The sequence below is a fragment of the Talpa occidentalis genome, unplaced genomic scaffold, assembly GCF_014898055.3.
Source record: "Talpa occidentalis isolate TD23 unplaced genomic scaffold, MPIMG_talOcc4v2.1 talOcc4.17, whole genome shotgun sequence".
NCBI classification, from domain to species: domain Eukaryota; kingdom Metazoa; phylum Chordata; class Mammalia; order Eulipotyphla; family Talpidae; genus Talpa; species Talpa occidentalis.
This window is the reverse complement of record NW_023601754.1, coordinates 32499174-32571262: the sequence shown is the minus strand read 5'-3', so window position 1 is coordinate 32571262 and position 72089 is coordinate 32499174.

Here is a 72089-nt window from a genome sequence, read left to right as displayed (position 1 = left end):
ATTAATGTCTTCTTCCTAACAACTTGCAAAACATTATGAGGTGATGAGAATGATATCATTGAAGCATTTTGAAACTGTATGCAATTGATCACTGCTGGACAAGAGCTTTCTTTTTGCCTTGCCTCTTCTAGGGCAGTACTGTTTATAATACCATTTTTGAAATTTTTTTTTTCTAGAATGCTCTCTTTTGCACTGAATGATCTCTTACGTAACAAAGCTACCAGCTCAGTGACAGACACACACTATTAAGTAAATGCTATTACTCAATCTAACTGAATTGAAATAAAAATATTTTTATATTAACTTTCAGTTTAAGAGACTAAAACAAAATCTAGAATTAGGGTGTGTACCAAGTTTATATAAAGTCCAACATTATTTTTTTAAGGAAATTCAAGATTATAGGAGAAAAAACTGGGGGAGACATTTTTCCATGCATCCCTCATGTTCCCACATGTGTGCAACAATTCAGCGCTTTCTTCTATTTTCTTTTTTTTTTTTAGTACCTTCTTCTTGATACACTGATTGGAACTCTCAGTTGTCAATGCTAAAAGAAAAGTGGAGGGCCTCCCCTGGTGGCGCAGTGGTTGAGCGCTGAGCTGTGAAGCTGCCCGCAGCCTCTGCAGTGCTGGTTCCATCCCTGGCCGCCAGCGAGGGTCCCACATGGCTCAACAGACTTCTCCTGCCACGCCCGCTGCTCCCCTCAGCAGTGTATTTCGTCAGTCTGCCTGTTCTGTTCCCTGCTCTGGCTCTGGCGAATTCTCTCACCCTCCCGTGCTTCTGACTGTACCGAGTGCTTGTATAAATAAATAACTAAATCTTAAAAAAAAAAAAAAAGTTAAAAAAAAAGTGGAGGTGAGATGAACACTGTAGATGAGAGATAAATATCTACTCATCTTTCCCTTTTTTTATATTTATTTTTATTTATGTATGCATACAGGAACTGGGGTGCAGGCCAGAGTTGGGGGTGAGAGGATTCACCAGAGTGGGGAGCAGAACTGGCAGATTGACTGAAACACAATGCTGAAGGGAGCAGCAGGCAAGATACAAGAGGTCTGCTATGCCATGTGGGTAGTTCCCTGGCTGGGTATCGAACTAGTGCTGCAGTGGCTGTGGATAGCTTCATAGTGTTTAGACTTAACTCCTTGTGCCACCAGGGAGACCCCGAATATCTACTTATGTTTCAATTCCTGGTGCCTACACAGTGTCTTGACAAAAGGAAAGTGTGCACTTGTTCTTGCACATGCATGTGCACACACACACACACACTGGATATCAAGAATAAGGAGACAGTGAAAGAAGTTAAGCTTAAATGAGGAAGTGAAGGAGACTCCTGAAGTTAATTCATAAAGCAACTATGGATTTCCTCATCAAAGGTCATCAGTGAAAAAACAACTGTAGAACAATTATTATAAGGCTCTAATTATAAGGAAAAGGAAGGAGAGAGCAAGCAAATGAGCTGAGGCAGGGAGAGCAAATCACATGAAAACAGAATAGGGGCTAAAGAAGAATGAAGAAAATGAAGATGGGAAAGAGCAACAAAGAGAAAAAGATGAAAAAGAAAAGTCAAAATTATTTAGTCTAGCCTCACTTTCTTCCTTTCTGATTGATAAATCAAGTGAAGCTACTTTTTGAACCTTACAGAAGGAGCGAGTGGAGAAAATGGCTGTTTTTTAAACACTTGACTTAACCACGCCTGCCCTTTAACTGGCAGCCTCTGAATATTCCCCTGACAGCACCTGGAGAGGGTGCCTGTACAACACCAAAAGGGTGGTGGGAAAATATGACATGTGACACCAGGGCAAGATCTGCTCCTAGACAAATGAAATCTGTCATCCATCTCCTCAAAGGCTGCCACCTTTCATATCCCTGCTTGGCTGAGCTAGCTTTATACAGAGACTTATTGTATTATTCAACCGGTTTGATTTTCCTTTTTATGACAACCCTCCCCTGGAGACCATCCATCGCTTTACAATCTTGGAGAATGACTAACTGAATGATACTTCAATGTAATTTATAACTCTCTACTGTAAATACAAATATGAGTCGTTTCTTAGCTCTGGAAAGAATGTTAATGGCGAGTCTTTGGCCACTATTATTTTGGGTGAAATTAGTACCAATGCTTTAGGCATTTAGATGGGAAACTGAATGAAGATGAAAGAAGAAAACCAAACCATACCAAACAAACACGCAGAATGAAAAAAGTGAAAAGAAAAAGTCTTTTTGTGGTCATCAGTTAATTTTGTATTCACAAACATCACAGGCAGCTTGGAGGAATGTGTAAATAATCTGATTTGGAGTTATTGATAAAGTTGTAGAAAACAGCATCATATTTAAGAAAGCTTTAAAAGCACCTGATAGATCAAAAAGCCCAAAACTGTTAAGATTTTGATTCTCCTCGAGCACAGTTATAAGTTCCTACTGAAAGGGAACCTTTAATCAAATGAAATCTTTCCTGTTTCCTCCTAAAAGAGTCACAGGTATGGTGCAGTAAATAACACAAAGTAAATGTAAACAACAAGTTTTGCCTCTCTAAAGCCTATCTAGAGGAGATTGCCTAAAGGAGGTTACATTTTAACAAGGCTAGAGAGCCTCCTGGCTGATTGATCTCCCAGGGAGGGCATCCTCAAATACCTGTATTTTGTCACAAACTTTTGTGCTTGCTGACCAATGTTACTGATGTAAGATGGTTATGTATAAAAGAAACCTTTTGTGCCTAGACTGGTGCTCAGACCTTATGGGGCTACCAGGTGTAGAGGCAGGAATGGACACTGCACGGGTTTTCTGACCCAGCAGACCGGGTAAAGGAGGAGTCAGAGTCCACAGTGGTTTTTGCAGGTCTTTTATTTAGATTTACCAGGCATATGGCAGGCAGGGGTGCTGGGGGGCCAGGAGCCTTCACTATCTGGGCTCTCCGGCCTTCTCTCTGCTTCTCTGCTCTTCCATTCTTTCTGCTGCTTCTTGGCTTCTGCTGGCATCCCTGTGACGCCGCCCTTAAAAAGCACAGTCTCAGCCCAGGTGAATCCCATCTACCTATGCCCACACCCTATTCCAGGTGCCCGCCATCAGGCATGCATCCAGGACCGCAACGATCCATCATCTATCCTGCTGGCGGGAGAGCAAATAAGCCTGACATTTTTCCTTACCCTACAGTCCAACCCCTCAGGGTTTTCTGCCATATAGTCTTTATCAGTCTCTAGATACAAGTCATAAACACATGTCTCTTGGCAATATGAACACTGCAGCCATGGCCCACGGAAGTAAATAAAATACATCACAATATGACAAAATGCAACAGAACACAAATAAGTCCAGGCAGGGCCCCAACCTAGTGGCAAAAGATAATTATTGGCACCAGCAGATGAGCCACCAAATCTGCTGCCAAAGGCACTGATCATACGAGGGAGGGGAACCACTCACAGACCTACTGTAACACACTAGGAATCATCAGGCTTCCTGGCCTTCTCTGGCTGTAGTCTCAGCCACAAGCCACACATCGCATCCACCCCCAGGATGCACTCACTCTGGGATTGGCGATTCTATACTATTGGGGGTAATCACCAACCCTCAGGGTTTCTGTCTGTGGTCACTCCAACACACAGCTTTCATAGCCACCAATGCAACACGCAGACCCCTGCACTCAGGCCAGCCCACTGCACAAGCACATGGGTCGGGGATCCAAACTCTACATGCGGCCTCTCTCGGGTCCCCTCTTTGGCTTGGGCTCCACCCCAAGCCACATTCCCCACCCGTCCCCCAAAGACGGGTTCCTCAGCTCCTCACCCTCATTCGAGAATGAGCAGGGCATCACCCACGGGTGATTTTACGAGACTCATTAGCCTCTCAGCTTACTTAGTGCTTAACAGCTGCTCAGGGCTTTGCTAACTCAGCATCAGTACCAGCTTTTGCCTTCTCAGTTGGCTTTTCTCCTCCGCCTAGCTGCTGGGCACACACAGGCTGCTTTTGGCCATCAAGGCCCACTGGCCACCCCAGATTCCCATCTCCTGGGGTGTACAAACAATAGCATCCTCCCCCACAGTCCCAAAATCTTAACTTGCCAAAGTTCCTCCACCTTCTGGCAGGATTGTCAGTCCAAGTTCATCAGTCCAAGTCCATTAGGTCTCCCCCTGGCATCAGCACTGGTGAGCTCTGAATCATGGCCCTCTCTTCCCCGAAGATTCTTGCTGCCTCGGGGGTCATTGGCTGGTCCTCTCAGGCGTCTCCTCCATGCGAGGTCTTGTCCCGCAGCTCCCGGACCTTGTCCATCTCCTGTGCTGCCATGATGCCTCCAGCGTTGTCACAGGCACACATAGTCTGTTACTCCTTAGTCCCTCCAGGTCTTCGGAGGGCTCCATACCCATCTTCATGGATCATCTTGCCGACTTTCACCAATTGTAGCGGCAGGAATGACACGGAGCAGGTTTTCTGATCCAGAAGATCAGGTAAAGGAGGAGTCAGAGTCCTCAGTGGTTTTTGCAGGTCTTATATTTAGATTTACCAGGCATATGGCAGGCAGGGGTGCTGGGGGCCAGGAGGCTGGCAGTCCTCCCAGCCCCCAGCAAGTCTTCACTCTATCTGGGTTCTCTGGCCTTCTCTCTGCTTCTCTGCTCTTCCGTTCATTCTGCTGCTTCTCGGCTTCTGCTGGCGTCCCCGTGACGCCGCCCTTAAAAGCACAGTCTTAGCCCAGGTGAATCTCATCTACCTATGCCCACACCTTATTCCAGGTGCCAGCCATCAGGCATGCATTCAGGACCGCGAGGATCCATCATCTATCCTGATGGCGGGAGTGCAGAAAAGCCTGACATTTTTCCTTACCCTACACCAGGTCTGGGACCTCATGCACGAGTAATAAAGCTTTCCTGACCTCACCATTCCTGAAGTATCCCTTGTTCTTCCCCTGCCTGGGTAAAAGGCTAGAATTCGTTTCTGCAACAGCGCCAGTTCCAAATGATGACCAGAAGCTGGTAACACCACCTTCTATTTTACATGAAAGTAAAAACACTCCAGAAACAGTCAAAACTACCTTGAAAAGGAATAAACACAAGGTCTTACAGTACCTGATTTTAAGATGTTCTCGAAAACCACAGCAACGCTGAGCTATGAGGGTCCTTAGTGCGCCACCGCTGGGCACCAGCCCGTTTCCCCGGCCACCTGAGTACCTTGGTTCTGGGGCTCCTTGAAGGCTGCACAGCAGGTCTGTGTCCCAAGAAGACCCTTCTGACCCAGCTTGCAGCTCAGGCTCAGGTACCCCTCCCCTCTTAGTCCCGCCCACAAAGTTTAAAGTGGGGGAGGGATGACAGGGAAAACAAATATATTAAGCAAGTAAAACCTTATTTTACTGGAATATGGTTGAGCACAATATTAAGTGTGGACCGTCTGGGTCAGAAGAGAGACTTAACTTTTTTAAGAAACTGCAAAGCATTCTACAAAATGATTCTATCAGGAGAATCCCTAATGCCTACCCCCACCCATCAACCCCGACTGTCTGCCTAGTTCATTATAGCCTGTCTGGCAGGTGTGAGGTGCTCACATACGTGGTTTTCCTGCTGACTAATGAGGCTGATAAACCTTTCATCAGCTCCTTAGCCATTTTACTAATCAGTCGTGGGAAATGCCTTTAAGCATTATGCCTCCTTGTCTATTAGGCCGTCCATCCTTTCCTTATGGATACGTAAGAGTCTTTATATGTAATCTGAATATAAGATGTTGTAGTGCCAGCAAGGCACAGTGTAGGCAGGTTCTCTATGAATAGGAGCAGATGAGTAAAGGAGAGTGCTGGGGCCCTCAGTGGCTTTTTAAGATGTTTAATGATCTTTCAACACCATTTATAGTGGGGTAACCAGGTGCAGGGCAAGCAGGGAGGCTTGGGGGCCAGGATGCTGGGAAGCCTTCCAGCCCCTGGCGAAATTTTACTTTTTCTGAGCTCTGCCATTTGTTTTCTCGTGGTCTGCTGGTCTCTCCTGCACTCTGCCTCATTTTCCTCTGCCCTTCGCCCCCCCACCACTGCCAAACTTATATGCTCAGTCTCTGGGCTCAGAGGTGCCCATTTACTCACGCCCACAACATATTCCAGGTGCCTGCCATCAGGCATGCCTACAAGACCACAGGTATCCATAAATCAGAGACATTCTGCAGAGGAGGAGGAGAGAGAGGGATCAAAACAGGGGAGGGAAGAGCACAAGGGACTATGGTGATGGTGCACAGGTGAACTGGTGGTACGATTTTTACAGGGACTACACCTGAGAGGAAAAGCAAACTTTGTACAAAAAGGAAGAATGATGTAAAATATATATAAAAGAAAAAAAAAAGAAATGAGGAAACTGAAAAAAAAAAATGGCAAAAAGGCCACAGGTGTCAATCATAGATGCTAATGATGGAGGGTAAAAAAACTTAAAAGTTCCATTTATCCTACAGCTGTAAGGTAGCAATGTATTCCCTAACCTAACTGGTTTTGGTCTTTGTACCATTCCACCAATAATAAATTTTGTTTTGTAAACAAAGTTGGTAAAAAGGTTTTTTCACATTATTGAAAATCCATTTTGGCTAAACAATTTCTAAGCAATTAATAAATGGATCAAAAATTTATACTAATTGCATCTAATATTAATCCAATTAATCCTAAATACTGAAAGCCCTCTGACCACAAGATGTTGTTATATAATGTGCGTGTGTATCTATATAATACCATATTGTATAAATATTTTATAAATGCATTTTATTAAAATGCATAATATGGTGAAAAATAAAATACTTTCAAGGATTATCAAGATAAACTTGTCGAAAAAGGAAGGAAATGAGTTAAAGTAGAAAAATTATGACAATTAAATTCCTGTTAAAGAAAAACTTACTACTTGCAAATTTATTAAATGATTGATGGTGGTTATCACCTTGTTCTAAGATCCCCATTTCATTGATTATATTTATAAGAATGGTCTAAGGGTCTTTGTTTTAAAATTTTAACATTTAAAATGTGCCAGAAATTATAACACTTGTGAGTATCTATAATTTTTATATTAAATTTATTGATGTATTTTTAATTGTGGTAATATTTGCGTATGCTCATCTAGTATTGCCATCAGAGTACACCCACCACAAAATCACCCATAGTCCGTCACCCCAGTCATTGTGCTTCTTTTCCTCTCTTCTCCCTCCCCACTCTTGATGCTTCAATTCTGTAGTCACTTTCCAAGGTATGATTTTTAAGCTTGTCTTTATCTGACCCTTAGTTTACTCTATATTCCACATATTACTGACATCATCCATTATCTTTCTCCTTCTGACATTTCACTTAACATTATCCCTTTGAAGCTCCATCTATGTTGCCACAAATGGCAAGAGTTTATCATTTTTGATCACTGAGTAAGATCCCATGTGTGTATAATTTAAATATTCATTTGGAAATGAAGGGAAAAGTTTGAACAGCACTGTCCAAGAAGCAAGAAGCAAGCCATCTAGAAATTGTCAGATGTGAATGGACACATTCCCAGCCATTGGCTGCAGTCCTTGCAGGGTTCCTCCTTAAGGTTTAGAATTCATACAACATGATGTGCATGATATGGCCTCATTGCTTCTGCAGCCTCACTTTCTGGGTGATATTTCTCACACTCAAGAAGATTGTTCCATAAAGTTTAGTATGTCTCTGAAAGGACCCTACATGTTTCCCAGAGAGCTTGTTATTTTTGCCTTCCCTCCAAATGGGCACAGACAAGTCCATACTTCTCAAAACTCAGCTCAACATGATCCCATTCTCTGGGAATACCCAGAGATGATCACATAAAGATCTGCAACTTTGTCAGGATTTTGAACCCTTATAGAATCCAATGTTTGTTTTCACTTATGTCAAAGTGAAGGAGGGAAGAACAGAAAACCTAAAGGAGGCCTCACAAGACTAAAACCTCACTCACAGAAGAAAGTGGAGCTAGAGGGGATTAACCATTAACCTTGCTATAGAAATCAAGACCCTTAGGTGCCAGTGCCTCATCCCAAGGTAAAAGGCCCAAGCAGGTATCAGACTCTGTAGGGAGTGTCACTAGCACAGACCCTCAGGTAAAGATATAGAGATTGGGCCCATCCTGGAATCTCTGGTCCCTTTCAGATTCTCATTGTTATGCAAAATCAGCAGCAAATGGGCCTCTCCACAAAGGAGTGAGCCCCTCCCAAAGAGAAAAGACTATATGAGTGCAGTCTGCACTGGCTGGGGCAGCAGTGCATCTGCCCACCTGTAACTATACAGGTGCTTCTTTTCACCAACTCTCCTCTGCAGGGCAGCAGCCTCCTGCCTGCCCATGACCTGTACCACACAGGGACTTCTCCTCACTGATCTCCCTCAGTGGAGGCAGCTCTCCTCAAGGCCGCCCACCTCCAATCATGCAGGCCTCTCTCAGCAAACCTGTCCCTTTCCAGGCAGCTCTTCCTGCCCACTTGTGTTTATGCAATTGTCTTTTACTTTTCTGTCCCTTTCTCTAACAAATCTACCTTTTAAATATAACTAACATCTCTGTCTCATGCAGAAACTCACCTGGCAAACACGCCACGTGCCGCCAAAACGGGAGCTCTGGTGACACCTTTCCCAGAGTGAGCCCAAGGACCCCACACTCCAAATCCACAGACTCCAAAAATGACATCAAAAGTCCACTTCAAATCAGGCATTTTTAGGGCCTCCCCGGTGGTGCAGCGGTTGAGTGCTGGGTTGCGAAGCTGCCCACAGCCTTAGCAGTGCCAGTTCGATCCCCAGCCACCGGGCAAGGGTCCCACATGGTGCGCAGACCTCTCCTGCTGCCCGCTGCTCCCCTCAGCAGTGTACTTGGTCAGTCTGCCTGTTCTGTTCTCCACTCTGGCTCTGGTGAATTCTCTCACCCTCCTGTGCTTCTGACTGCTTGTATAAATAAATAAATAAATATTTAAAAAAAAAATCAGGCATCTTTATTTTCTGTTTTGCTTTTAAACTCTGAACTTTTAAATACCTGTAGTATACACATAGATGATTATAGAATAAGTGAATTTAAGAGTAAATAAACATTAAATCTACTTTTCTTTTTCAAGAGAGGTAAGTTTATTCATTTGGAATAACTGAGGAAGAAACTGAATTATCCCAAAATTATTCACTTTATAATTAATACCTGAAAGGTAAATCTGCATTGTTTTTAAGATATTGAAGTTAGTTTAAAATTTACTACATAGAGCCTCCCTGGTGGCACAAGAAGGTAAGCACCGCACTATGAAGCAATCCACAGCCTCTGCAGCACGAGTTCGATCCCCGGCTAGCCAGGGAGCAACCCACTTGGAGCAGCAGCCCTCTCCTGTCTGGCCTGCTGCTTCCCTCAGCAGTGTACTTCAGTCAATCTGCCTATTCTGTTCCCCACTCTGTCTCTGGTGAATCCTCTCACCCTCCGCATCTCTGGCCTGTACCCCAGCTCTTGTATGCATAAATAAATAAATCTTTAAAAAAATAATAAAATTACTACATAAATAGAATAATACCTGAGACATGTTGTTCATTCTGTAACTATTACTCTTTTATTTTCACAGTAAATATATCTTCCTAAAGTCAGTTTTAGTCTCCGTTGCGATAACTCCTGCAAACCTGCTAACTATTAATGTTTTGTAAGTGTCTCTTCTGATTATCAAAGATCACAACGTCATGCATGGTATCTTCAACATACAGTTGGAAAAATCTAAACGGAATGATTACATTCATGATGATGAAGAATATTAAGATAGAAAGCAGTGAACCACAGGAATCCTAAACAAACAACTGGGTAACTGCCCTCTATTGCTAGGTGTGTGGTCTGACTGACTGAAGAAATGGCTGATTGCTTAGCAAAAAGGCTTGGACGCCTGACTGCCAATCTGAAGAGAAAGGCTCATCAACTTGCATAATCACTCCCTGTCTCAAGGTTTATTGGCTGGTTGAGTAGCTGCCTGGCAGACTGGCTAGTTACCTTACTAACTGACTGGTTGACTAGCTACACAGATGACTAGCTGACTAGCTAAGTGTTTGATTAAACGGACGACCAGTAACATGGCTGCCTAATGCACTGTCTCAGAGGTTGGCTGGCTGAGAGCCTGACTGACAGTTTGCCTGAATAAATTAATAACCAATGTGCACAAATGCACACATTTGGGAGGTGTTTTCAGCTGCATACGCATACTCACTCAAGCTGTAAGATTATGCAGAAATTCTGACCATGCTTGCATTGTCTGGGATAGCATGAAATTCACAGCTCCACTTCAGAAGACTCAGAAGACACACCTGAGCAACTGAAATTTCTGAAGTTTAATATTCTACACCAATAAATCATAAGGGGACAATTAGAACTCTGTCTGTGGATAACCCGAAGGCTACAGTAAAAATAAAAAAATAATCCCTAGGGTGTTTGCTGCAGTCTGAAGAAGCTCAGTCTTAGATGAAGGTGCAGATGAACATTAGTTAGCTGTCTCCCCAAAGTCATTAGTTTATTTCTTCTGTCCCATGTTAGCAAGATGAGTAATTAATTTTTCTGTGATGATATAGATTCAAATAATAAGACCCCATTGTTTATTTCAGGTAGTGAAACTTGTGGGGAAAAAAGTGATTAAAGAAAACCCAAATGGCATTAATTTTTCCATTAGGGAACCACTTTTCCACATTCCATATTTCTGATAAGATTATCACAGAGCCTTGTCCATGTACCCCAGTGATTCTGGTCCCATCTTTCCAAAGCATTAGAAGATGACTTTAACAAGATAGATTATTCTATGTTCTCATTGAGGAATCCCCCAGCTACAAGAACCAGTTTGACATCAGATTCCTGAGGCTCTCTTCCTTGCTATTTGAGCTTTCCCAGTAGAAAATAAAGCCAACAAAAAGAAGAATTAGAGAAGAGTAAGAGAGGAAAAAAGGAAAAGAGAGGAGAGCAAGAGAGGTAAGAGGACAAAGGATACGAGGAAAAGAGAACTCCAATGGTTCAATTTGAAATCTTCTATCTATATCTACTCAAATTTGTCATTGGTCTTCCCAGTAGTGACATGCAATATATTTCCTCATATTCCTGATTTGAGTTTTATCACTTGTAATCAAAAGAATTCTAAAGAATATAGAACAGGGCCTCCCTGGAGGCACACGGGGTTAAGATGCAACCTATGAAGCTGTCCGCAGCCACTGCAGCACGAGTTTGATCCCTGGCCAGGGAGCTACCCACATGGCACAGCAGATTCTCCTGCTACTCCCCTAAGCAGTGTATTTCAGTCAGTCTGCCTTTTCTGCTCCCCATTCTGTCTCTGGTTAGACCCACCCCTCACGCCTGGCCTGTACCCTAGTTCTTGTATGCATAAATAAATATTTTTTAAAAAAGAATATGGAACACTAGTTTTATTATACCAATGCTGATGCATTGACTTGTTATTTAAAAAAAAATTAATTCAACACATCTATATATAACATACAAATTATTTTAATGGGAAGATATATAAAGAATGATACACTTTGCTATTACTAAAATATAAAAATTCATAAAACTGCAAAAAATAAGTGTCACTATGACAAAAATAAATATCAGTAACAGAATCTATAAAAATAGAGGTGAGATACTCAAGAGTCTTAACAAATTTGCATAGGTAATGAAAAAGTTTGTGATAAAAATATTTCCAAATAAACACTATTTCTCTTCATTTTTAACTATGCCAATCAATCCATTGTATTCATTTCTTCCCTGAATAAATTAAGTGTAGTGATTAATCAACATAACAAAAATCACTGATTTTGCATGCATATACATATATCCTTACTAAAAATGTCCTCTTGCTTGTCCTTTATCTGCAACCTGTCATGTCTGTGTCTCATGAAAGAGACATATTTCATCCAAAAAATTCTACTCCCTGAGAGTTTCCCTCAAAATATTTGTCGCCATATGTATCCCAGGTCATTGTGTGTTCCCTCTTCCGTGTTTCTAAGTCACTCAATCATTCATCTGTTTAATACTTGTAACAATTAATTATAATAATTTCTGTAAATCCATGCAGGAGTCTGTTAAGAGTTGTTTCACAGGTCCTCCTGTGTCATCTTTATGAGCCCCATTGTTTTTCAAAGCTAGATGTTTTAAAGGCTCATCATTGTAGAGGCATGTCTTATGTGGGATACAAACCTTTGCTCCTCAGGAGAAATTCTGGGTTTCTGATTTCTCTCCAAATTGTGAATTCCCTCCCGACTCCATATACAATGGGTGGGGGATTGTTACAGGAAGATTCTCTCTCTCTCTTCTTTTTTTTTCCTTGAAAGACTCTATCCAGTTTGTGCCTTTTTCTTCTACTCCAGAGAATGTCTGTGTCTTTATCTCTGAGGGAAGCTCTTCCACATAACTGGTACCCCAGCTTTTGTGAATCCTGCCCAGGGTTACACTTTTAACAACTTGGTTCTGGTGTCCAGGGAAGACTGCAGCCCCAGGTCTCATGGGACTGTAGCCACTGGACAGGCAGTTTTTGGTAGGCTATTATTCCCAGAGTATTATGCACATAACAGCTGAAAGACAGCCTCAACCTTTCTCTGAAAGACACTGTAAGAAAATAAAACTTGAGATTGATCTCTGTCATGAGCATAGAGACAAACATGTCAACAAAACATCAGCAAATTGAATTCAAAATGTGTAAATGTAACTTTACACACCAAAATCAAGTGGGATTTATCCCAGCTACCGTTTTAAGTCAATCAGGGTATTCCACCACATGAACAAAGAAATAAAAATTGTGTGAACATATAAATGGACACAGAGGAACATGTGACAAAACCCAGAAAACACTTAAGATTGAAAAAAAAAAGAACTCTGGCAAAATTAAAATATAGAACATTTCCTTCACTTGATAAAGAACATCTAAAAATAACCTACAGATAATAGTGTACTTCATGTTGAGAAACTGGATGTTATCCACCAAACATCACAAAGAAATAAAACATATCTTTTCTTACTACTCCTATTCAGCAACTTACTAGAAGTCCTAACTAGTGTAATAAGATAAACAAAAAGAATCAAAATGTTTCCAAATTAGAATGATAAAGAATAAAATGTCTCTATTTGCAGGTGATATGCTGGTCAAAGGGATATATGAGTCAACTAAAGGGTGTCCAATAACTAAATTTAGAAAAACATGAGCAGCAAGATAAACACTAGAATATAAATGGTAATATAAGCATCATGAAGCCATTCTTAAATAAAACTCTGAAAATAGAGGGATAATAGATGTGCTTCCTGTGCAGAAAACATCCAAATACTATAAATGGATATTCTGTTCATAAGAGGTAGAAAGTAACTTTCCATTCCTTAAATGTAGGTCTTCAGAATATAATACAGAAAGGGAGAGCAAAAGACAGTAACTTTATAATGAAACAACTTAGTATTTCCTTAAGCCAAGTGACTGATGTTAATCTAAGAACAGTGAGTCATTTTAATTGTATTTACCGTTTATAGGAGGTAATAAAATTGACATTTTCTCATGTCTGTGGTTTCCTTCCCTCAAATCCTTACACCAGCCCAATCAGGAGAAAATCATCATACAAAGGTTGTATCTGAAACCCATTCTACAAAATACCTGTCTGATAATACTCATGGCTTTCAAAATTAAGAAAAGCATAAGAAACTGTTAAAATCAAGACGAGCTGAACGATCTATGACTGCTACACATCTTGTGATACCTTAGATGAGATTTTGAATATAGAAAGAACATTAGGGAAAATTCCAAAAATCTAAATAAAGTAAGCTGATAACAATGATCAGTAGTGATTCATTATTTGTGATCAATGTAGCATAATAAAGTAAAAGTTTAAAAATAGGAGAAAATGAGTGTGGGTTATACTTCAGTGCTATCTTCCCAATAATTTTATAAATCTAAAACTGTTACATTTCCTTCCTGTTTGGAAGAATTTTGAAGCAAATGTTTTAGGAACTGGAAAGCGTTTGGCAAGGCTGGAGAAGAAAGCCTAAACCATTGAATATGATGATGTAGGAAAAGCCCAGTTAGTTGAGTCTTATAAGCTATTTAATTAGACTTTACTCATTGAGGAATGAAAAATCTTCGATGACTTAGAAAAAGGTAAGAAATGTGATCACTTCTTTCTGATCACTTCTACTCTTTCTTTTGAAAGAGTAATTTTAGTTATAAGACCAGAAGCAGGTAAAACCAGGGTGTAATATATAGTTCAGGTTAATTATGATTGAGTCCAAGATAACTGTAATGGCAGTAGGAATACAAAAGAATGTATGTAGAAGGAAAATTATATGTGATGTTGCTGAAATTTATGTGTGATGTTGTTGAAATAAAAAATTTTGAAAAATTAAGGACAATGATATCCTCCCTAAGAAACATGATTCACACCTAGACTTTTTTTTTTTTTTATAAAGTTTTTTTTGTTTTTATATATATATTTTTTTTTTTTTCTAGAGGCATGTCTTATTTATTTATTTATTATTTGTTTGTTTGTTTGGTTTATACATGCACTGGGTACAGTCAGAAGCGTGGGAGGGTGAGAGAATTCACCAGAGCCAGAGCGGGGAGCAGAGCAGGCAGAAGGACCGAAGTACACTGCTGAGGGGAGCAGCGGGCGGCAGGAGAGGTCTGCCGCCATGTGGGACCCTCCTCCGGTGGCCGGGGAGCAGCCGGGGATGGAACTGGCTGCAGAGGCTGCAGGCAGCTTCGCAACCCAGCGCTCAACCGCTGCGCCACCGGGGAGGCCCGATTCACACCTAGACTTTTAGAATCCAAGGTTGTGGTTCTGTTGATCTTACTGCTGCTGTATGAATATATTCAATCTATATTATATTTTATAACCATTCTAACATAAGGTATAGCTGTATGGTGGAGTAGGTGGTGGGGAGTAGGAAGCTGTATTTATTTCTAGGTTCCCAAAGAAATCCTCTCTTTATTACATATGACCAGAGAAGATTTGAGAGTTAACTAGCTTATACAGAGAATTTCCCCTAAATGAATTCAATTACCATTTGTGGAATGTATTCTAACTGCTAGACAAGACATTTAAAACAGGCTCTAATTTAATATTCCTAGCAATTTTACACAATACATATTAGAATCTCCATTTTTTGATAAAGAAACCATATACACAGAGTAAATTCCAAAGGAGGTGCAGTAATTAACTGTGATAGAATTTTGACTTAGGACTAGGTTTGCCTAATATTGAATCATATCCTTTGACAAAATATCACATTGCCTCCCAGTAATAAAAGCATTCACTGTTATTTTAAGAACAGAAAATTCAAAGGAAAGGAAATGACCCATATAAAAAATACCTTTCCTTTGAATTTTTCAATTAGATATATTTATGAGGAGCCTTGAATAAGGAATAGTGTATAAAGCCTTTTTCCTTGTCTTAAATGAGTTTCCCAAGCCTTGTTCCTTCAAATGGCTTGAGTCATTTCTATCTGAGTGGTTCTTGGCGGAAGGAATGAAAGAGCTTCACGATGACACAGTTCAAGAGCTACTGAATAAATCAGGCAGCATGAATGATCCCATTATCTGGTCATGGATCCCTGGCTGCAAGGAGCTTTTGCTAAAGGTAAATCCACAAATGCATCAACATAGGGAGGTCCTTCTAAAAGTCAGGGCCTGATTCCAATATAAGATGATGGGATGTGTGCGGTGACACAGGACAGATTGGAGTCCTCTGTGGTAGAAATTTATCACTTTAGATACAGCTTCTCTTTGCACTGATATAAAGGTGACAAGAGAATGCCACAAAGCAGATAGGAGAGAAAATTTCAAATACTATAGGGAAGAATATGCAGATACCCAAGGAGCAAGAAACACATCAACTCAGGTCTCTGGGCCAAAGAAATACAGCAAAACACCACATAAGGTTAACTTGATCATTGGGGTTCATAGGCACTTTTCCAAAATCCACTGCCACACTCACAGACCATACAGTTATTAATGTTCATAATGCAACTGATTCGTATTTAAGCAAATTTATTTTCATCGCTAAAATATGGATATCAAGATTTAACATATTTCATATTTTTTGTATGAAGTAAAATGTTGATTCCAAAATAGAATACTAGCTAAACTTTGATCAGGACTCATAATAGTTCAGGCATTGTGTTACATGCTTTATATGCATTTTCTTTTCAAAAATCACAGTAATTCTCTAAAACAGGTACATTTGCCATTCCCATTTAACTGATGAATGCACCACACACAAAAGATAGGTGCCTAGGAAAACCAGATCAGAGTTCAATTGAGAATGAACTCAATTAGTAATGAGACTAATAATTACATTCATTAATGGCTGTTTATATGACTAAGTCATTTACTTAGGATGTCTCTACTATTCCAATTTTTTTTTAATATTTATTTATTTATTTATACAAGCACTGGGTACAGTCAGAAGCGCAGGAGGGTGAGAGAATTCACCACCAGAGCCAGAACGGGGAACAGAACAGGCAGAGTGATGAAATACACTGCTGAGGGGAGCAGCGGGTGCATCAGGAGAGGTCTGTGCACCATGTGGGACCCTTGCCAGCAGCTGGGGATCAAACCAGCGTTGCAGAGGCTGCGGGCAGCTTTGCAGCCCAGAGCTCAACCGCTGTGCCACCAAGGGAGGCCCTATTCAAATTCTTGTGCATTTGGATTGTATCTTCTGTTTAGAAGATAACAAAGTTATTCTCATATGGAATAATTAACACTTGAAATCATATAACAAGTAATTAGCAATCATTATTTTTAAAAACTATTTTAATGGTTATGCCCTTTTCACCATGTTGCAATAAATAAGAAAGTGATTGGAAACTATTAAATCCTTGATTAAACAATTTTATGCCACATTTTTCTACTCCATTTTTTTAAATAAAAAAGATGTTTGTGTTCATATCTTTCTTATATTTGTATCAACAATGCACATTGCCTTGCATTCAACATTAATTAAATGAATGAACACGCATATAATTGACTTGGGTGGGGTACATAAGTCAGTGATTCAGAGGTTTCCTTTACAATCTCCATTCTCATGAGCCTACCTGAGGAAGTAGAGATATTTGGGTTAATTTTTCCTTCTGCTGACTCTGTAGGGCCAAGTTCCAGAAGGTAAGAGTCATAATCTATAGCACACATTTCTAAAAGCTCAAATTAGTGGATGCTAATTTCAATGAGAATTCCACTTCATTTATAGTTTGATTTTTCTTTTCTATATGTAGGATTCTATGATGATTAAAAATTTTGCTGAATTTTAATGAAATGTTCTAGGAGTATTAAAGTTATTAAGTACACTCTGAGTTCAATTTGTGGGTTACTTTTCCAGGAGTCTGTGATTCATCTGAGTTAAGAACTTACTGTCTGGAGCATTGTTTGTGTACTTGCTGGCTTGCTGTTAGGATACTTTCAAATTAAAATTGTAATATTTCCCAATGTCTTAATTAATATCTTAATAAAATATTGTTTTAAAAGTAAATTTAAAATCTGGCATATAATTTTGATTTTCTTAGGAGATATTATTAAGAACTAACTGGGGTTCAACCAGTACTGGTACAGTCACCTAGCCATCTTGAGATTCATTTACCTGGGTTCAAATTTGCTGTTGTGTAACCTTGGGGAAGTCATTTATATTCTTTGTATCTCAGCTTCCTTCTCTGTAAAATGAATTTGATTCATTTTACAAAAAAGTAAATTTACTACTACGTGTAAAGTACTTAAAAGAGTCTAGTTTAAAATAAAGATGTAATAAATATTAGGTGTTTTATTACCCCTGTTAAAAATAGCCAATAGCCTTTTTTTTTTTTTTTTGACCAAAGCTAATATATTATGTTTTCTGCATTTGCTTAGATCCTTCAGGCATTTAAATTGGTAAACCCTGAACCAGTCATGAGTATTTTGTTTCATTTCACTTTATTGGATTTGACCTGCAAAAGGCTGGATTAATCATATTCTCAGCTGACAGTGGACTATTATCACACTATTATCAGAGCACATTTTATGTGCCCCATTGGGAAGGAGAGGAAACTCCCTCTCTACCCTTCTAGGTTCTTTTTGAACTGGTCAAGTAACCAAATTACTATCAGACAGATTACTAGGGAATAAAAAATCAAATTTAATTTCATATATTGGGGATCTACAGTATATGTGGACAGGTTAGAGAGGAGAAATAAGGATTATATACAGATCTAAAGAATGGGATAGGGGCCTGGGGCTTCAAGAAGGCAGTAGGGGGTCTCATATGACAAGGAAAGTATGGCCTATATAATGAGCCCAGATGCTCTGTAATTAGATGTTCGCCCTTCCATATAGATTTGTTTCTATGATTTAAAAAAATAATTATTTCTGGTAAAAATCCTAATTGTATTACCCCCAATTTTTATTTTTATTTTGTTAAAGATTTATTTATACAAGCACTGGGTACAGCCAGAAGTGCGGGAGGGTGAGAGAATTCACCAGAGCCAGAGCGGGGAGCAGAGCAGGCAGAAGGACCGAAGTACACTGCTGAGGGGAGCAGCCGGGGATCGAACCAGCACTGCAGAGGCTGCGGGCAGCTTTGCTAGCCAGCGCTCAACCGCTATGCCACTAGGGAGGCCCAATTTTTAATTTCATGATAGTTAAGGTTGTGCTAAGTTTCCTGTGAGCTTACAGAGCCTCCATTGACATCAGCTCAAAATAATCCACATGACAAAGTGAAGATCAGTTCTAAACATCTTGTCAAGGCCTATTCTTAACTTCTTGGAGCGGTCTACCTTTCACCTTCAAAAACCAATCACTGGTCTGGGGCCTCCCTGGTGGCGCAAGGGGTTAAGCCTCAGCACTATGAAGCTATACTCAGCCACTGCAGCATGAGTCGGTCCTCAGCCTGGGAGGTGACCCACATGGTACAGCAGACCTCTCCTGTCTTGCCCAGTACTCCCCTCAGCAGTGTATTTCAGTCAATCTGCCAGTTCTGCTCCCCACTCTGTCTCTGGTGACTCCTCTCACCCCTCCCCATAGCTCTGGCCTGTACCTCAGTTATTGTATGCATAAGTAAACAAATCTTTAAAAAAAAAAACACACCACCAACCACTTTCCCCTTATAAACCTTCATTAGAAACTATCTTCGGTACATTTAAAAATTTTGGAATATTTTTAAACTTACAGAAAATTTGCAAAAGTACCAAAGCTGCTCTCTACCCTTCACATCATTTCTCCCATTTCACTCCTGAGTAAAAAGTCTAAAACAATCTTAAACTATCGAAACTAAGTAAATGATATTGGAACAATACAATTAAGTTATATACAACTTCATTCAGATTTTACCAGTTTTTCTTTTAATATCCTTTTTTCTGTTCTGGAATCTAATCTAGGAACTCTGTTTCCTTTTATTGAACAATAATATTTAGAAACCAGTATATAAGCACTAAGTGTGCTTATTCCCACTGGGGTATCATTACTTCCCTATTATCTAATCCAACTGAATTGGGTCATTTATGCATGTATAATAACATAGACATTTAGCATTCTCTATAAGCTAGATAGGTGTAAAACTTGCAAAATAATGTTTCTTTGTATATACTTCATATATATGTATGGATGTGTATACATTTGTATATATGTGCATCTATAATACACACATGCTGTATGTGCTTTTTTAAACAGATCACAAATATTTCTTACAGTATTATCCCTTTTTTTCATTTAACACTGGATTTTAATTCTATGTATTTGGTTCCCTGCAAATAAAATGAATCAACGCTGTATTCAAATGCAATATATATAAACATACCATAAAGCTTCAAAAAAAATACTACTGTTAAGTATTGAATCAAATGCACATGTCAAAGTGTGTAGATTCTCCTAATGATGGAACTCTAGTTGTCTCCAACTGTTTTCTCTCAAAAACATGTCTAAGATGAAAAATGTGGCTTATGAAAAGAAGGGATCACAAATTCATTTATAAATAGTGTGAAAGAACTACTTCACTTTACAGGAAAATAGTTGAATTCCTACTTCATATCATTTATAGAAACAGGTCCCTTGGAATATCTTTATATATGATCATTATAAAGAGCTATTTTCTCTTGTCTGAGACCTTTTTTTAATTGAAGGTTTTTTTCTCTTCTTTGTTCTGCTGAGGGGTCTTAGCTCACTATTACAATTCTCTTCAAATACTAAGAGAAAAGCAGGCTATAGAATGGAATTTGTTTATGGGAAAGCATTCTACAGTGCTGTCAGCTCAGCTGCAAGAATTGAGGAACTTCCTATGTGAGTGGGAATTTAATGCTAACATCTTGGGACTCATTGCCCAACTGTAGTTTTTGTCAGGCAAACATATGCAGCCGCTGGGAAAACGCATGTAGTTTAGCAAGAACTTTTTACAGTCATAGTTTGAAACTTTCACAGGTCTAAAAGTGTCTTATTGCCTTCTCCTATATTACATGGACGACCCACATAATTCATTCATACTCACTGCAGCACTCATTCATGATTTGTGTTACGTTTGGTCATAAACTTTCTGACATACTTTTTATGAGATTTAATATAAATTACTCACTAAAGATTTCACTCAAACTTCCAAATGGAAAGCATATTTTGGTCAGGAAGCCCATTTATCCTCTTTGCTCTCAGTTCTGGTGTTTAGTATATTATTTTTTCCTGCTTGTTCAGAACTTCGCCAGTGGATTTTATATCATGCCAAGTGAGTATGAATACCTTAAAGACAGAAACCAAGTCAGGGCCATATTATGTACAGGGACCAGAAAGAGTTGAGTAAGAGCTGAATGGAAAAATACAAAGCAAATCAGACTTGGATGCAGGTAACTTAAGTACCAGTTTTGGCTGAGCCAGTAAGTAGAAGTGTCATGCATATTATATGGAAGCCGCTTTTTCTTTCTGTACCTTAATCAAACCCCACTCTTTTTGGGACCACACAATAAAGACACTAATTAAGGACATGCTTCCTTCAAAATTACAAAAAGTGCATACAGATTCTATTCCAGTACCTCTGATACTCTCTCGAAGATGTCTATATGTTACCAGTAGTCTTATATTCTTCTGGCTAAGAAGAATTTTCCTAACTCAACTGAATTCCTATTATTGGTTTTTTGTCTCCAGGCTATCTTTTATGACCCTCTCTGTATTGATCTAAAGGTAGAATTCAAACACTTTCCATAAATTCTACAGAAAACATGAAAAGCAATAACAACATAGAAAATATCAACAGAGCCTCCCTGGTGGAGCAAGGAGTTAAGTATCTGCACTATTAAGCTATCAGCAGCCACTGTAGCATGAGTTTGACCCTCAGCCGGCCAGGGAGCTGACCCACATGGCGCAGCAGACCTCTCCTATCTCGCCAGCTGCTCCTGTCAGCAGTGTTTTTCAGTAGATCTGCCTGTTCTATTCCTCACTCTGTTTCTGCTGAATCCTCTCACCCCCCCCCCACACCTCTGGCCTACAGCCCAGTTCTTGTATGCATAAATAAATAAATAAATATTTTTTAAAAAATAAAATATCAACAAAAAGACAAACAGAAACAAAACTTTTGCCTTGTACATATGTTTACTATAAAGTGTGTTTTTAAAGATTCTAAAAATCACATCCTCAAATCTAATTATATGCAAAAAATTAGGGTAAAATATTATCCTAATAATATTTTTATATTACTATACTAAATAGTACTTCTGTTTTTAGAAATCTTTAAAAAACACATGGTGCCAATTATCAAGTAATTTGTCTACTTAATTGTCTTTTCTCTCTAATTTCTCTACCCACCTTTATTACTTTTCCTACTTTTCCTTATCCCATTGCTCAGCTACCTGCCTTTCTTATGTTGCTCTATTCTTCTCCTTTGCCCCCACAGCATTAATCACCTCTAAGTGAGTACTTCATTTATTCACTGAGGTTTTTTTTTGTTGTGTTGCTCATCTTTCCTCATACATGTCCTTATCAAAATTTAAGCCAGAAAAGAACAACAATTTTCGGTCTTTATTTTTCACGGATGGATCCAGGCACTTATATCAATTCTTTCCTCACAATAGTCTCCCAATAAACATTTATTCAACAAATGTTGGAAAATGAAATTCTTCCTATTCAGTTCAACTCAGGATCCATTTATTACACTCCATTCAAACTGAAAATCCTTGTTTCTTTTCTCTCTTTTAATTTTATGCATACAAGAACAGGGGTACAGACCAGAGGTGTGGGGGGTGAGAGGATTCACCAGAGAAAGAGAGGGGGACAGAACAGGCAGACTGACTGGAATATACTGCTGAGGGGAGCAGCAGGCAAGACAGGAGAGGTCTGCTGTGCCTTGTGGATCAGTTCCCTCACCTGGGATTGAACTCATATCGCAGTGGCTGGTGATAGCTTGATAGCTTGATAGTGCTCAGACTTTAACCACAGGGCCACCAGGGAGGCCCCAACATATTCTCTCTAATTTAACCCCTATACTTTTATCATCATATCTGTGTACATCAGTCTTTGTCTAGCTGTCAGTGTTAGTGGCTAAATTCTGATATTAGTTGATTAGTAAGCCACCTACTTTTTATGTATACCAGGCCACATCCTTTTATTTTAACTTAGTTTCTTCATTTACAGAGTACATCTCTTAGTATCTGCACTAAAGAATTAATGAGTTAGCAAATATATAGCTCATAGAAGAGAACAATGAATAAAAAAAACCATTAATATGGTATATTTTAATATCTGACATGACAAGCTTCACTTCACCAATATCATACTATTTTTACAAAATATTGAATGTTCTATTTTGTTTCTGTTTCTACATGAAATGTAGACTATTTATTAAAGTTGTTTCTAAATCCCATTAACCCCACTGTGATTTTAATTGGAATTATATTAAATCCATATATCAATTTTTAAAGAATCAAATTTTTATTGGTATTAATTACCCTTGAATATAGAAAGAAATACAGCATGCTTCTCAATTTATTAAACTCTTTTTAAGGTCCCTAAATAAATTTCATATGTAATGTATATAGACTCCACAGATGCCTTTTTTTTTTTTTAAAGATTTATTTATTTATTTACACAAGCACCAGGTACAGGCAGAAGTGCAGAGGGTGAGAGAATTCACCAGAGCCAGAGTGGGGAGCAGAACAGGCAGAATGATGAAATACACTGCTGAGGGGAGCAGCGGGCATGGCAGGAGAGGTCTGCGCACCATGTGGGACCCTCACCTGTGGCCGGGGATTGAACCGGTGCTGCAGAAGCTGAAGGCAGCTTTGCAGCCCAGCGCTCAACCGCTGCGCCACCAGGGGAGGCCCTCCACAGATTCCTTATCATATTTAATCTACATATTACTTTCGCAAACAAAGTCTTTGTACAATTACTAACTGGTTATTTTGCATGTATACGATATATGCATTTCTTTTATGCAGACCTATTTCCCAAAACTCTGATTTAACATAATTGGTTTCCAGTTGTTTCTGTTGTATTTTACAAAAATATTAGTATTCCAACTGCAAATATTGATATTTAACGTTTCTATCATTGCACTTCACATCTTATTCTTTCTTTGGAGCAACTTACAGTTTTAGAATAATATAAAATAATGTATACATTAATGATTCATTATATCCTGAATTCAACATAATTATCCAAAGTTTTATTTTTCCATCCATTGGGGAAAAGAATTTCACCACTCAAATGGAGCTTAGGAAAAAAAAAAAATTTCTAATTCTTATTTTACAGAGGAGAAAATGAAGGACCTCAAGGCAAATTCGAAGTTTTACTGGCATCCCAGCTTTTCTTAGCTGAGGCAACCCTATTTTTGTATCTTATTTTGTATCAACCAAATAAATAATTAAGCACTCTTAGCACCTTTCCCATTCTGCTTATTTATGTTAGTATTTTTGTAAACCCTTGATAGTTCTATTAACCCTTGCAGAAATGACAGAAGAGCTTGTTCCATTTTGTGGTTTGGGAGGAGACAAGTTTAGGCTCTCTGGGAGAGAAAAGTGGAAGAATTTTATATGTTTATTGCCACGAAGTATCTAATAAACAGTGACTGGTTAGGAATCCCCATAGCCTCAGTTGGAAAATTGCAGGAACTAAAAATCCTCAGCATCTGAAAAATTCTTTCTCTCTGAGAGAAGGGGCAAGTTATAGGTGATGTTGTTTTCCACAAAAGCCATAGGAGAAGAGCCAATTCAAAGGTAAAGAGAGATTGCTTTGTATTGCAAAGGGGAATTTGGTATCCCACTGACTTCAGTACTGGCAATGTCATCTACCAGCAGAGTATAGAGTTACCTGGGGTGTGACATGGTAGATAAAATATCTTTCCTTATTTTCCCTTACAAACAGCAGAGAAAGACTATCTCTATCTCTCCTTAGAGAGCTGCCAACTTGTATCTCAGTCCCAAACCAATGGTTCCTGAAAAGGTAACAATAGTGTTTATTCATGTTGACTACTGAAAAGATAGGGGAGTTTTAACTCAAGAACATTTTTGTTCAAGTAATCAAAGTGTGGTCTTAAAGAATATCAAGTGGATCAGAGATGTGTAGAACAATTTAGCCTATTCAATGTTATCTGTCTCTAGAGTAGAGAGAGTCATCAGATCTCCCCAGGAAATTGCATATAAAGTACAAAAGTTAAAAACTTATTTTTTTATTCCACTCAAACTTCTGAGTTGGCATGGGAATCGAATTTTTTAAAAATGAGACCCTACTATGTTATATGAACTGTTTTTTTTTTTTTCCTTACAAAGTAAACTCTTTTTGAGGTCCAGCTTTATGACTTTCAACACGGTATAGGTCCATGTGACCACTACCATAATCACTATACAAAACAGATATAGGTGCAAGTTTTCTGGGAAGTGATGAAACACCCCCTAATTTGACAACCATTGGGCAAAAATTTCACCAGCCTGCTACCATTTCTTATGGCTTAATATTAGCTTTCTATAAGGACCAACGATAGACTCTGCTCATTCCTATGCCAATGTCAGGGGTTCAAACTCTGGTAGTCACATTAAAATAATTTGAGATTCAAAAATACCAATAGCTTATAAATGAAATGTAATTGGGGGTGGGATTTCTATTCCTATACATGTATGTGGCTAGTGGTAATTTCATTATCTCATCAGGGTTGATTAGCACTGTGATATGTTAGTGGAGTATGAGGTACTGATTCCCCATGGGAACTTCAGATTAGTGTAATTGAGCTCAGTTTGGGAATGCTACCAGTTATTTATGCCTTCTTTTGTTGATTCATTCATCATTAGTTCATTCAATCAGTCAATCAATCAATCAATCAATCAATCAATTAATCAGTATTCCCCTTGCAATGAGACATTCTAGTAAGTACTGGCATAGTGAAACATTACACAAATGCATTCTCTTTCACAAAGAATGTACATTACAGGCATTGGCCTTCTCTCCGGGCTGGCCCACTGTTTTTGTGTTATGTATTTGCTTGGATGGTTTGTAGATGATTCTGAGTACAGAATCTGGAGGATCTATTCTGAGATTTTACTGCTGCAATGTTCCTCCTAATGTTACTCCTGAAGATACTGGAAATACATCAACCTTTGATTTAGGATTTACTCAACCACTGTGTTAAAGAAATAAGAGCTTGAGAGTGATTACTATAAGTATAGGTGGGGTTAATAGCAAACAACTTAATGTGTTGAAGTGTTTTGATTTAAAGGGCTCTATTCAATTAATAGTTTTTGTGAGGAAAGAGTAAAGATCCTACTTGTCCTCTGTGGACCATTAATTCAATGAACAGAGAGAAGACACAAAGCTGATTCTGTCTCCCTGTGTTTGTATAAAGGTTGTGGTTGGAAATGAGTATCTCTAATTTAAAAAAGGAAATGTCTGTTTTTAGAGCATGTGGAGTTTATTTTGAGCATTCTGGGGCCTTTTCTATACTGGAAGGACTATGATGATTGCAGACACTACTTGGAGTGATTTTATAAACAGTGGCTGCTCTTAATACCATGAATCATGGGTAGGAAAGCATGACGTATTCCAACAATTGGTATACCTTATGCTGTAAGAACATATTCTTAAACTTAAGCGTTGTTTGTCCTTGTAAAATAAAATCAGGAAGAGTCAGACAGTTAATGCTAATGTACATATTCTGTGAAGTAAGATTTTTATGTTAAGGTTGTTGAGTACATACTAAATAAAAAGCATTATTTGTAAAAGAAACCAGTCTTGTGGGTAAGGCAAGGGAGGGTGAGTTGGCAGTTGACACTGACCTGTCATCTATTAAATCAGTGGGGAGAGGCTGAGATTGGGGTGTCAAGAAACTTTGGAGATTCATGGATACAGAATAATCCTCCATGGATTTGGAGATCCCAAGCATGAGGCAATATAGCTCATTATATGTATCCAACTATTCTAGTTCCCTTATACTATGCATAATAATTAACCACTCCAACCTTGATGTACAGAGAAGGGGATAAAATAGGATTAATCAATTTAGAAAATCTTTTTTTTTTTTTTTTGCGAGCAGGTTTTGCTGCAAAAAAATTCCACCCTTCCACTCTTTTTCACATGAATTTTAATTTTGTGATATTGTGTACATGTCCTCAAACTCTGAGAAAGGTGCTCTGTGAGATTCATAAGCTCACTCTAGCAATGAACTTGAAAGAATTCCAAGTGTCTGTGTGAGATAGAAGGGTTCCAGACAGAGTGGCATTTAGGTCTTTTTAGTGCATGTGCTTTCTGTCTTTATCTTGTTAAAAAATGCTTGCACTTAACAGTCATTTGCATATTATATAGACATTTCCCCTGATATTTTTAATCTTTGACACCTCATATCATTATTAAACCAATCACTGTAACACCTACTTCAAAAAATGATACATTATATCCCTTGAGTTTATCAATCATAGAACAATCTCAGTCCATCATCACATGAATTATTACAAAACTGTTTGATATGTGTACCAAAAAGGGAAAAGTAGTCTCTTGTCTTTGAACTTTTTAAGACAATCACATTAGGGCTGAACCGAACAGCACTCTTGTGTCAATTATCAAGACATTATTCAATGGCTTGACTCAATCCATTTGACTTACAGTTAACCCCACAACTTTCACTATTAACTTTACTTTTTACTTCTTTTAATATTTGACACTTACACATCCTAATAGATTGCTAGGATCTTTGAAATAGAATTCAAAATCAACTAGCACAGGGTTTGCCAGAGTGGGGGATGTAAACCACGTATAAATCAGAATGAATTTCCAGTGGAACACAAGATGGTCTTAGACAGCATGCTGGCAAGGCAAGAATTCACCTTGAATCTTATAGTTTGAAATAGCTTCTCATTTTAACTTTCTTTCATTCCTTCTGGACACATCAAAGAGAATGAGTCATTTATGTTGCTAATGTGTCTTTAACACACCTTCAACTCCTGCCATTATACCCAAGAGAGAGTTGACCTCAATCTCAAATTCTAACCCTAGAGCATGATAAAGGTATATATTTTGTTAAACTTTTTTTAGTAATCTTATACTTGAGGTAAATAAATGACTGCTTTCTACTGATTGCAATGCTAAAAAAGTTTTCTTTAATATATTTAACCTAAACAATGATTTAATTTAAAAATATCAACAAATATTGTGAAAAGACAGTACATGGCAACAGTCAATATCATAATGACAATATACTGATGACCTAAGTTGAAAAACACTGACCTATTATCACACACTAATTTATAGGTGGAAGAATGAAATTACCTTTCTTTTTTGAATTGAGATATCAATAGTTTACAATGTTGTTTGTGTTCTAGAGGTATAGGATCTCCCCCTTCAAGTGTCGTTAGAATTCTTGAGTGAACAAAATTGTTACGGCTTTAATCATGTTTATTCTAAATGTATATGCTGCAGTCTTAATCCTAACTTCCTAAGAATATGACTATATTTGGAAAGAGGAATTGTGAAGAGGTAGTTAAGGTTAAATTAGATGGTATGGGAGGGGCCTAATCTAATTTAACTGGGGTTCTTACAAAGAGAACATTTCTACAGAAGAGACACCAGGGCTGTGGGAACATAGATGAATCAGTCTTGTGAGGACACAGCAAGAAAAAAAAACTTATGAAATCACTGTATTCTGGGGGAAAAAGGTAGCCAACTACAAGCCAAGCAGAGTGAACTTGGGAGAAATCAATACCTTGCTCTTAGATTTCCACTTCCAGATGACAGAAAAATAAGTATCTGTTGGTAAAATCAGCTGCTTTCTGGCATTTTGTTATGGCAGCCTAAGTTGACTAATACAGTGATAAAATGTACTTAGTAAATGATTAAATTTATTCAGAGCAAGACAGTCACAATTTGAACATATTTTCCAACACCTTTATAGTACTTCATTGAGAGTTATTTATGCATTAATAGAGGCTAGAGTGTCTTGGTCACTTCAGAAATAAACAAATGTAGTTTTGACTGTATTTGAAAAATTGCTAGCTATGATAAATGATAAATGTGTACATTATTAATAAACAGAACAAATGTGATTACAACAGCTTTTATAAACATCCTGGATTGGAATAATATAATCAAGTAGTACAGAACAATAGTTCTCAAAATAAGAGGTTTTTGGGGAGCTCTTCTGCCTGCCTGTGACTATGTAGGAGCCTCTTTTTTTCTTTCTACTTCTTCTAATAAATCTGTTCTTAATAAACAAAAGAAAGAAAATACAAGTGATGGTGTCCTTCAGGGACATTTGGTAAGATTTGGAATCTTTTTTTGATTGTAACTACTAGGGGAAAAGGATGGAGTTAAGAACATCAAATGGGTTTAGGTCATGGAAGTTGCTACATGTTCTATGATACACAGAGCCACCCTCCACAAGAAATAATTATTTGAGCCAGAATTTCAATAGTGCTGAGACTGAGAAACTCAGATGCAGTGAGAACACAATTATAGAAAAATAATAAGCCCAACATCCATACTCTGTGCCATGTAACAAAATCCAATACAGAATTGAAGACATTGAAAACATGGCCATCTGACTAATATGTGGTTGCTTCCCCTTTTATAAAGCAGGGTAATAACAAAGTCTGTTTCTATGGCAAAAAGATGATACATGTAGAGGACATATGTAGCCTGATTTACACTATCATTTCAGTTATGTAAGACAATATAGACTGTCAGTTTCTGAAGAACTATCATATTTTTCTGTCCCAACTCCCGTCTATGAGGCTGGAATAACTTATATACCTAGCGAGAGAGTGGACATAGTTTAGTTTAAGCTCCCTAACTTATTTCCTTTTTTTGTAACATCAAGATTTAACATCTAACTGATGAAGGTGATAAAAGAGTGGCCCAGATGTGACACAGGATGAGACAAATAATATAAAACTATCATACTTTATTTTAATACTGTTAGATTGTGTTGAAGTGGTACCTTGGAATACTTGCTTTTGTGAATAAAGATACATACAAATTTTGGGTGTGTTCTACAAGAACTAACTCAGGTAGTTGCAAAAAATATTTCTGATTAGGTGGTCAGTTTCATTTTTCTTTTATCTATTGTTCTTTCTCTCTTGAACAGATGATTGCCTTGTGATCCTGGTAGGGGCCCCAAGGCTGCTCATTAAAATGCTATTGTTTTATAGGCTGTATGCCTTCATGCCTCTCCTATGCCTTTCCTGTAATGAAAAGATACCCTTTAATACTTGTTTACACTCTTTATGATCTATCATTCAATAATGCCAGTAATGCCAACTCAAATAAGGAATAAGTGTACCTAATGCTATTTTCAAATGTATAATGTAAATGCATCTGGAAGTCAAACAATTAGCATTTTTTCCCAATTTTAATGCATAATTTAAAAGTATGCACTAGCAATATAGAATTATTAACCTACATCAAGGTGTATATGTGACTAAAAATTCTAGCTAACTTTTATTGAACAGTTATTTGCCTGATAATGCTAAGCATGTTAAATGAAACATTTCACTTCATTTACACACTTTATATAAAGGTATATGATTACTATTCACATTTTACAAATGAGAAAAGTGACCTAAGAATTAAATATCTCGCACACAATGACACAGATATTAAATAATAGAATCTAGATTCAAATTAAGGAAAAAAACCAAATCTTTCTTAAACACTGGGGAAACAACCAATGTATAGTAATACTCCTGGGTTAATAATTGTATGGTTAAAAAAAAAAGAAAAGGATAGTCTAAAGCATGTAGGCACTAGTATTAAAACATTTTGTCAGAATGCTAAAGTGACCTCATATCCTGAGATATGAGACCTAAATTTTCAGAGATAATCAGTTTTCTTAATTTGTATGTTCTTATGCTTCTAATCTGTATGTCATTGTACTTCTGTTTTCTACTCTCAAGATGACAATTCTTAAAAATTAAGCAGCTAAATGGATCCATCAATATTCACTTAGAAGCTTATAAATGGGTAAACAATAGAGAATTAAGAGTGCCATAAGGACTTACTGAAACCTGAGCTCAAATCCTAAAAACATCATTCGCTAATTTTGTGTCTTTCAAGCATGACCTCCAGTTTTTGCATATAGAAAATAAACAATAATTACTAATAAAATATTTGTGTGAAAGCAAAGGGGAAAAAGTAAAATAACATAGTATCTGACATATACAGATATTCCCTAAAAATCATTGGCCTTCCAACAATCCCATTCATCTATCTTTAGTTACTTCAGTCAACTCATTTAAATCTTGCACACATGCTTAGCAAGATTGATTGTCTCTTAATGCAGAAACACTGCCAATGTGGAGGTAACAAAGCTAAAGATACAATAAACCTTAAACTAAAAGTCACCTCTACTCCAATACGAGTTGTTCAGCTGCTACTTTTGTATGGATTTTGGACAGATTTCTGTTGTCCTGAGGGAGACACATAGCATTTAAAACCTTCACCAACATTTGCTGGCTATATATCTTCCTTTGCTTTTTTAAAATTTATATATACACCTAAACCCATAAAAGAGGTTAATGTTTTTCAAATTCACCATAATAGTCAAACAATGTATATACTTCTTAAAGCAGCCCCCTTAGGATATAATAAATTAAGAGATGGATTTAAACAAATTGGTTAACTGTTGCTGCCAGAAGCATTTGATTTTATTCTTTAAGTTAAAGAAGTGAGAAGTTCATTGTCATAAAACATAATAACTTTGATGAAATTTCACTTAGGAAACATAATAGAACAGGGAGAAATTGGACTTGGGAGTCAAGAACACTGGATTTTATCCCAACATAGTTTACTCGGTGATGAGGGCAAAAGAGAAAATTAGAATTGCACATGTTCATTAAGACCATAGGTTCTGACATCAGACAGCTTGGGTAAAATGCTGCCTCACTATTTTATTACCTCTACCACCTTATGCAAATTCCTGAATATTTCTGACTTCATTTCGTCATCTACAAAATAATGACAGCGATAGTTTCATCTTCAATTTTTTTTTTTTTTTTGTAACAGGTTGTGATGATCACAAAAAGCCAAGGACAGTGCATGGAACAATGGGATCACTCCGTAAACAGTAGTTGATGTACCTATACAATCACACTATGTTTCAATTTCTACTTTCTTTATCTGATATATGAAACAATTAGTTTAAGGATCTCCAATGGCATTTTTCACTGTCATACATGATGCTTTCATTCTGTAGCTATTGATTGTTTAAAAAATCTACTGTTAGTCATGAGAGCCATTAAGAATAAATACCGGACAGTCTCACTCATAGCAGGAATCTAGAAAACTTAAATAAGGGACCAGGAAAATGAATATAAGAAAGTGAAAATCAAAATCAACAAAAAACTATGAACCAGAGACACTTTTTGGGGGGGGGGGGGCGGGAGGGGAAGGATTGGGGTCAGAATGGGGCGTTTGCAATTGTATGGGGGAATATAAAAATAAAATTTAAGATTAAAAAAAAAAAGAATAAAAACAGCTGATGATATGTTCAATTAATTTTAGCTGTGTAAGTTCAATAAATTTTAGTTGCATTAAGTACAAATTCATGGGCACCATGTAGACCCAGTGAAATCAGCATCACTGACAGTGAGATCTAGGAATTTGCTTTCTAAACAACCTCCTCAGGCAATTTTAATGGGGTCGATCTGTTTTGTCTATACTTTGAGAAGCACAATTTCAGGGAATCAATTATGTGGGAGTGATGAGGGTAACTATCAAGCATATTGTCAAAATGTGGAAAATTTTAAGCATTAACTGAAATCTTGATAGTTATGACAACAAAACAGGCATCCATCTAGACCTTATTGATCAAGGGGAAATGCAGATGATCTAAAAATGTTAGTGTCTCAATGCATCAAGAGGATGAATGATATACAACTTTTGATTGACCTTTACGCAGGGTCTCCCAAATTTTTCTCTCATGGGATGAGATTTTTGGAAGCTAGTTGAGTGACTAAAGTTATGATAAGCAGAAACTTACGTAAGTGTAAGAGTGTATTAGTTATCCACATTGATTGGAAGAGGATGCAGTACAACACTTAGTTCACAGAAAGTACCAGGGATCAAATAAATCTTGCCATTATGTTCTTTGTCAAGTATTATTTATTTGGAACATCAAATTAAAGGCAAAAGAAGTAGGCAAATGTCAGCATAAAAATGCAAAATGAAATAGGCATGCAGAAGACATTTCAAAATGTCTAACATGAACACAATGTGCTGGTCAGATTTCTTTGTTGTTGAATATTAAATGCAGATAGATCTGTGTGTGTTTGTGTAACTGCAACATGACTGCATGTGATTGCCCTGGTTTCCTACAATCTTTCTTGGCAGAAATAACTGTTTCTTTTTCTCTGCTCTCAAGATTTCAGAGTGAGCCATATGAGTAAGTACAGGAGATATTTTCATGGTCCTAAGAACAATATCTAGACAAGACAGGAATGATTATTCACCACTTCAGGCATCTGGATGTTCAGTGTTTTCAAATAGAATCATCATTCCTTTGCAGAATGTTTCTCTGTATCTAGTAGACACAAATAGATCCAAGAGTTGCCAGAGTTTCTGTCTTCTGATTTCATTATACAAACCACTAACATGAGCAAAGGAATAACTTCCAAAAGTTTTCATGTAGATAATGGCAGCAGGGGGAAGTTTGCCTTTTATATACACCTGTTCAGCATAACTAGCTCAGTCTGTGCCTTTATATTAAAGGCAAAAGGACAGGACTCTTACTGGTCTGTGTGTGTGTGTGTGTGTGTGTGTGTGTGTGTGTGTAGAGAGAGAGAGAGAGAGAGTAGAGAGAGAGAAAGTGAGACTATAAAAGGGAGAAAAAGTACTGAAATAACTCCAATATTAGAACAATTCTATTGTATTTGCCAAGTCCATTTTATAATTAAAGAATAATAATATGGCCCAAGAACACAGGGATACATTGGTCCAGTTACTGGATTTGTAATGAGGTGCTGACTACAGTCTACCATTCACTGTTAGACATAGTTCTATTTTTCAATAAAATCAGATTGATTTGCCATTGGTTTTCAGTGCTATATGAATTTTGCCAATATAATCTCACCCCTTCATATGTGTGTCTCACTGCACCCACAATTAAAATTTTATACCGTCTTCCCTAGCATATTGACCTTTCTTCCTAACCTCTTTCATTCTGCCCTCCTGTCATCACATTTTTTAGTTTACAGGCTGTACAGACTGAGAATTATTTCTCTATGATTTGTTAGTTCATTTGCTTTGATTATTTATATTCCACATAGGAAAGAAAAAAAAAAAGAATCTGAGTGATTTTGCTTAGCATAGTCACTTCAAATTCCATTCAGGTTGTTGAAGAAGACAAGATTGTAAGGTTTTTAACCATTGAATAGTATTTCATTAAGAATATACAACCACAGGGCCTCCCTGGTGGTGCAAGGGGTTAAGCATCGCACTATGAAGCAATCCGCAGCCTCCGCAGCACGAGTTCGCTCCCTGGCTGGCCAGGGAGCAACCCACATGTCGCAGCAGACCTCTCCTGTTTCACCTGCTGCTCCCCTCAGCAGTGTACTGCAGTCACTCGGCCTGTTCTGTTCCCCATACTGTGTCCGGTGAACACTCTCAACCCCTACATCTCTGGCCTGTACCCCAACTCTTGTATGCATAAATAAATAAATCTTAAAAAAAAGAATATACAACCACAACTTCTTTATCCATCATCCATCCATAGGCGTTTAGGCTGATTCCATGTCATAGTTATTGTACACAATGTCACTAGAAACACTAGAAACACTCTTAGAAATAGTGTTTTCATATTCTTCAGATAAATATCTAGGAATGGCATTGCTGAATCTTATGCTATTTCTATTTTTAGTTTATGAAGGAATTTCCATATTATTTTCCATGGAGGCTGTACTATTTAGATTCCCATCAACAGTAAACTGGACTTCCTTTTTCGCTAGACCCTTGCAAATACATTTTATTTCCAGTCTTCTGGACATAGGCCATTTTCACAGGTATGAGGTTATACCTCATTATGATTTTGACTTGCATTTTCCTAATAATAGGTAAGGTTGGGCATTGTCCATAAATCTGCTGGTCATCTGTATGTCTTCTTTGGCAAAGTGTTTATTCACATCTTCTGCCCCATTTTTTAAATACTGGTTGTATTTTCTCAAATATTAGGTGCATTTTCTCATTGTCAAGTTTCATGAGTTCTTTATTTTATTTTTTTATTTACTTATGCATACAAGAGCTGAGGTCTAGGCCAGAGGTGTGGGAGAGTGAGAGGATTCACTAGAAACAGACGGATTGACTGAAATACACTGCTGAGGGGAGCAACAGGCAAGACAGGAGAGGTCTGTTGTGCCATGTGGGTCAGCTCCCTGGTTGGGGATTGAACTCTTGCTTCAGTGACTGCCGATAGCTTCATAGTGCTGAGACTTAAATCCTTGTGTCACCAGGGAGGGCCCATTGTATGACTTTATATATTTCAGATATTAACCCATTTTCAAATGTATGATATACAGATATCTTCTCCCAATTAGTAGGCTGGGCTTTGTTTTTATTTTTATGGTTATTTCTTTCTCTGTACAAAAGCTTTTTAGTTTGATGTAATACCATTTGCTTATTTTTTATTTTGTTTCCTTTGCTGTTGTGGTTGAGTCAATAAAGACATCTGGGTGGTCAATATGAAGGAGTGTATCACCTTTTTTTCTTCCTTTTATTTTATACTTTCTGGTTTTATACAGACAAGTATTTGATCCATTTTGAGTTCATTTTTGCATATGGTGTTAAATAATAATGTCTTTTGTCCATGATGCTGTCCAGCTTTCCCAACACCATTTATTGAAGAAATATTAATTGCTCTATAGTATAGTCTTGACTCCTTCACTCTAAATTAACTACCCATATGTGTGTGGTTTTATTTCCGGACTTTCAATTCTCTTTCATTAGCCTGTGTGCCTGGCCTTGTCGAATACCATACTATTTTGGTTATTAATGCTTTAAAACATAGTTTGAAGTCAGGTAGTGAGATACTTTCACTTCCTTTTTTTTTAAGATTTATTTATTTATTTATACAAGCACTGGGTACAGTCAGAAGCGCGGGAGGGTGAGAGAATTCACCAGAGCCAGAGCGGGGAGCAGAGCAGGCAGAAGGACTGAAGTACACTGCTAAGGGGAGCAGCGGGCGGCAGGTGAGGTCTGCACGCCATGTGGGACCTTTCTCGGGTGGCCAGGCAGCAGCCGGGAATCGAACCGGCGCTGCAGAGGCTGTGGGCAGCTTCGCAACCCAACGCTCAACCGCTGCGCCACCAGGGAGGCCCGAGATACTTTCACTTCTATTATTCTCAGGATTTTTAGACTTTTTTTTTCTGTTTCCTTGACAGTATTAATCTTATTTCATGACCACACATTTATTGATGTAGCGGATATTTCTTACATACTTAGAACTTGGAATTTCTTACTAAAAAAGGGGAGCATATCAAGAATTACTTGAAAGTGTAAGCAAGAAGCATTCTCTACACTTGAAGAACTTATGACTAAGTAGAAAAATCAAACTTCCATTCAACTATGATAAAAATCAAAACACTTACTCTGTTAAATCAAACTAGTCTTCCAGGATTAGGATCATTCTGACTGGGAATGGAGGCTAGAAGGAAAGGATATCAGAGGAAGATTCAAGTCAATGTTAGCAATTTCACCACATGAAATGAGTGAAGTTTGGAAACAGAGTGATATGAGACACAAACTTTTTTTAGGAAGGAGGTAGAAGTATAGGCAAAGAGTTGAAATCCTGTAAGAAGCAAATTAGTGACCAAGCCACTGAATTTGTGACGGAATTTACCAGAGAAGATGATGCTACAATTATTTAGAACCAATTCTAGAGGTCTGCTTAAGAAAGTTATGAAAGTTCAATATTTTTCTGTATTTAAAGTGACATAACAAATTACTTTTCAAAGTGACAGGCTGAGCTAGTATCCATCTATTATTTTTGAGGTTCAGGACATTATGCCTTTGAAATTTTATTTTTGTTATTAATGTGTTTGCATTCATGGGTTACTTAGTTAACTTTCATGGCAGTGCAATGTTTGTTCTGCAATATGCATGATGTGGAGTACTTGAATGATCATGTGGGGTTTTGATTAATAAATTGAAGACTATGAGAGTCAAAACAGACAACTTTTGCTTTTCTCAGTACTTGTGAGCATTTCCTAGAAGTCAAATACCATTAATGAAACGAGTGAGTGCTTCTTAGTACTCTATTATTCAGTAGTCATTTAAAATTGTTAATAATTCCTAAGAGCACTGAGTGAAATACCAAAGTGGTGGGTTTTTTTTTTTAATCAAGATTTTCCCAGGAAGTCAAATTCCAGAAATATTTAGTGAAGGTCCAATGTAATGAAAGGCAAAATTATAGTTTGTGAGATAAAATTTATTGAGTATTTATATCAAATAGGAAATTTTACAAAATATCATTAGCAATATCATAACCATTTTCTGGCCAGAGACCTCTGTAATGATCATGAGGATTAAGGCACACTAAAACCCCAAAAATGATGATGATGATGAGGAGGAGGATCATGATAATGGAGAAAAACTGGATTGTGGAAACTACTTTAAATATTCTCCATTTAACATTCAATACTATCAACAGCTCTATGAAATGAATTCTATTATTAACATCTCCATTTCACTGATGAGCAAACTACGATGTAAAGAACATTAGTAATCGCCCAAGGTTAACAGCTTTTAAATGCAGACCTGGCAGAACTAGAATTCTAAGTCACAGAGTTTGGCTCCAGAACATGACTTTAAGTCATGCTTTCTCTCAATGAATGAAGTTATTGGAATAAATAAATGAAAATAGCTAGTACTGCACCAAGATTTCCACAACTCCTAACATATTCAATCTTCAAAAAACCATGCTGTTCTCAACCACTCCATTACAGATATGATATAACTGAGGAACAGGGTTCAAAATCTTGTCTACTACCAATAACTATAAGAGACACTTTTTACTCTTACAAAGATTGTCATAGAGTCAATAATCATAAATTTAAAGTTCCATCAATGAATTTTGGCCATGTGTCCCAGAGAAAACACATTGCAACATATACTAAGAGACTCAACCATTATTTACTTATTTCCTAAGCTGATACCCTTTTCAGAATGAAAAGTATGGTGGGAGGGAGAGGAGAGGCTGTCACAGTTACATCAGAACAACAGCATAAACTGAATCTTTCTTAAATAAAGCAGAACAAAAACACTGTCCACATATAGACGAGTTACCAAACGCTGGTCCCCAGATTTAGAGATCTGTATTAAAATAACTCAGTAAAAATTTGTAAGTAAGAGGTCACTCAATCCTGGATTAGTCTATTTGGACCTCAATGTCCTTACCTCACAAAGGGAGGAGTGGTGTTTCGTTCAGATTACAATAGCAAAATACTATAGATTGACTGACTTTAGAACAAAAGAAAAATGTTTCTCCAGTTCTGAAGGCTAGAAGCCCAAATCAGGGTATCAGGATGATTTTGGTTCTGGTGAAGGCTCCCTTTTGGTATGTAGAATGAATATAACACTTTCTGTTGTGCTGAAAGCGCTTTCTTGATGTTCATTTTATAAGGTCACTGATTCCATTCATATGAGCTCCACACTCATGACCTAATTACCTCCAAAGGCCCTCTCTCCTAATACCATCACATTAAGGCAGATTATTTCAACATTTGAGTCATATGGGGATACAAAAGTTGAGTCCATTGCAGATGGCATGATAACTTTTTTTTAAAAAAGATTTATTTATGATTACAAGAACTGGGGTACAGGCCAGAGGTGTGGGAGGTGAGAGGATTCACCAGAGACAGAGTGGGGCAGGCAGACTGACTGAAATAAACTGCTGAGGGGAGCAGCGGGCGAGTCAGGAGAGGTCTGCTGTGCCATGTGGGTAGCTCCCTGGCTGGGGATCGAACTTGCACTATAGAGGCTGCAGATAGCTTCGCAGCACTGCGCTCAACCCCTTGAGCCATCAGGGAGGCCCTGGCACGATAACTTCTATGTGTTATTCCAGATCCATGAATTCTTCAGCAAAGCCTTTCCTAAACTTCTTCCTTCATTCTCTTTCCTTCCTCCTATTAGCACCAAACATGCTTTGGTTCCCTTTATTATAGCTCCAATCACACCTATTTTCATTATCTGGTTATCTGTGGTTTCTGTTACACTACTGGGGTTGGAAGAACATGAAATGTGTATTTTTTGCATTCTGTCTTTAAGACAATGCATGGCACATAGTTAGGTGTCCATTCACAAGATGAAGAGGAGAAATAAAGTTTCTTGGTAATGTTTTCTTGGATTAGTCAACTTTATATTCAGCACTACATCAAAATATTGGCTGAAGAATCTCAAGGAGAGATTTTTGGATTAAAGAGTCCAATTATTATGTAATTCAGATGGTATTTATTTAGTCACTCATAGTAACAGTTCATAATCTTCCAGGCAACTGACAGCTGAAACTGCATTTGACCATTATTGTATAGTCCAATATTACAAAATGTGGTGGTGAATCTGTCCCAAAATATTTCCATTTGAAAAAAACTTTCCAATCTCTTTGGTGAAAATACAATGATCTGGTTAATCAGGCCACTAAAATGTCATTTAAGAAAGAGCTCCAGTTCTTCTGAGCTAAATAATTAATAAATAAATATTTGTTTTTATTTTAAAAAAGAAAGAGCTTCAGTGTTTTAAGATCTGCAGACTCCTTTGATACCTGTATCATAAGTCAACATTCATTTGGCTATGTAAGTTCTGATCTGTTTGGTTAGCAATTAGTATGTTTCCTCATAACCTGTATTACACCCATTCAAGCATTTAATCAACATGTGCTTAAAGAACAGTACCAGATTATTGTGGACTACCTTACTGTTAGTTTTGGATTGGGAGTGGTGAAAAATTTCCCCCTAATGATTCAGTATTGGTTGGTCTTTCTTGGAACAGAATTAGTTCTGATAAGACTTTTCAATTTTTGTTTTATGAATAATAAAGAAACTATTTGCATCTGGTTAGATCAACTCTTTTAAAAAGTTGTCTTTCCTGGGCATGTGAGTCCCAGGAGACAATAAACTAGTAATTTCACTTGAATTATTCACAGATACTAACATTTAAGCAAATTAGGCTATTACCTCAGCTTGCTAATTAGAGACACACACTCCTTTCAAGTTAATAGAAAGTTCTATTTGTTTGAGATAATATGGTTAACTCAGTATTATTAGTTTCTGCTTTTGGTTGTGTTCAATAGTTGAATCTAATAATCCCAACACTCTTATTTTATGCCAAATGTACAGAAGTGCATGCATTGAGATTAAGTTTCTATCCTCTTTATTAGTTTTTATTTTTATTTTTAAATAATGTATTTTTCTAGTGAGCTTTCCTGCCCCGTCCCACCAAATTCACTTTATGCTTAAAAATTCAAGCAAATTAAATTTATGATATGTGGTAAATAATGGCTTAAAAACATTACAATCAAGTATGATAATGGCAAAGTGTTATACTTTTAATAAATGATTAGGAATGGTTGTAATGCAAAGATTTATTTCACAGAACAAAAGCACTTAAGCAGGAGTTTATATTACTGCTATGCTTCAATGATGATAACATTGGGAGCTCAACCTGCATACCTACAATGATTAATTAACAGCCTTGTTCGGGATGAGTGAGCACCATTATTGTTCTTAAATAGGAAAAGGCAGATAACCATTACTGATTATTCCTCAATTCCCAGTCTTACTTGTTAAAGACTGAAGAATGCTAAAGTAGGCTGTGCAATATCCAAGCTGCTATGAGAAGCAGGAAATAATAGAATTTCTATACCACGTATATAGGTGAGAATAGGATTTGATGAAGGATTCAAGTCAGCGTTCAGATTTATCCCTGAAGGGCTGAACATAACATTTACTCATATCAATAAGATTTTAACATATTTAATGAGAGGTAATTTAGGTTCCGAATATATGATTCAAGCTGTAATTTCTCTAAGTAACTACTGCTCATCAGAATAAAAATATTAAGAGGAAAAAACTTAAAGATCAAAAATCAAAGACTTATCTAGTCTAATGAAAACATTCTCCATAAGCATAGACTTTTGTCTTATTATTTCTATTCTCTTATTATTTCTATTCTCTTTTGTTATTTACTGGGGCAAAAAATGGATTATACCCTGTAAGGTCTTTTGTGTTTCTTTTAAAACAAACACTGCACTTACTTTTCTCATGCAAATTTATTTGGGGGAAGTTCTAAGGAGTTTAGACATGATTTCCTTCTGAGTCTTGGAAATGCTTGCACCAAATTACTGGAAATTTGAAGGTAGGTAGAGAAGTAAACATTTTGAAAATACTTTTGAAAAAAAAAATCATCTTTGGGATTCAATGGCTGGTAAGACATATCCATTATACCAATTTTATGCTGTCAGTTGGTCTTGAAATACCTCTGACTTAAGATACCCTATCTCTGGAGCAATATAGAAATGTATCTTTTGATGGGCCTCCCTGGTGGCACAAGGGGTTAAGATGCAACCTATGAAGCTGTCTGCAGCCATTGCAGCACAAGTTCGATCCCGGGCCAGGGAGCTACCCACATGGCACAGAAAACTCTCCTGACTCACCTGCTGCTCCCCTCAGCAGTGTATTTCAATCAATCCGCCTGTTCTGTTCCCCACTCTGTCTCTGGTGAATCCTCTCACCCCCACACACACCTCGGGCCTATACCCCAGTTCTTGTATGCATAAATGAAAATTAAAAAAAAAAAGAAATGTATCGTATCTTGCTTTGACTACCAGTCAAGATCAGGAGCATGACACTCTCTGGGACTATCTGAATTTCTACAGGACTGTTGGCTTGGCAGTTGCCAAAATAATTACTGAAAAAAACTCCATAGACAGAGTTTGACTACTTTTGTTAAATTGTTTTAATATTAATTTTTTCAATATTTAAAATATTTCACTATACTTCTATAGTTTTACTAAAATAGATCTGACATATAAATTTATACATTAAGGTGTATGTTAATTTAATGCATTTATATTTTGTGATATGATTGCCATTTTAGTGGAAATTAGCACCTCTATCACATTACATTATTATTCTATTTGAGTGATTAGATACTTTTGCTATATTAGAAGAGCATATTCACACATTCATTCCTTCAATGTCCACAAAATTATCAAATCATTTTGTAGGTGAGGAAAAGGACCCTGGAAGGAATTAATTTTCTCTAATGCTGCACAGCCAATAACAAAAAAAGACAAGATGCAAACTTAGGTTAATTCTCAGTCTCAAATTAAGAATGTGCTTTTCTTTTTGTTTTGTTTTAAACATTTTTTGATTCATACAAGAACTGGGGTACAGGCCAGAGGTGTGGGAGGTGAGAGGATCCACCAGAGACAGAGTGGGGAGTAGAACAGGCAGATCTACTCAGATACAGATCCCCTCTGCTGAGGGGAGCAGAGAGCAAAGCAGGAGAGGTCTGCTGCGCCATGGGGTTTGATCTCCCAGGCCGGGGATCAAACTCGTGTTGCAGTGGCTGCAGATAGCTTCATATTTCTAAGACTTAAACCCTTGAGCCACCAGGGAGGCCCTGAGAATGTGCTTTACTTCAATGACAGAACATGTCCACCAAGGAGATAGTATTATTTAGTTACTTAAAAGTAATATCCTATCTAGTGAAAATATGTAGGACTACTGAATAGTAACGTGGATTATAAAATTAGAAAAGACTTCAAACTATTTAAGTCAAGGAATTTTTAAAGGAACAGTTAATTCCAGTACAAATGGATTTTTGGGCCAGGATGACAGGTGGGGGGAGGGGTAGATCTACATGCATCATAGTATAAAGACCTCAAGGGCTAATAACTAAGAAAAGCACATCATTTGACATTAAGCCATGCTTTTGTTTATGTACTGTATTTGTGTATCTGCTACTGTTCCTATACACATTCCTGAGTGCAATATTTTGCTTTTTATTTTTTTAATGTTTGATACCAAACAATACTTACCGATAGCCTGGTCAGTCAAATGGCGGAGGGTTGTGAAATGCAAAAGATTAAGAGTGGTAAGTTACATATTAGCACATTTTCTATATTACTTGAATAGCCAGAAACATGTACCTGTTATTTTCTTGAAATAAACTCCAAACAAAACAAAAAAACAATGAAACCACCAGAGTAAGAAACATTAATCATAGAGAACAATGATGAGGTAACCTAATACAATCACCCCTTTCCACTAACCCCAATCTGTAACCATAGAATTGTCTGATCAAGTAATTAATTATGAGTGCATTTTCCACATCTCCAAAGCCAAACTTCCTATATATTGGGAACCCTGCAATCAAAGTGTTTTGGCTTGCACAGGGCACTAGCTGAAGGAAATTTCTGAGAAGCCTGACCCTTCTCTGCCTGATCTGACTCCTAGTCAATCCTTTCCTGAAGTAGTGTAGTTATTACTGATGACATCTAACCCTGCATATGCTTCGTAACATCTGCATAGGCTTCTAGGACCCGCTGATGGCTCTGAAAAATACTTAAGTAATTTAATTTTCTGGCTGAAAGGACATTTCAAACTGAAGATTTTCTTAGACATCTTTTAAAAAATCATTGACTTTTAGTTATCTGAGAAACTTCAGATTTTCCCTTCACAATTTGACAAATATTAAAACTGAGGTTCAGAGAAGTTAAGTGAATTTCCCAAGGTCACAGGGCAAGTTATTGGCAAGCATTGTCACTTATCAGGACATTCTCTTGCCTTATCGGCCACAGTCCAATGAGTAAAATGTAATCTTCCTGTGCTCTTTAAAGGTTTTTGCTGGTCCTGTAATCATTAAAAACATCGGTGATGAGTGCATAAGAAAGTGAGATGAAAGATGGATTAATGTGTGGAATGTTTTTCTCTTCCTATTTAAGGGAATGATCAGTTCTTCCTTCACAACTACATTTTACTCAATTCTCCTAAAAAAAAAAAAAATAAACGTTTTTGTATCTAAGAAAATTTGCAGTGGGCCATATTCTAGAATTTTAAAGTCTACTCCTTTACAATTCAACTATGCAGAATTTAGAGCCATTGTTTATAACAAGAATCTACCAGAATCTGTTCAGTTACTTTAGCCCTTACCCCTTCAGATCCCTTTTTATAATCTTTTTTTCAAAATTATCTTTTCTTCTAAAACTATTCCAATTTCAGGCAGCAGTGATCAATTTTCTAAATAAGTTCACTGGCTTTCAAATGAAGTCTTTAGTCTAATTTAGTGTTTCTGCTAATTAGAGAACTCTTTTGATTCTAAAGAATAAGTATTTATGAGAAGGTTATTACTATTCAGTGTAATTTATTCCACAAATTATAGAAGATAGGACAAAGCATATTTATTTAAAATATTTTAAAAACTTTATATTGTGCTATATGCAGACATTATATACATATTATGTATATATGCCTATCACTTTTTATAGATGCAGCTAGCTGCCAAAGAATGGATCTAATTCTAAAAACACAATAAATGCATATAATTTTTTTTTTAGTATAAAGGACTTTTTAAAATGAATCTTTCATAATGGTCTCCTATTTTGCTGAACTAGTACTGGTTTCTATCACTGAACTTTTAGATCATTTAAAAAAAAAATTCTCTTTTCCAACACTGAATTGCTCAAAATATAAAATATACTCATTCATATGAATCTAAGATCTCATTTGTCAAACTCAAATAGGTTTGCCAGATATTGGACTAACAGGCACATACCAACCAATAACCAGTCTTTAGGAACCTAAACTCATCAATGTAGCTTTTTCTTTTTCTCAGATGACTACTTTGTAGACTTTAATTAAACACCACCTCCCTAATCCTACAGGGTGATATGACTGACATAATTAGTGTAGTTATTATATATGAACACCTGCTTTGTGCAGGCTCCTGTGCTGTGAGCCTCATGAGACACCAGGGCAGGGGCCCACAAAAAAGCTTCCCAGCCCTTTGGAGCATCTCAGAATTATTGGGGATAAACTTAGGACGGAAATGAAGAAAGCACACTTTTTCTTCTTCTATGACATGATGTGACTTCTCCTTTTTTGATCTGTCTTCTTTGTCAAGAGGATGTACTCAAATAAGGCGTATAAGGCGATGCCGAAAGGCAGTTTTAAAGACTGAAACTAGTCTACAGTATATGGGAGATCTAGAAGAGCATACACACTGTTTGAATTTTTGCACATTAGCATTTAACAATCTTGAGTCGTATAAGTATTTCAGTGGTGAAAACTTGTTATATTAAAACCCACACTCTTTTTAACCCTTTCGGTCAGTCAATTCAGAGTATTAGCATCAGACATTATTACTTTCACATCACTGACAGTTTTAGGGCCAATTAGATACTGACACTGCAATGAAAAGGTGTATTTCAGCTGCTTTTTATAAATGGACAAACATGAAATTTGGTGCAGTTACCAGTGTAGACGGTCACTTTAAAAATTCCAACACCAAGTGGACAGGAGCTGCCCCACAGAAGACTGATTACCCAGGAGTCAGTTGAGAAACTAAAAAAATCTACCTGCAAGTAATGGCCTTGGTCTATTTTTCTTGAATATCATCCGCTTATAAATCACAGCATTCTAATCAGTGGAAAACAATGAGCAATTGTGCCCAGAGTATAGTGAAGGGATGAGCAGATCTTTGAATGAATAATCAGTGATGTTACAAAACCCACAGGGCATGACACAGATGGAGTGGCTAATCTCAAGGGACTGATTGCAGTGAAGCTCCAGTGTTATGGGGATGCTCAAGCTGGGTGGTTCTTGCCTGTTTATGTGTCTTACCTTGTAAAGACATAGAAAGTGTTAGCTGATAGTAAATATACTACATCTTTTATTCTATCATGTGGAAAATGGAAAAGGGAGAAAGAGAAGCCAGATAACTTGCTTCAAAAAATAAAGTTCTGGGGAGGCCTCCCTGGTGGAGCAGGGGTTAAAGACAGCGCTATCATGCTACTGCCAGCCACTACAGCACGAGTTTGATCCCTGGCCAGGGAGGTGACTCACATGGCACAGGAGACCTCTCCTGTCTCACCTGTTGCTCCCCTCAGCAGTGTATTTCACTACATCTACCTGTTCTGCTCCTCAATCTGTCTCTGGTGAATCCTCTCACCCTCCCCCCATACCTCTGGCTTACACCCCAGTTCTTGTATGCATAAATAAATAAATCTTAAAAAAAAAAAAAACAAAGTTCTGAATCAAATCCTTCGCTTATGATGCTCTTCTGAAGTTTGAAACTCTGGGAATAAAACTGGTCAGGAATGGTCTGCTCCTAGTTGTCATAGGTAAAATAATCTGAGTAAGAGAAAACAGGATGTCTTTCTACCATCCACTGTAAATGATTACACCTCTGAACTCACTCTTTGCTGTACTAGATTGGTCCACAATATATGATCTACTGCCTCTATCTACAATACTTAGGTGGAACATCTCCTCTACTTTCAATTCTACCTTCCTCCACCTTCCTCCCTGAGCTGGTAGTAAAATTACATGGATTTGGATATGGAACTACAGTAAGAGCTAAAACAAAGTCTCATAACACTCTGCTTACTTGTACTTGCAGGCTGAAGTAACTCTACCCCTAAAAGGGGAAGCAATTTTTCTAGAATCATACAATTACTATTGGGTGTCAGTTCTAGAATCTTCAACATTTTACATGTAGGTCCTCATATGCTGAGGCTCCTGCCCTTCCACTGGTTCCCCGCAACACCCCCAGAACTTCAGTTCTAATTTCTATTCTATGGGTTTGTATCACCAATTAGGTATCTTCTGATTCTTTAGCAGCCAAACGACTGAAGCTGTGAATGATGTTCTCCTGTCTATGCCAAAACCTCAATGTCCCTCTGAGCTCTCTGGCATCTTTTGCTTCCTTCCAGCTCAAGTGTTGCCTGCTCTCTGATTCACACACTTCCCACATCCTTTTTGTGAAAGTGAAATATAACATTGATTATGGATTGGTACAGGTGTTTCATTACATTGTTTTCTGACTCTAATCAAAAGGCAGTCCAAAAGTCTATTTAATGTGGAGGCTGTGAGAGACTTCTCTGATATTGGTTATGTGACCATGGGTAAGCCACTTCAGCTGGCTTATCAGCTCAATGTTCAGATCTGCAAAATGGGAAGTATCTGTAGTAGTTGAATTAAATGAGAACTTGATGGGAACATCAAGTACACATATGCCACTATCTTTGTTTTCATGTTTTAAAATTTGTTTTTTGAATAATTACATGCACTCTACCGCTAGTGCTTCTAGTAATCTCCTACTCATTCTTGGCAAACAAAAATGATCTATAATGTATATGCCCATTTCCAGGAACTGACTTTAGATACGCATTTGCATTCCCTCCAACTCCCAGGCAGCATTAATTAGGCTCCAGATATGTATTCCTATCATATCACATGTGCTACTGCTACACTAGATATGCATTTATTTTAAGTCACATGTCTCACACAAAATAGAAGAGACACAGTTACTGCCTACAGCATTCTCTTCTGCAATCCTCACAACTTCTGGAGGCAAGATTCATTCCAGTTATCTTTTTTTTTTTTGGAAATTTATTTATGCACACAAGAACTGGGGTACAGACCAGAGGTGTAGGGATGAGAGGATTCACCAGAGACAGAGTGGTGAGCGGAACAGGTAATTGACTAAAACACACTGCTGAAGGGAGCAATGGGAGAGACAGGAGAGGTCTGCTGAGCCAGTGGTTCACCTCCCTGGTCGGATATCGAACTCGTGCTGCAGGGCCTGTGGATGGCTTCATAGTGCTACCTCTTAACCCCTTGCACCACCAGGGAGGCCCCATTTCACTTATCTCTTTAGCGCAGTTTCTTTAACATAATTATTAGCTGAATAAATGCTTATTGATCAATAAATGAATCACCACCTACTTCCTAGGATATGCATTAAGAGATTGGTACTCAGGCTTAGAATTTTAGGGCTACAACAGACCACAAGTCAGCACTGTGTATAAGCACTTAACCAGGAGTTGGTATATCTGGGAATCTATTTTTGGTTCTGCTATCTATTTCATGAATTATAGGCAGGTTTCCTAGCTTCTTTAGTACCCAAGTAACTACCAAAAAATAACGGCATTATACTGGATCAGGCAGAGTTTGTGAATGGTTTAAAGGATATGTAGACATCTATCCATCTTCATTTCAGTGATGGAAATGCATTTTGATTGCAGATTTAGTTAACTGGGAAAGAGCACCATGAAAAAATATTGGTGTCTCTCCTGGGAATGAGAGGGCAGAACAACCATGCATATACCACATATTTTTCAACCTGAAGAGTGACTGTTTCAGTAATGCTATATTCCTAGTGTTAAGTTGTTTCCTTTAAAAATGGTTATAGGGCCTCCCTGGTGGCACAAGGGTTAAGACACAATCTATGAAGCTATCTGAAGCCACTGCAGCATGAATTTGATCCAGGCAGGGGGGCTACCCCCAAGGTGCAGCAGACCTCTCCTGACTCTCCTGCTATTCCCCTCAGCAGTGTATTTCAGTCAATCTGCCTGTTCTGTTCCCCACTCTGTCTCTGGTGAATCCTCTCACCCCTCGAGCTCTGGCTAATACCCCAGTTCTTGTATGCATAAATAAATAAAAATCTTAAAAAAATGTTACACTTGAACTGTGAAAGATCATACATCTTGGAAAAGTTTATGTTTGAGCATGCAAGTATGGTTTTCCAGAGGTATGGAGTTCAACATGAAATGTTTCCAGGAGAAACAGTTCCCCTCTCCCTGCCCCGAACATGGACCAGTTACCTCTAGTCTTCCATTCTGCACATCACAAATAAAAAGAACATTAACATAATTAGAAATTTTATTAAGAATATCTTAAAATAGGTATCTTAATTTGAAAACAAGATAATGAGGGGAGAGTAGGAAGGGAATGTGATATGCACTGGCCAAGTGGAATCATTTAAAAATACAGCTTCCTGCGAATTGGCAAGAGGCAGAGACACAAATATAGAGATGGTCCTCAGAGGTAAGAACTTTCACTCTGCTTTGGATTAGGAGTTTGTGGCTGCTTAGTTATAAGCCAGCAGCACCATCTAGAGACATACAGAAATCCTGCACTAGAAAGAAACAAAAGAACGGAGCTTAACTATTTAACCTAAGAAATGGTGATGCCATTGCTTCATTTGTCTGTCTTTCCCTCTCAATCTCTTTTACTTTCTTTCTCTCTCCCTCTCTCTCTATATATATCTCCCCTTACAGAATGTCCATAAAGGGATTGTGCCCCATTTTGATCAAGAGAGGCTGCAGAGTTCTTTACTGGTTGCATTCAAGGCTTCACTTTCAGATACTAAAACTTACTCTATAACTTCCCTACAGGGAGGAAAGTCACCGACGTTCAGGTCAATTAATTCATTCCATATATTTTACCAGATACCAGCCATGCCTCGGGCTTTGTGCTAGGCACCAGGGGCACAGCCAAGAATATATTACTGACTGTCCCTCTATACCGTTAGCCTACATTTCCACAACTCATCATTTAGATGAAAATCTTCTGTCTTATCCTTTTAAACATTTTCAGGATAGTGAGAGAAGAAAAAAATTTCAAGGCAATGATTATAATTGAAAAATACTTGTACTATAAAAAAATCAGACTTTTAAGTGAAATTACAGATTTAATTAAATTTAGAGTGACAAAGATCCTACAAGTTTCATTATTATCAAGCGCTGATGTACGTGAGAAAATTATCTACTATATTTTTATTGTCATATAGAGTTCTGAGCTCCAAGCCTCAGAACTCTGAATACTGTACATAAGTGGTTTGGTCTGTGATGATGTGTTATATTGTGTTATATTTTAAAATGTTTATCTGTTTTTTGTAAGATGGAGGTGAACAATAAATCATGCCTTTGAAGGGGTATGCTCTTATTTTGACTCACAGGTTATCAGGTCCCAGCATCCTATATTAGAGTTGTCTTTTTAATATTGTTTCTCCATTTTTAAAAAATATTTATTTATTTATGCATGCAAAAACTAGGTTGCAGGACAGAGGTGTGGGAGGTGAGAGGATTCACCAGAAACAGACTGGAGAGCAGAACAGGTAGACTGACTGAAATACACTGCTGAGGTCAGAATGGGCAAGATAGGAGAGGTCTGCTGCGCCATGTGGCTTAGCTCCCTGGCAGGGATCAAACTTATGCCTTAGCAGTGACAGTGCTGAGACTTAACCCCTAGGCCACCAGGGAGGACCTGTTTCCCCATTTGTTTAAATGCCTCTATTTAATGTTTAGACTAGATTAATGGCTAAGGACCACATCAATGTGATAGTCCAGTGGCACCAAGTGTTTAAATTGGCAATCCATTCTCTTTACAGCCAATGAATTAGCTATAATTGGCACAACTTGATCAAGGGTACACGTTTGATTAGAATAATTTTACGAATTTTTCTGGCAAGGAGAAAGACAAATACTAGATGATTTCACTCATATGTAGACTATAAAGAAACAAAAGAAGGCAACAGGCAAAACTAGACCAAAATAAACCCTAGAAATCTGACTGTGGAGCTAAGACTGCCACAGGGGGGAAGATAAGGGTGGGGAACGCAAGGGAGAGGGACCCCAAAGGACTGTGGTGGAGGATTGCGGGTGCCTTGGCGGGCATGCTATGGTAACATACATCTAAAGAGGTGTGCACCTATACCCCTAAGTCATATAGAGTATTGTAAACTAAAGTTACCTCAACAAGAATAATACAATTTGATTTTTAAAAGAAATATTTTGTTAAATTAAAGACCCTTAAGTTCACTGGCATCCACATTTTGATCTAGGTTTTATTTATATGAAAACATACCATGTACGAATATCTGTGTAGTGAGCGCCTCGTTAGGTTTAACCAGGAATCCATTATATTAGCAAACTCACAGCTGTGAGGCTGTGTGGGTGCAAGGAAGCTGAAAATTAGAAACTTGAGTGGATTTCAATACCGAATTCCACACCAAACATAGGCAAATTAGAACTGAAAAAAAAAAAAAATGCTAAGTTGAAGGCAAATTAGCTTTCACTTTTTCTCATTTCAGCAGTCCCTGTTTTGAAAGATGCCCAAGTATAAATCTGTGAAATTTAAAGAACTGAGCTTTTTAGAAGAAACTCTTGTAAAGCATCTGGGATAGTAAATATCTTTCCTGTATCACCTCTTTTCTATTCCTACTCTTATTCTCATGGAAAATATCCCATTTTTTTCATCTCAGTTAAACAATTAAACTAGCTTAGGAATGAATTACCCCATGACACTCTCGAAACCCAAACTCCCCCAATTAAACTTTCACATCTCCACCACAGAAATCTTTTTGCACTGTTAATATGATTGTGTCATTTGTGCAAAATCTTTCAACAGAGCTGCACTGACTTAAGAACAGACTTGAAATCTATAGCATTCATCGGTGATGTGGCTTCTGTCTACTTCTCAGATCTCACCTGAAACTAAAATTTCAGGTATGTGGAATTTCTCAGTCCTAACAACTTCACACTTTCATAACTTTGTACCACAGGTTTTATACTTGTGGTTTGTGGCTTGTGAGTATGACCAGGCAACTTCACCTCAGCCATCACTAGCTTTCTCACCTCCTCATGCTGTGTTAACTGTCCGTTCTGGGGTTTTCAGTAACCTATACATGTACTGAAGGACAGACGACTTCAGCACCCAACATCAAAATGAGCATTGATGTGAACCCTGGGATTCTACACATCTTCTCTGATGGATTTGAAATGAACATGGCGCTGATCATCCCTTCATGTACATTTTTTTTTTTTATTTTTTATATTCCCCACACAATTGCAACCCCCTTATTTTGACCCTAATCTCTCCTTTCCCCGCCTCCCCATAGTGTGTCTCTGGTTCACAGTTGTTTGTTGATTTTGATTTTTTTCTTTTTCCTGGTCCCTTATTTAGGTTTCCTAGATTCCTGCTATGAGTGAGACCATCTGATATTTTTCTTTTTCTTTCTGGCTTATTTCGCTGAGCATGATCCCTTCTAGCTCCATACATGTTGCTGCAAATTGCACGTGTTGATCTTTTTTGATTGCGGAGTAATCTTCCATTGTGTATATGTACCACATCTTTTTTTTTTTTTTTAAAGATTTATTTATTTATTTATACAAGCACTGGGTACAGTCAGAAGTGCAGGAGGGTGAGAGAATTCACCAGAGCCAGAGTAGGGAACAGAACAGGCAGACCAACTAAATACACTGCTGAGGGGAGCAGCGGGCGGCAGGAGAGGTCTGCGCGCCATGCGGGACCCTCCTCCAGTGGCCGGGGAGCAGCTGGGGATCGAACCGGCGCTGCAGAGGCTGCAGGCAGCTTCACAGCCCAGTGCTCAACCACTGCGCTACCAGGGGAAGCCCTGTACCACCTCTTCTTGATTCATATGGAGCCACCAAAAACCCCGAATAGCCAAAACCCTCCTTTCTTGCCAGCTGATCCCCTCAGCAGTGTATTTCAGTAAATTTGCCTGTTCTGCTCCCCACTCTGTCTCTGGTGAATCTCTTACCCCACTCTCACCTATGACCTACACCCCAGTCCTTCTACACAAAAATAAACAAATGAATTTGGTAAAAAAAGAAATGCTCTTTCTCTCCAAGCTTACTAACCAATGTCTACTTTACTTATAGAAAAATAAATTCCATAAAGTATGTCCATGTACTTCGCATATTCAATTTTCAGGAGTCCATTCAGTTGTAGTAATATGGATATAGGAAATCCTTGTATAACAAACATTTATGGAAGCTAGTTATAATAATTATAATTCATAATTTAAAAATAACAAAAGAGTAAATGTGGAATTAAAGAATTGCCAATCTTCATATAGAAAGCTGTAAATTATTAGACTCTTGTCTATTAAAAGTTTGCCTATTAAATTACCAAACATAATAGAAAATGTCAAACAAGATGTAGGAGTATGTAAATTTAAAGAGAACAAAATATGGAAATATTTTTAAAGTAATTCATAAAGTGAAATGAAATGTTGAACAAAAATATAACAAGAGTTGTCTCTGGGTCTTTTCATGGTGACCGAATTTATATTCCTTTTAGAATTTCCTCCAAATTTTCTCTATACATTTGTTGTCCTTACAGTGATCAAAAACAAACAGGAGATATGGTTATGAAACTAATACGCAGCGTGATAGTGTTTCGGATTTTCTGTTACTATAGAGTCAGAACATTCAAATTAATACCATATTTGGTTTTGTGACCTAGAATCTAGAGGAGTTTAATATATTACCTGTTTATATATCTATACAATATTTGTGTATCTATTTCCATCCATCCTCTTTGTACAAGTCTTTCTGGGCTTTTCATTAGCCATTGGCCAGACCATCTCTTAAAACATTAATGATTTTTCTTGGTCTGATGAATGACAAGCTTGTGTTCTTATAAGACAGTGAGGCTGTGCCATATCCTAGTGAAAGGTGCGAGAACTGCGGAATTAGGCAGGCCCAAATACAAATACCTTTGCTATTTATTCCAGTGCCTTTACAAACTTGTTTCATCTCACAGTGTTAGTTTTTCAACTAAAAATGGAGGTAATGCATTAGACTTCCTATTACAGAGAAAAAAAGCAATCACGTGTAAAAGCACCTGTCATAGACCAGATATTGTATCAATCAATGAAAGTTAACAATCCCTTGCTCATGGGTCCACTGTATATTTAAAGTCCAGTGCATATTTTCCATAAGCAGGCACTAAGCAGGAGAAGTTCCACCATATTCCAGATTATGATTCTTACAGTACATTTGATAATATTCTTGTTCCTTAGTTTTGTTTCATGCACCCTTCTTAAAGTAGTCATGGGGTAAATGAATGGGAGTACTGAATGATTTTTTTTTTCTGAATTTGGGATGACAGTAAAGTATTAAGAGGCATCTCTCAGAATCACACACAAAGTAAGAGATGTATATTGGTATAAATGGAAATTGGAATATTATAGGTACTTTTTTAGTAAAGATTCAAAAAACTTGAAATAATAAATACTATCTTCATCTTTTACTTTTACCCACATAGAGATCTGCAAGGAGAGCAGGGAAGATAGAAATGCCCATTTTAATAATGGGAAAGTGGATTATAATTGATTGACTGGGGGCACTCACACGCTGACCTGGTGTGGTGATCTTTGTGAGTGATAGAGATAGCAAGAGTAACAATGAAACCAATAGAGAGAAACCAGCAATGAATGTTGACTCTTGGCTAAACCCTGTTCCCAATGTTTACACTGTTTACTCATTGAATAAAGTTCTATAAGTTATGTGTTATTATATTCTCAGAGTGTCATGACTAAAACACAAAAAACTTATGAGAAGTACTCAAGGCTACCAGTTGAAAAATTATGGTACCAAGGCATTTTGATCCTAGCGCTTATGATATGTGGCTTCTTCATAAATGACTAGGATTAAAACAAAACAATCCAGGAGACTCTAAGAATGTCAAGGTAAAACACAACTGCAACTTATTGGATATGAATTATACACTCTGAAGTCACACTACACAAGACTGAAATCAGAGGATTACTTATTTTGTGGCTAGAGGACACATGGGACTGTTTCCCTCATCTATAAAATGGCAGTACCTACGATTTAACAATGCTGTGAAGATGAGGTCATATACTCCACATTGAAGGGTGAAAAAAAATTAAATGATCAATGATTGCAGTAGGTATTCTCATGATAAGCTAAAGACATACAATTAACCTTAGACTAAGAGCTATGTAGTTATTGTTTTATTTTTCATTCATACCCAAGAATATAGGCAGTAGTATATGCAAAACAAAATGGTGTTAGAATTGCTTCAACTGGAAAAGAGCTTACTCTAGGAATGACTCCAGAATAAAAGTGTTGCCACTGAAGAAAGCTCAATATAGGTGGTGTGGAGAGCCATGAAGACAAGCGACGGAGTGATGATGGCCCCTGGGGGCAGCAGCAATTCAAGTCTTGACTATGGCAGAGAAGTCCAGTAGTGGCGCTGTCGTTCGTCCTTTTGCATTTCTCCCCTCAGAGCAGTTATTCTACTTTATTGTAACTGGTTACCTTTCTTTCCCAACACTACACTAATTGTAGAGAGTAACTCGCATATTGCCAGGAAGCAAAAAGACTCTTTCTAAGAATTTGATGAACAGATGAAAGCAGCACACATAAACACTTCAGTACAATACAGAATGAGAAGTGCTTGGAGCCTTTTTGTACACAATATTGCATTAGGAGCTACAGAAGCACTTGGAATGCCTTCCCAACACAGCACACACTCATTAAAAACTTTCCAGATAAAGTGACTAACTTGAATTTTTTTAAAAAAAGATGTTTGGAAGACATGGCAGGCAGAAGGGAAAAACTATGATTTTGAGGAGGAGGAAAGTTCTGGAATCTGGTGTTACCATCATGTCTATGTGGATTTAGTGTGAAATCCACAATGGAAAAGCACCCAGGGGAATATATGAGACTGAGGAGGAATGCAGACAGTCCAGATCATGAAGAATTAAAAATAATTCTTAAAATAATTCTTAAAAATAATTCTACCAAAGGAAAGAAGGAAACCACAAGAAACTTTCTAAAACAGTTCTTATTCAAGTCCAATCCTTACAGATCTTGGTTGGGGATGCAAGAAAAATATCCAGGGAAGTTGCTTTCTAAAACAAATTTACCAGTGATCTGATTCCAATGATCCTGTTTGAAATACAATGCCTGATAAGATTTTTTTTTTAGAAACAACTGTTCATTTAATACTAGCTAGTTATACACATTCCCCCTGGGTGTTTTGAAAATATGTCTCTCCCTGTGCACAACCACAATTAATTATTTTTAAAACTAACAAGATTAATGTGCTTTTAAAAATATTTCCTACTTGCTATCCATTAGATTCTTTTTACAATTTTCTTTCCAATACTGGTGGATTCTTTTTCTTACCAAGTTTCCCATAAGAAAAACCTTGACTCTTTTTTCCCCCCTCTCTCTCTCTCACAGCCCTTTGACTTATCTAAGCTTTTAAGTTTCAATCGAACTGGGCTCAAATGCTATCTCTGCAAATAGCCTGACCTTGCCAATCACTCTTCTTCCTTTTGGATAACATGTGACACCTTCTCACACCTCCTCTCAGTCTGCCTTTGACAGTCTCACCAGGGGTTTCCCGTGGACTTTGTTCCTCAACCCAGAAAGTTCCCTGGTCTGCACTTCTTGCATTTCCCTGGGTGAAAAGCACTCTGTGCTACCTGACTATATTAAGAATGAAATGATCTCCACTTGAAGAGACATATGGATGGCATGACATTAAAATGAATACAGATGGCGGAGGTGAGGCTTCAAAGATAGAGTCCAATGGGCATACCTCCTTGACAATGTGTGTTACAGAATCAAAACAAGGTTAAAAACCCATTTCTATTCTGGGAGCTGCAACTGTCCTTAACTGGCATATTAATGCATGCCTCTTATTAAAGCAACTGGATTTTCACTTAGGGGCACATAGAAAGTTTATTTAGGCTTTTTTTCTGAGGCAAAGTATACCTGTATATACCTTCCTTCCTTAATATAGGAAGGAAGGTGGAAAAAGAAGGGAAATAATATTAATACCTATCTGTGAGATTAAATATTAAGACTTAATAGAATGTAAGAACACTGTAAGAGGGACATTACCTATTTTTGTCCACCACATTATTTCCACTCTCTGGATCATTGTCTGAGAGTGACCTTTAATAAATATATGTTGAATAAATAAAAATTTACATAAATTAAATCCAGATATATAAATAACCTACAAAATGTTTCCTTTATATGAAGGAATGACAGTCATTGTATTTATTAGAACTAAAAATATAATAATCACTACTTCTAATTTAGACTTAAATTTCTAATGTTTTTACCAACAATAATAGAAAAGATTATTAATTACAGTATGTGTAGAATCACTGGTAGAATATAAGCAGAAAGAGAACAATATTATCTTATATGGAAGATCTATCTTGACAATTTATGTTAAATTCTGTGGCAGGTCTTCTGTTCCAGGCAGGCACTGAGCTAAATTGAGGCAGTTATGACTTTGTATAGAAAAACCCATCCAAGTTTCGGAATGCAAGACAGCCTTCACTTTGTAAATAGGATTTAACAATTCTATCTGAGTTATACACACAAGGACGTTATATTATTTCATATCTAGCAATAGGTTGCTGTTTGACATTCAGATTTATAAAGCAATTTTAAGAATCTTAGCATTTGAACCAATTTTGGAAGAGGACATCTTATCCAAGATTCCATTCTAGTTATTGAACCAGCTCTATTACATCCCAAGAAGTAGAAATATATAACATCTCCTTGAATGTCTCTAGAGACAGAAAACTGACAATATTATAAAGCTGCCTGTTACTTCACTGAGTATAAAGATGACTCCAAAAGCTGAAATGCCTTCTTAAAAATTCCTCTCATTATTTCTATCTCCTCTCTTCTAAAAAAAGGTCCCTCTCTTCTTAACCTTCTTGAAAGTAAAGACACTTTGTTCTTTCCACAGTATTTATTTATTTTTTAAAAAATTTATTTACTGGTGCACACAAGAGCTGGGGTGCAGGCCAGAGAGTCAGTGGGTGAGAGGATTCACCAGAGACAGATTGGGGAGCAGAACAGGCAGATGTACTGAAATACACTGCTGAGGGGAACAGTGGCAAGGCAGGAGAGGTCTGCTGTGCCATGTGTGGGTCACATCCCTGGCTGGGGATTGAACTTGTGCTGCAGTGGCTGAGGATAACTTCATAGTGCTGTGTCTTAATCCCTGTGCCACCAAGGAGGCCCCTCCATAGTATTTAAATGACAATGATTTTGGTGTCTTTACCAAACACACTCATTCTCTCTCCTTCTTCCTGCATTCCACATTGTCCCTATGCCAGTGAGTCAGTGAAATGTCAGTCCTTAGAAGCTCCACTCTTGCTCTTTTCTAATCTGGATAACAGCAGCAAAGTTTCTCTAAAAACGCAAATATTATCATTGTAACTCCCACTAAAACTCCCAGTGGCAAGAGGTTATTTTTCCAAAAAGCACCAAAATCTTTCACCAGCCTGAAAAAATCTCCCTGCCACTCACAAATCCCTTTCTGTTCAGCCCCATTTTTTGCATTTGTTCCACTGTGTGGTACCTTCTAGTCTCCCTGTCTGTGCCTCACATGCATCAAACTCTTTTCTCATCCAGCATTTTGCACACACTGTTCCCACTATCTCCATTTTTCTCTTCTGTTTTCATGTCGTAAATGCCCTCTTTTAAAGCCTTAGCTTCACAACGGCTTCCCTGACACCAGTGAATAAACTGTTGTACTGATTTATAGTGTCTCCAATTAATCCTTAGTCCTGAATAAGTACGTAAGAGTACTACTAGTACTTAGCTAAATTTGGGTGTCATTCTTTGCTTAGTGTCTCTTTTACCTACTGCACAGTAACACCTCTAATGTAAGAAATATGTGTACTGTGTTCCCCAGAGCTTCCTCAGCCAAACACACGTTTCCCGACACATAGTCGAAATTCATGAATGTTAGTGACTTGAATATATCAAAGTTAATATTTTTCTCACAAAAGAAAATTCAAATCATTACTCAGGGGCAGAACAGCCTAATGCTTAAGACTTAGGCTGGGGGGCCTCCCCAGTGGCGCAGCGGTTGAGCACTGGGTTGCGAAGCTGCCCGCAGCCTCCGCAGCGCCGGTTCGATCCCCGGCTGCTCCCCGGCCACCGGAAGAGGGTCCCACATGGCGCGCAGACCTCTCCTGCCGCCCGCTGCTCCCCTCAGCAGTGTACTTCGGTCCTTCTGCCTGCTCTGCTCCCCGCTCTGGTGAATTCTCTCACCCTCCTGCGCTTCTGACTGTACCCAGTGCATGTACAAACAAACAAACAAACAAACAAACAAATAAATAAATATACATGCCTCTTTTAAAAAAAAAAAAAAAAAAAAAAAGACTTAGGCTGGGGTTGAAGTTCTAATAGCTGTGTAATTTTGAGAGGGTAAACTTTCAATCTTCAGTCCCTATTGATGTAGAATGGGGACAATAACCAAGTTTCCCTCCTAGGCATAACATGGCAATTAGAAGATTTACATGTAAATCTCTGAGCACACTCCCTAGGACAAAGTAAGCTGTGGTTAGTTATGGCTGTTTGTCTTGTGAGATTTCTGTTTGAGCTGATAAATATTAAGAGCTGCCTAAATGGTTGTTGGGATGAACAGAACCCAATCACAATGTGCCAATGCCCAGGTAAAAGTTTGAACTACAAGTGAGAATTTGTACATTTCAGTTCTGTCTCCTCCAGGAAGTGTCTCTGTGGTACCATGAAACAGCTCTTATGAATGAACATCTTTGAGCCTCAGTTTCCTTAAATGTAACAAAAAGAAACTAGAGCAGCATCGTTCTACCCCCTCTTTCAGCACTGAAATGTTATGGGTCAACTATGCTTTGTAGACAAGACCTTAAATTCTGTAATGTTATTTGAGGCACGTTTGGAGTATCTGCTGGTTTCACAATTGCCCTATGGCTCTGTTTATGCAAGCAAATTGAAGAGAAGACATGAGGCTATTATAGAGCCAAATCTGGGGAAAGGGGACTCATTTGACCTGAACTGTCTCCGCTGATACCTCTCCCGTGATGATTGCTCAACTGCGCATTTGACAGTATAGACAGAGCCTGAGGAAGGTTGGAGGGCAAATACAGATTGAGATAGTAAAACTTGCAAAATATATCTCACTGCAAACTATTTGATGATAGGAGATTGGATGCTGGCTTAGAGCATCGTATTTTTTTTAATGTCATGTTGCATACAAATGAGAGATGATTTCATGAATTAACAAACTGTAGGAATAGGAATGAGAGGACCGATACTAAAAAGAGGGTCTTCCATGGAGTGGGCTTTACCCAACAAACTCTACTCCTTGAAACTCTCAAGTTACCTTGGCCTCCTTACAATCCTTCAGGTATATTGTCCTCCTTAGCATTAGCAATCTTTACACTGACTGCTTTCTCTGTCAGGATCACTTTCCTATCATACCCACTTATTTTTTCTTGACAATTTCTATTTCACATTTAGATTTTAGTTAAACTGTAATTCCTCAAACTAGGTATTTTTTTTTTTTTTTTTTTTTTTTTACGATTTATTTTTTTTATTTATTTTTTTTTTATTAAATTTTATTTTTATATTCCCCCATACAATTGCAAACGCCCCATTCTGACCCCAATCCTTCCCCTCCCGCTCCCCACCCCCCAAAAAGTGTCTCTGGTTCATAGTTTTTTGTTGATTTTGATTTTCACTTTCTTATATTCATTTTCCTGGTCCCTTATTTAAGTTTTCTAGATTCCTGCTATGAGTGAGACCATCCGGTATTTTTCCTTTTCTTTTTGGCTTATTTCGCTGAGCATGATCCCTTCCAGCGCCATCCATGTTGCTGCAAATTGCATGTGTTTATCTTTTTTGAATGCTGAGTAATATTCCATGGTATATATGTACCACATCTTCTTGATCCAGTCATCTACTTTTGGGCATTTGGGTTGTTTCCAAAGCTTAGCTATTGTAAACAGTGCTGCTATAAACATAGGAGTGCAGATGCTCTTTGGAATGGATGTTTCTGTGTCCTTTGGGTAAATACCTAGGAGTGGAATTGCTGGATCATATGGAAGCTCTATGTTTAGTAGGTCCAGAAATCTCCACACAGCTCTCCATAGTGGTTGGACCAGTTTGCACTCCCACCAACAGTGCACAAGAGTTCCTTTTTCTCCACATCCTCGCCAACATTTGTTGTTGCTAGTTTTTTTAATATGTGCCATTCTCACTGGTGTGAGATGGTATCGCATGGTAGTTTTGATTTGCATTTCCCTGATTACAAGTGATGTTGAACATTTTTTCATATGCCTGTTGGCCATTTGCATTTCCTCTTCAGAGAAGTTTCTTTTTAGCTCTTCTGCCCATTTTTTGACTGGATTATTTTCTTTGTTGTTGCTGAGTCTCATCAGCTCTTTGCAGATTTTTGTGATCAGTCCTTTATCATTAGTGTTGGGTGCAAAAATGTTCTCCCAGTTGGTGGGGTTTCTCTTTGTTTTTGTTATTGTCTCTTTTGCTGTGCAGAAGCTCTTTAATTTGATGTAGTCCCAGCTGTTTATCTTTCTCTTCACTATCACTGCTTTGGGTGATGTGTCTGTAAAGATGTCTTTGATGTGCAAATCCCGTAGTGTTTCGCCTATATTTCCTTCTATGTATTTTATGGTTTCAGGTCTTATGTCTATCAAACTAGGTATTTTCTAATCTTTGCCTGTGCTCCAGCAACCCTCCTTTTCTCTTATTTCAACCTGTAATTTTATCCCAAAAAACCACAATTATAATTTATAGTTAAATATTTACTCCTAGCTACATCTTTAATTTCTCCTTCCTCCCATTAAACTAAAGATATTGTGAATGCAACAATTATTTCTGCTTTGTTCAAAGCTTTGTTTTCTGCTTTGTTCAAAGCACAGAGAAGGTGCTCAGATATCTCTGGCTTCTGAAATACCAGGTAATATGTTATTTGCAAGACCAAGTGTGAGTGACTAATCAATAAAAGCATTATTTGGAAGCATGACCTGGGGAAGTGACACTTCTGACCTATTTTTGTGTTTTCTGATCTGAAGAATATGTTGAATGGAATGATTCTTCATGCTCTTTTTTCACAGAGGCCAAAGAGGCATCACCTTCCAATTTGTGAAGAACTATTTTTGGTCTAATAAAGATTACCTTCCTTTATTATTGTCCATTTCTACCTGATCCAGGACCCTCACTAACAATAAAATAAATCTAATCTGCTCCTTTAAAAAATGCATAAAAGTGTATTAGGCATTCTCTTTTAAAAATTGGGAAATGTGTTTACTTAACTTGATTCTGCCCCCAAATGACTATTCTGATGAGATCCATCATCAGGCATTGTCAGTGTTTAGGTAAAATGTGGTGCAGTCACGTGTAAAATGAGAAGTGATAACAAAGACACTGCTTCTTGTGCTGAATTTCCTAAGTTTCAAATTGTTTTGTAACTGGAGCAATCAGGTAAGAAGGAAAGGGAACACATGTGGAGAATTCTTGCCGAAGGTGACAGGTCCCTGGGAGGTGTCACAGGTAAAAGACCTATTGCTACTGAAAGGTTGCTGATGGAAGGGCCATGTCTCCAGGGGGCAGGGCTGAGGTTGAATCTCAGGGTGGATAGTATCTGAATTTGATAAACTGCAAGGCAAGTGGGTATTGGGGTACTTTCTAACTTTTGCATACCAGCTCTCTTTTTGAGATTAAAATGTCTACTTTGGGGCCTTCCTGGTGATACAAGGGGTTAAATCTCAGCACTCTGAAGCTATTGGCAGCCACTGCAGCACAATTTCGATCCCCAAGCAGGGAGCTGACCCATATGGTGCAGCAGACCTCTCCTATCTCGCCCACTGCTCCCCTCAGCAGTGTATTTCAGTAGATCTGCCTATTCTGCTCTCCACTCTGTCTCTGGTGAATTATCCCATATGCCCATACCTTTGACCTATACCCCAGTTCTTGTATGCATAAATAAATGAATAAATAAATCTTTAAAAAAATAAAATAAAATGTCCACTTGGTCTGTCATGTTCTTATTTATTTGACCATATGGTTTCTAAAATATCTTTTCTAAAATATCTTTAAAAATGCAGGTAAATCACACCCTAAAGTAATGTGACAGCAAAGACAAATTACACATACCTGAATATTCAAAGCTTTTCTGATGAGGCAAGTTATATGAGAAAAATGTAAATTTGTTTATTCTTTTGAAGATATCAAAATGGCAGTTTATGTAAATTAAGTGATGTGATTCCCAAATGTAAAACTACAGTTTTTTTATGATTCTAAATACCTTTTAATGAAGAGAAGAGATTTTTTTTAAACAAAAATCCTTTCGTTAATTTAGGTGTGATAGGAAACACAGAAATATAACCATGTTCACTGCAAATTCCCTCCTAATATTTACATTATGGAATAATTTGCTCCTACAACAAATAAAGAAACAGGTAAGGGGCCTCCCCTGGTGGCACAGCAGTTGAGCGCTGGGCTGTGAGGCTGCCTGCAGCCTCTGCAGTGCCGGTTTGGTCCCTGGCCGTCGGCAAGAGTCCTGCATGGCACGCAGACCCCTCCTGCCACTCCCTTCAGCAGTGTTTTGTCAGTCTGCCTATTCTGTTCTGTTCCCTGCTCTGGCTCTGGTGAGTTCTCTCACCCTCCCACGCTTGACTGTACCCAGTGCTTGAATGAATAAATCTTAAAAAAAAAAAAAAAAAAAGTAACAGAGTAAGTTAGTGTTAGTACCACTTTTCCCCACTATTGCATTTTTTTAAAGGTTTATTTATTTATGCACACAAGAACTGGGGTACAGTCCAGACATGTGGGGGTGAGAGAATTCACCAGACACAGAGTGGGGAGCAGAACAGGCAGACTGACTGAAATACACTGCTGAGGGTAGCAGCGGGCGAGTCAGAAGAGGTCTGCTGTGCCATGTGCGTAGCTCCCTGACTGGGGATTGAACTCATGCTGCAGTGGCTGCTGATAGCTTCATAGGTTGCATCTTAACCCTTTGCGTCACCAGGGAAGCCCCAATCTATTGCTTTTTTTGAAATTTAAGCACTATACATAAGTCAGAGAGATCCCAGAAGGCACCCAAAATTCAAATTTATTTTTAGAATCATTACTTTAACATAATAAAATTCTTATCTTGCCTCAAGGAGTTGTCTTTTGAAACTCTCCTGATGGAAGCAAAATAAATGAGTTGATAGGTTTACTTATAAATGTAAAAAATCCCTAAGGTATGCAAAAAGTTGGTGCCTACTACTTGATTTCAGTGTCCAACAAGCTCAACTGGGACTTAAATGCCCAGACTTGGTGAGTGCATTAGAACAACAGCATGCCGATGAGAAATAAGGGAGTCATTCATTGCACAACAGCCTGAGAGGTGCAGAAAAGATGATGGTGATTGTTGTGCTAATGTTTGCCAAAGGTGTCCTACAAGCCTGAGCAGAGTGAATTTCATCTCTTAAAGTCTACTCTTTAATTGACACAAAATGCAAGTCCCTAGAATGAGATTTGGCTGCTACCTTAAGGGCTGTGGGTGCTTTATCTTAATGTTTTATTGATGGAATTCTGCCATGCCCATCACTGGGACAGCATCAGGAGACTCATTAGTGAAACTTGCTTTCTGTTCCAAAGATCCTTTACCGATCCTCTTTGCCAGTTTAAAAAGCAGTAAAGAGAAAGAGAATGATTTGAGCAGTTGCTAAAGGGTTGTTTTCTACAGGAAGTCATGAACTGCTTTTGGCATCCCCTTTTTTAACTAGTATTTTATTTCATTTTCTACTTTTACCTGTGGTTCCCCAAAAGGGAACTCTTCTACAAATTGAATCTCTACTCCTTGACAATTTTATTTTTTTTTCCTCTTAAACTGTTAACAGTGTAAATCCTGCTTCAAAAATCCTAAAGACTTACAACTTTCTGAACATTCTACTGTGGATGTTAGACCGGGAAGTATTAAAAAATGTGAAAATTAAGAGGTTTATCAACAGCATATATTTCAAATAGGCTTTATTTCACAAATAAAATTTTTGAGGAGGGTAAGTCAGTGTTTAACCAAATTTCCTTTGATGATTTTACATCTGTAGAAATCTTTCTACAAATATAGTACAAAAATGGAAAACACAATCTTTCATCAGATAATTTCCAGAATTTTATTTCTGAAAATGTCATATGATGAATTCTACATCAATGCCAAGATACTTTTAAATGATAACTTGTGCTGTAGTAAAAAAGGATCAAGAGCTATAAACTATACATATCTAATAAAGTTCAAGAAGTGTTTATCAACATTTATCTTTGTGCAAAAGAGATGGCTAGACAGCTTTCACTGGGTAGTACTTCCTCAAGAAAATATGAACTGATATATACTCATTATATTTCAGTGTTCAGACATTTATTTGCAAAAGGAGGTGGAAAATGTAACTAGCCTTGCATACACAATGGCCCAACAGATTTTTGTCAGACAACTAGAGTACATGGTTATATTCCCCCATGTGCATTCACTCTCCTAACTGAGCAGCATGGATCAACATTGCCCATACTCACTAAGTGTTTTCTTTCTTTGTTTGTTTGTTATCACATTTGTCAGAGGATAATCATTAGGGTGATGAATGTGATTCCTCGCATATGTCCAATGAACTTCCTTTCATTATCTTGTTCTATATCTATAATATTGAATTACTCATATTGTGTATGTCATAGTATTGTGGTAAGACCTGATAGAAATAACCACATTTTAGCTCTGTGATTGACACAGCGAGCATTTGACATTTTATCAGGGATTGCAATGGTTATTTCCACATCAATACTATTGAATATTAATAGCCATAGATTCTTTTCTCAGATATTGAGTAGGCTTAGCTTTATTTAATGATCCATCAACACATGTTAGATTTTTCTGGTCTTCATTTATCTATTTTTACCTGGAATCTATTATTTCAATTATAGTACACTTCTCAAATGTTTGTAAGCTCTATTTCCTTACAGGTTTGTAAGCTCTATTTACAGGTTTGTAAGCTCAAACTTATAGGTTTGTAACCTCTATTTCCTTTTACCTTTGGTAAAAACCACTCTAAGAGTTTGGCCCAGAACTGCAGGCAGCCCCTAGGTCAGATTGACTTCTGCCTCATAATTTATATGTGCTAGCAAATATATTCTCTAGTTACCAAATCCCTAATTTGAAGAGGATAATACTTATTCCAGGAAGGTTAATTGACTGCACATAAACAAAACTTTTGGGGTTCAATTCAACTTGCTTCATAATATTAACGATGCCATACTTAAACAGATAATACTTGGGGCTTACAGAATCTTTTTTTTTTTTTAAGATTTATTTATTTATTTATTTACACAAGAACCGGGGTAGAGTCCAAATGTGTGGGAGGGTGAGAGGATTCACCAGACAGAGTGGGGAGCAGAACAGGCAGACTGACGAAATACACTGCTGAGGGGAGCAGCGGGCATGACAGCAGAGGTCTGCCGTGCCATGTGGGACCCTCGCCGGCCAGCCGGGATCAAACCGGTGCTGCAGAGGCTGCGGACAGCTGCACAGCACGGCGCTCAACTGCTGTGCCACCAAGGGAGGCTCCTTACAGAATCTTTTAATAGAACTTAGAAAAAGAAAGCTTAAAAAGGGCCTCCCCGGTGGCACAGCAGGTTAAGCGCAGTGCTGTGAAGCTGTCCACAGCGTCCGCAGCCTCCGCAGCATGGGTTCGATTCCCTGCTGGCAAGGGAGATTGCCACATGATGTGGTAGACTTCTCCTGCCTCACCCACTGCTCCCCTCAGCAGTGTTTCTAGTTTGCCTGTTCTGTTCTCCTCTCTGTCTCTGGTGAATCCTCTCACCCTCCCGTGCCTCTGGCCTATACCACAGCTCTTGTTTAAAAAAAAAAAAAAAAAAAAAAAAAACTCTTAAAAAAAAAAAGAGCTTAAAAAGAAAACTTGTAAGAAGCATCTTAATACAAAGATTTTCATCCTCACTTTAATAAGATTATATCAAAATTGATTATAATAACAACACATAGTATATTAATAGTAAATTTATCATTGGCTGGCTTATGATTTGGGAATCCTCATTTAATATTTATGAGTATTAGTGACACCACACATAAATTGTATCTCTAGACATTGTTAGATATTTCTAGGCACCTGGAGTAGTTACATCAGGTTAAGTAATATTTTGATCTCATAAACACGATCAGATATATAAAACACAGTAAGGTGACTTGAGATTTGGCTGTCCCTGGGTATGTGTTATAGACAAAGAACTGTCTCTCATCCCACAACTAAGGATGGTAACATTCTAATTCCAACTACCTGTAAATGTTACCTTAGGTAGTAGAAGAAATCTTTTGGATATTGAGATGGGGGAATTTAGACTAATTATCTGAGTTCTCGAAAGTGGCAAATGGAAAAAGAAAGATGTGACATGAAAAAGACTAGACTCATTGTTTGTAGATTTGAAGATGGAAGAAGGGATTATCATACGAGAAAAGCAATGAACAATGCTCCTCTTATCAGCAGCAAGAAAAATAGGTACCTCAAAGAACCTCAAGGAACTAATTCCTGGCAAAGAGCAAGAACCCAAAGAACAAGAAACAGACATTCTCAAGAGCCTCCACAATGGAACACACCTTGCTGAAACCTTGATTTCAACCTGATGAGATGTGCATCATACTTCAAACTTACAGATCTGTAATATAATAAATTTGTGTTGTTTTGAGCCTCGAAAATTGAGATAACATCCTGTGCAGCAATATAACACTAATAAAGTATGTTACATATTTTGTTTGCCTTCTCACAGTGCAGCTTACATAGTGCTTCCCAAATAATAATGATAAAGAATTTCAATAAATTTATAAATTTTTATTTCAATAAATTTATTATACTTAGTCATGATAAATCTTTCTCATACATTTGAATTAGTCAAACTGACAGGGCTTGAAAGTGTTGAGGATTGGGTTAGGGTTTACACTCTTGACTTTCTTCTGGAATTCCATGCAACTGATAGATCAACTATTAAAATAATATTTCTAAATAAGTGGTAGCATTACAAGGAAAGCTAATTACATGGAAATAAAAGTATCAAAGTGTTTTAATCATGACATAGAAATATAAGTGCTTCCTCATTAACATATTTTTTGAGATTTATTTATTTATTTATTTATTTATTTATTTATACAAGCACTGGGTACAGTCAGAAGTGTGGGAGGTTGAGAGAATTCACCAGAGCCAGAGCGGGGAACAGACCAGACAGACTGACGAAATACACTGCTGAGGGGAGCAGAGGGCGTGGCAGGAGAGGTCTGCTCACCATGTGGGACCCTCACTGGAGGCTGGGGATGGAACTGGTGCTGCAGAGGCCAAGAGCAGCCTCACAGCCCAAGAGCAGCCTCACAGCCCAGTGCTCAACTGTTGTGCCACCAGGGGAGGCCCCCTCATTAACATATTTATTAACATCTCTTAACTACTGTTAATTTTTAAAATAGCATTACTAAACTATTTCAACATATTTGAAATACTAGGAAATAAGAGAACAAAATATTTATGGTAGGCACAAGTGAAAACACTTACCAATATCTCAGGGGTTTGTTTCCTATATTAAACATAAAATGCTAAATTAGGTGTGTTATCTTTCCCTTCTGAATTCACAGAGGCCCTGAATTTTATCATAAACCCAAAGGTGTGAATTCCTGCTTCAGATCAATGAACTCAGGAGACTATAAGTCAACCAGTAAAATCTTAGAGATAAGTCAAATAACATGTATATTTTAAAGACTCTCAGTGATTTATCTCTGAGTGACAAGAATGAGTTACACTCCTTTACCAGAATGACAGGTTTGACCATTATTTTGATCAAACAAATGGCACTTATTATTTTACTTTTTGTTTATAACAGTTAAACTGAATTTGGCAAGTTTTAATGATCTCATTTTCTTTCAACATCTTAAATTAATCACATAGACAAGTATCCTAAAATCAACAACAAAAAAATAGCTCTGTGTTCTGTGACACAGATATGATAACTGCACTCAAGTTGCTCACAAATTAAAGGGCAATCAGGCATTAAAAATTAGGTATTAACTATTAATAATAGTTATAGTTAATAATAATATTGAATTGCATATTTGAAAGTTGCTAAGATAGTAGATCTTAAAGTTCTCATCACAAGGGAAACATTTTGTATCCATGTATGGTAATGCATGTTAACTAGGCTTTTATTGGTGATCATTTTCCAATAAATACAAATACTGAATCACTGTACGCTTCATTTTTGTTTGTTTGTATTTATTTTTGCACATAACTGAAGTGTAGGCCAGAGGTGTACATGGGGGGTAGTGGGTGGTGGTGTGGTGAGAGGATTCAGCAGAGAAAGAGTAGGGGGCAGAACAGGCTGATTTACTGAAATGCACTGTTAAGGGGAGCAGTGGGCAAGACAGGAGAGGTCTGCTGTGCCATATGTGGGTTAGCCCCCTGGCCGGTGTTCAAACTCAGGCCATAGTGGTGATAGTGCTGAGACTAAATTCCTAGGTCTCCAGAGAGGCCCACATTGCACACTTGAAACTAGCATAAAGATATATGTCAATTATACTTCAATTAAAAAATTAATAAATCATATTGTGTTAAAAGAAGAATAGCTGACAATACAGTAGGTAAACCTCATGTATACTCGATTTGTGTGTTGTTTGTGCTAGCAAAGTGGCGAAATAGGATGGGCAAACAGGAAAAATCAGAGTTGCTTGGATGCGCTTAGGGACTTATTCAGAGAAGAGGTGATGACTGAGTTGTTTCCTGAAGACTAGAATTCTTCTAGATTAAGGTGTTTTAACTTCATACTACAGTCTTTTTTTGCTCTGTGCCAGACTTTGTTGCAGATGCCTTACTAGGCATTGTAAAATGTTTTGTAACATCCCTGGTCTTTAACACCCAGATGCCAGTCACACCCCCAAGTTATGGCAATTAAATGTCTCCAGATATTTTCAAATGACCCTGGTGAGCAAATTCACCTTCCTGTGAGAACCAGAGATCAAAGGCCATTACTCAAACTCAATTCCTTGCATCATCTCAAAGCTTATTAAATAATGGTCTTTATTTAGAATTTGAGTTTACCAGAGGGTGAGGGTGAAGGTTAGTAAAGAGGGAGGGGGGCCCAGTGGATGATGATGGAGGATTATGGATGCATTGGTGGTGGGTGTGGTGTGTTAACGTCTGAAGAGGTGGACCTATACCTCTGGATCATATATACTGCTGGAAACAAGTGTTACTTCAATAACTTAAAAATAACAGAATAGAACAGAATACAAAACAGTGTGGGGCCCCATTCTAGAATTACTGAATCTGAACCTGCATTTTATTACATTTCCATATTAATCTGAAGGCCAACTGATTTTGAGAAGCATTCTCTAGGCAGCAGAGAAGCCCTAGAAATGGGAATAACACATGCACACTGGCAAGAAGGCATGACAAAGAGAACTTCAAGTGGTCAGAGGACAGAACAAGGACAGAAACATGAGCAGAGAATGAAGCAAGAGCCAGAAGACAACTCACCTTGACAAAAGCATCAAGATATTAAAGGAAATCAATTAACAGTTTTAATCAGAGAAAGAATCATATCAGATATACATTTAAAAATATAATTTTATGTCGTACAGGTCTATTGTCACTTAAATTGAATGATTAGATTATGGAGTGGGTGATCTGTGAATTTACTTTATATCACACTTCAAATTAGCAATGGCTAGCATTCTGGTTAATCTGAAAATACAACCTTTTCTTCAACCAAAGTGGAACAATAACTGCACAAGCAATTGTCAGGGAAAAAAAATTCAGAGTAACATTCAATATTTCCTTAAGAAGCAAATCATATGTAATGGCTGGAGAGACATTAGGTTAAGATTAAATCTTTATATCACATTTAGATGGGTTTCCTGCTGTTCTAGAAATTAATTTGAGTTAATCATGATCTTTCCACCTTTTGTCATCCTTTTCTCACAGCTGAATTAGCCCATCGCACAGCAGCCTTACAAACTGGGAGGCCTGATTTTTGAGTTTGGCCTGGGGATAGGAAGTCAAAAGCTGGCAGAAGACTGATGCTTTGCAGAAGTGACAAATTTAGTTTCCAGGAGAAAGTTGCTGACTGCAATGTTTCAATTGGAGCAGCTTATCTGCCCTTCCAGATGTTGAAATAATGACAGATGCTTAGTGAAAGCTTGACAAGAGGAAGAAAAGAGCCTGCTGAAGAGTCCAACCTGTTTGTATGTGGGAAAAGAAAAGTAATACTTATTTGGATATTCTGATGTGATGTGTATATACACCTTTATAGACAAAACCTTGGGACCACCCTGGTGGCACAAAGGGTTAAGTATCGGCACTATGAAGCTATTCACAGCCAGTGCAGCACAAGTTCGATCCCCGGCCAGGGAGCTACCCACATGGCACAGCAGACCTCTCCTGCCTTGCCCGCTGCTCCCCTCAGCAGTTTATTTCAGTAAGTCTGCCTTTTCTGTTCCCCACTTTGTCTCTGGTGAATCATCTCACCCCCCACATCTCTGGCCTGTACCCCAGTTCTTGTATGCATAAAAAAAATAAATCTTTTTTAAAAAACCCTGTGTATTGCTGTATAAGAGCCCACTTGAGTAAACTAGAGAATTTTAAGCTGTTGGAGATATAGACAACACAGAATTATGATCCTTTTCTTCACAGGATTAATAAATCATTACATCACTTTATTAAATATGAAATAGCTTCTGGGTACCTGTATTGAATGACAAGAGACCAGTTTATGGTGGACATGTGTGCATAACTGCATGTCCATAGCTATGGCAGAAGGGTGAGCTTCCTTATATTATTTCTAGCATTTAACATTGACTATGTGTTTTAAAATCATTAAGTTATTACCAGACATCTAAATGAGTTACACAACTAAATATTAGTAAACAACAAGGGAAAATCTTTACTTAGCAAGTTGAAAGTTTGTGAAGTTGCATTAATCTCAAGATACTGATTTTGATAGTAAGTTAAAGGAAAAAATACCTCATAGATCAGAGAGTAAATAAAAGGATTAATAGTTGTGTGGTTTATTCAGAATGCACAAAGTTACACAGTGTTTGAAATGTCAATGATTTAACCTAGCATGAGTATGAAAAAAAAAAAAACTGTGCTATTTTGTAATATATTTGTTTTGGTATTTTCATATCTTGTATTTATTTTATTATTTATTTATTTATGCATACAAAACTGGGGTATAAGCCGCAGGTGTGGGGTGTGAGAGGATTCACCAAAGAGAGTGGGGAGCAAAACAGGCAGATCTACTGAAATACACTGCTGAAGGGAGCAGCAGGCAAGATAGAGAGGTTTGCTGGGCCATATAGGTTAGCTCCCTAGCCAGGAATTGAACTCGAGCTGCAGTGGCTGGTGACAGCTTGATACCACTACGTCTTTAACCCCTGTGTCACTAGAGAGGCCCCATCTTTGCTTTTTCTCTCTGATTTTCTTTAAAAGGAATCAACATCCTCCTGTGAGAGAAACCTGTTCTTACCAGAGGAAAACTACACAGTTGTAATACGTAGTTTGCAAAATGAGAGAAACGTTTTTCCAAACATTTCACTTTTCCTAAGAGATTTCTTTGCATCCTACTTGGACTGCTGAAAGAACATTTTCAGTATCTTTTTCAGCAACTTTTCATACATGGCTTAAAAAACAGTTGTTACTGTAAAATTCTTGCTGTATTGAGTTGAAATCTAACTGTTTATGGTGCTTTCTGAAGCATCTCAAGTAAGTCGCTCTGACTGAATCTAAAGGTACAATTTAGCTACATTTTTTTAAAGATTTATTTATGTATGCATACAAGAGCTGGGGTACAGGCCAGAGGTAGGGGGGTGAGAGGATTCACCAGAGACAGAGTGGGGAACAGAATAGGCAGAGTGACTGAAATACACTGCTGAAGGGAGCAGTGAGCGAGACAGGAGCGGTCTGCTGTGGCATGTGGGTAGCTCCCTGGCTAGGGATCAAACTCGTGATGCAGTGGTTGCGGATAGCTTCATAGGTTGTATCTTAACCCCTTGCACCACTAGGAAGGCCTTCCTGGTTTCAGTTCTTTTGGATATATATCCTAAAGAGTGATTCCT